At 38.1% G+C, this 72,089-nt stretch overlaps 1 protein-coding gene across 12 annotated transcripts; it reads left to right on the top strand.

The window, feature by feature from the left end:
• The first annotated feature begins 20,284 nt into the window (after nt 1-20,284).
• On the top strand, nt 20,285-41,734 carry LOC107767684 (rab GTPase-activating protein 22). Of its 12 annotated transcripts, none has more exons than XM_075219685.1 (14): nt 20,285-20,476; nt 23,684-23,776; nt 24,146-24,205; nt 24,339-24,544; nt 28,950-29,048; nt 32,878-32,981; nt 35,708-36,519; nt 36,620-36,742; nt 36,853-36,941; nt 37,050-37,250; nt 37,852-38,253; nt 39,263-39,346; nt 39,527-39,752; nt 41,482-41,734. In XM_075219685.1, the coding sequence occupies exons 3-13, from the start codon at nt 24,190-24,192 to the stop codon at nt 39,566-39,568; spliced, it is 2,178 nt and encodes a 725-aa protein (XP_075075786.1). In that variant the 5' UTR covers nt 20,285-20,476; nt 23,684-23,776; nt 24,146-24,189; the 3' UTR covers nt 39,569-39,752; nt 41,482-41,734. The 12 variants fall into 12 exon arrangements, with proteins under 12 accessions (XP_075075786.1, XP_075075789.1, XP_075075790.1 ...); XM_075219688.1 differs by having other exon boundaries at nt 20,294-20,476; nt 39,659-39,752; XM_075219687.1 differs by lacking the exon at nt 23,684-23,776 and adding an exon at nt 21,888-22,026 and having other exon boundaries at nt 20,296-20,476.
• Nucleotides 41,735-72,089: the final 30,355 nt, after the last annotated feature.

Genomic DNA, 72,089 nt, shown 5'->3' on the forward strand with positions numbered 1-72,089 from the left:
TATGAATGCCTAGCGACTTTTCTCCCCTTTTTCCTCCATCTTTTAGCCAATCTCTGAGCCTCACTTTATGAACATATGTAGAACTATGACAAGTTGTCCCTCTAGGCAACTATAGGTGTACTGAAGTTCTTCGTTTGGTACTTTGTTGAACTTATGACTATTGATATATCTTGTTTCATAGCCTCAGATATCTATCCTTATGGCTTTGCTGCATCTAGGCAGGTCAAACTATATCATAACTCTTACTTTTGTTTTATTATTATCGAGGTCTGTTACCCAACTCCAGGTTATTCTCTCATTGCTTATCCTACATATATAAATCTAAGTCCTTTAATGCTTCCTCATTAATGTTCATCTTAAGAATGACAGCCTAATGTCATCACATACTTTGGAACTTTTATCCATCTATTGTTGATTCACCTTAATAATGATCTATAATCCACCACTGACAACTTGAGACCTCTTACGTAATACATTGTCACTAGGGCTCACGTCTCATCGGGGAACATCTGAAGTGATTTTTCTGATCCACCTAGGGATAATACTATACTTCAATAACCGTATTTCATAGAATCCCAACGCGATTCATCTTATGGGGGTATTCTAATCCCATGCAATTCATGAAATCCCTTTCTCGTTAAATCGTTACTCAATCAAAGGCCTAAGTGTCATCCTCTTATCTATCACAATTACACCCTTATTCTACCACCAGAGCAGCATTTTGTCTCTTATAATTTCTCCTAGTCTTAGACTCCTCTGATTTATTCAGGATATACTGAGCTTTCTACAACTTACGAAAACCATCAGCTCTCTTATTTTGATGGGCTTAATCCTAAAGCCTTACCTATTCTTTTCACCATCTCACTCACCTTTTATTATCCTTACTCTTATCTACCTAAAACCTTGTCTCTCTATGATACTTTAGCTTGCGACCTACACATATCTATTTATATTACTCGCAACCTTCCTTTAACTTGCTAATCACCATAGATTTCATTTTGTGCCTTCTCAGTTTTCTTTAAATGTAAGCAATTACTTTTCTTGGTCGTTCTGCCACTTGTTGCATGAATACTTGGCTTATTTTATTGCTCACGAATACTTGAATTCCTATAACTCATATGATCTCAAATATCACTTTTGGTTTTTACTTCCCATTCATTATCCACGATAGGTGCCACTTCTAATGGAGTATATATACAATATTGTACTGAGACTGTTGTTACAAGTTAATTTCTTCTTCAAGTTACTATGCTTAGGTTGAAGCCTTCTCTCTTATTTCCTCATCTAGTCTTTCGTGGTAGTACTTAGGGGAGATCATCTGACTCTTGTAAAGCTGCAAGATTATTACACCTTATACCCGAAGAAATTTTTTGATGTTCTCACTCGCCTATAATTAGCCTTAGTTACTTACTCCGCGCCCTTGTGCTCGTAGGGTCGCTTCTGAAATGAAATTTTTGAATGTCTCCCTAGTGGCACTCTATTTTATTTCTATAACACTTATATGGTACCTTTAACTACCCCAACTCCTATCTGAATATTTCTCAAGGATCATGATGTCCTATCTGCGAGACTGAATTCACTATTTTGGGGTTCACTACGTTTATCTTGCCTGATCTGCTGATTTGTCTGTATCCTCTTGTCTAGCCATAACTAGGCTCTACCTCCATCAATATTAACTACACGTTAGTCTATTCTCATATCTATATTTTACGTAATGTCTCTTGGGTTATGTCCTTTGTCTCAACTTATCTCTTGCATAGGCTCTTTATGTGTCAAGTGTTCATTCGCACTTATTTATCAATAACATCCTGGGCGGGAAACCTTACTGCCTCTCTCCGGCGCCGTGCTTGCATAATATTCTGGAGTTGTATCATATCTGCAGGATCTGAATAAATGCAACCTCATCCCTTTTGCTTTTTTTACCACATTCTTCCTTTACTATTCCATAGTTACCTAAACCACATATCTCCGACTTAATACCATATCACACCATCTTGCCCTTTAGAGGAGTACTAATATTTAATGCTATGAATATTTACCAATAAATGTTTTACCTCTTCATCTTTCGCGTCTTTTCACATCTTCACGGAATCTTACTTGCCTTGGGGTAACCTTACTATACCAGTAATAATTGAATTTCCTACGCACGAAGGTGACACCCAGTGTAACTAGCACACTTAGTCCCTTAAGCTTAACTCTACTCACGGTGCTTGCTTTAGGGAAGCATCTTCCTGAATGAGCTTTAAAGGTTATTCTTTTGTTGTCAATTCTATATTGTCGGAATGTGATCTCTGAAATTATCACGATGTCGACTATTATCAAATCCTCCGGTCCCTAATGCATGTTCGGTTTTATCTTGTTTACTAGACCATACTAATTTCTGTTACTACAGGGGGTCTAACTTTGCCTTCTGGTAATCACGTTGGACTCACCAACTCATCTCTCTAAATGAGGGTATGACCTTTGGCCTATACTCTATCATTGTCTCAAGGCCTGTCACCTCTTGTCTTTTCCTTCACTTGATTATAGACTCTATCATCGTGTCATATTTTAATTTACTGTTATCACCTATTTATCACATCTTACTCATAATACTTTATTTACTTTGTTGATATTACCTGCTAATATTTCTGTTTATCACCTTATTCTGAAAACTTCAACAAAACATTCTTTCGCTTTTAGCTCCCCTTGCTTCATCTACTGACTCTTTGGGTCGCCTAACATTCTCTCTTTACTAGGGACGGGAGCCATACAAAGGTAAATATTTATCCCTTCTAGGATTCTAGTGCCAATCTTCTAAATTTTTCCAGACATTCTAGTATTCACATCTAAATGTACTATTCTAGATTGCACCATCGGGGTGTCTCACAAGGAGAACTATTACCACATTTGCAATATCCTTCGGAAATGTTAGCTAATGATAATAATCCATCTACCATTTTGGGTTACTATAATCCCAACTAGATCTTGTTATCCCCTTCTTCTCTTAAACTACATCTGTCAACTCCCATAGGGCATAACTAAGATGGGTGTGGTCAATTGTACATACTTCTGTAACTTTTGAAGGTAACTCAAAATGCTTATATTTCACTGTCTGAATTGCAAATACTGATAATCTTTATTAGCTGGGTACCTCGTACTCTTTTTCAAGTTGCTTCTTTTACTTATTAAAACTTGTATCCACCTCCTGATTCTCTCATCTCTCTTTGCCATATGGGTGGATAGATATTCATGCCTTGGGGCTCCTTATCAAGAAGCTCACACATCTTAGTACACACATGATCTACTGAAGACTTTACATTTACTCATCATAAGCATGATGCAAAATCGAGTTCCTCTAACTCAGCTCTTCTATAGCCACATTCAATCTCTTACCAAATGTCTTTGTAGATGTAGGTATCGTTGTATTACGACTAAAGCCGAATTTAGGAGTTTGAATTCTTACAACTGAGCTTTACCACACAATCTAGAATAAGAAGAAAGAGTGACAGCCCTAAATGCCTTGCAGCCTCTTGCTTATAAGTGTAGTGCACAACACACCCATAAACAAGACTCTTCTAGACACGGCTTGTAGACTCCCTAAGAAAGAACTGCTCTGATACCACTTTTATCACGACCCAAAGTGGAGGGCCGCGACAGGTACCCGGTACATTACTCAACCGAGTACTAATGTAACGTATCGTTCTTATCACACCATTATGGGTAAATGGTCCAGAAGGGCCATCATGTGATAACCAGAATAAAATATAAAGGACTGCTAGACATAGGGCGACCCCAACATGATATAGAAACTTATACATGTGACCTACGGGACTATAAGGCCGACATGATTATTTATATACTCAAAACATAGGCTGGAAAGGCCATACAAGTATCCATATACATGACATCTGTCTACAAGCCTCTAAGAGTACATAAACATTATAAAGGTCAGGACAAGGCCCCGCCATACCAATCAGTACATGTCCAAATCATACTGACCAAATAGGAAACTCCGGAGCAAGTGGAGTGCGTCAACACCTTCCGTTGAGCTGATAGCCGACTAGGAGGATTGTGAACCTGTTTATCGGGACCTACGGGCATGAAACTCAGTGTCCCAAAAAAAAGGACGTTAGTACGAATAAAGTATCGAGTATGTAAGGTTGGAAAGCATAAATAAGAATAGTAGTGTAAAGAGAGATATAGGATATACAACCTGTATCATCTGAGTGCCTCTGAGGGCTACTAACATGAAATGCATGATATATATATATATATATACATACATACATATACAAATAACTTTTAAAAACATACGCCTCTATGGGCATCATCGTCATATCGTACCCGGCCTTGAAGAGGACTCGGTAAAAATGTACCTGGCCATCATAAGGCTTGGTAGAATCATACCCGGCCATGTGGAGCGTAGTAAAACCCAACTAATCAATGGTTTCACAATAGGTGTCGTACCCAGACAACAATAGTTCGGCTTGGTAGAGTAAAATAGATACATAGATATAATGCATGCTGGACTCATGGAATCACGTTCTAAACCTTTCGGAGTGACATAAGGTCGTTGAACCTTTGACTAGCATTATGGACATCCATACCATCAATATAAACCTCAATAAGATTCAAGGATCATACATACATTTTTATAATGACTTTATAAGGAAAGAACAATATGGGTAGCCTTAGTTGCTAGGAGTAGAACTGTTATGAAATAGCGTATCGTTTATGTTTATTCCACTTTAGATCATGCCAAAAGAAAGAAGGAAGTGCATTAATATACCTTAAACCCATTGAGTCCTAAATACCTTCCAAGCAACTCTTCAAACAAGTCAACTCAATCTATCATAGTATAAGGAGATTCAAAATCAATGTTGAGCAAAGGCTAAGTCTGTAACTTAAGATAGTAGCTCATTTACGTAAATTCGAGCAACATCTCCCCAGTAACAAGGGCCTCCTCCAATACCATATATCAACAACAACAACCAGAGAAATCCATCAACATATTAATATCAATAACAAGACACCATATAACAACAACAAGTTACAACTATTTCACAATGAGCAGCAAGCTCCGATTGAAATTCGTATAACCCATATCACCCCTTATAGACTTCTTACATTAACTTAACAGTATCATTAACATGATAATGAAGTCATTCATCAATGATTCCATCCTTACACCATATATTTATAACAAAGGAAGCAATCCTCAACTCCAACTATCTTCAATTAGTAACTTTATTCACTAGTTCATGTCTACTCCATCCATTTAACTTAATCGACATCAAGATAACCTTAAGAACATGCAAGAACACAATACACATACCTCCTGCAGTAACTTCAAGTCGAAATCCAAGTTATATACAGCTTACAACAACCCTCAATGACAATACAACACCATAGAAGTGACCTAAGCTAATTCAAGTATTATCTTGTAGTTTATCATCCTAACAACTTAACCAACATATAATCAAGATTAATCAAAATTAGTAGGCTGTTATACTCACCTTATCCAGTAGCAATAACTTGGAATTTCAGCCAAACACAACCCACAACAATCCTTAATGACAACAAAACCTCAAAGAGGTGTTGTTCTTCACTAGAACTAAGTTTTGATGTTGAAATATGGTGTAATCACTTTAGAATCACTTCAAACCCTTGTGGTATCTGTTTAGAAGGGTTAGGAGAAGTTTGGAGACGAAGTTAAGCAGAAAATGAGTTAAAATAGGCGTCCAAATCATTTATAAAGTGAAGTAGGCCGACCACCGTCTAAGTGGGTCCCATTGGGAGCTGCTTGCGCGGTCTCTCAAAAATGCAAATATCTCTCTACTCCGATGTCATATCAACAAACGGTTTAATGCATTAGAAACTAGACTCGTAGATCTTCAATTTGGCAGGTAGATAACCCCATAATTCCAAGTATATTTGGAGAAAAGCTCAACTACATTTGACCTAATTTTCTGTAAATTTATGAATGTAACTTGTGATGACCTTTGCCAACTCTTGTTCCCCAACTTGCTTGCCTTCAAAACGTAGCAAATGAATATCATACGACTAAAATAACTCATTGCATAACATCCTTATCATGTTAAGAACCATATTTTCACCCCAAAGTACATGTTATAACATTCCAAACTTGTCGAATTTCGACAAAACTTATTTTCTTCAATTGGTTTAAAGTTTTCCAACCCTCTTGGTAATCGTTATTCACGATATTAAATATTTGTAACATCCAAGGTAACATGATTAACTAACTTTATTTGCTTCCAAATATAATCTCATTTCCGAGCTTACATCAATGGCTTACAATGTACTCTCACGTATGAAAACGTGGGGTGTAGCACATATGCTAAATCAATGCTGCACAATGAAGAAAGAAAGATGGGAAGTTTATCGTAGATGTTTTGTAGCCTCTCGAATGTAGGTATGGACGTCATCATACCGATCTGCCATACTCTACTAAAAATTTGCTCATGACTCATAGAACCTATAAACCTAGTGCTTTGATACCAACTTGTCACAAACCAACATCCAACTAGTCGTGATGGTACCAAATCCAACCGGCTGGGTAAGCCAACTAATAGTCAACACAATTCAAAAAGATTATTAAGAAAATTAATGATAAATTAAAAAAACTTTTATATAATAACCCAAGGATTGATAGTTCAAATCATGAGCTTCTAAGACTTAGAGTTTACAAAGCTAGTACGAAGTAAATACATCATCTGTTCGAAATGTACATAAACAAATTTATAAATCTAATGCTACCAAGGACAAGTGGCAGTTTGAACGCAGGTACATCTTCAATGCCAGCTCCTGCCATACACAACAACATCAGCTCTAAGATCAGCACGCAAGGTGCAGAAGTGTAGTATGAGTACGACCGACCCCATGTACTCAATAAGTAACAAACCTAACCTCAGGTTGAAAGCAGTGATGAGCTCGGAAGAAGGTCAGTTCCCATCACCAATAACCATTAACAATTCATAGCATCATAGTGAAGGTAGTAAAAGTATATAACTCAAGAGATGTAATGATCAGCTCGTTCATAGATACGGAAAAGTAGACATGCATTTCGAATATAACAGCCCAAGTCTAAATTTTACCAATGAAATCAATTAAACATGAGTTTATCAAAAGAACGGTATTTTACAATTTACAACATCATATAAGACTTTTTGTTTATTAATTAGCATGAGGAAAGTACATCTCTATGCCTATATGTTAATATGCATGTCAAGTCATCAATTATCATATACCACCTAGCATGAGGAATATACATCTCTATTCTTACATGTCAAATCATATATGTCACATTACCGTCTAACATGAGGAAAATGCATCTCTCTATGCCTACATGCCAAGTATACATATCATATGAATGATTTCACGGTGATATCCCTTGGTGTCATCACTCTTAACATGCTCAAGTTGTCTGACTCAATTGCCCACTTCATCACACACACATAATCACTAAGCATTGTACGGGTGCCTGGCTCATAAGCCCCTCACCAAATCACGTGTATATATCATCGTGCATGCGCTCACTGTTGGTATGTTATATACTTTACTACCTTCACTAGACTGCTATGAATTGTTAATGGTTATTGGTGATAGAAACTGACCTTCTTCTGAGCTTGTCACTACTTTCAACCCGAGCTTAGGTTTGTTTCTTATTGAGTACATGGGGTTAGTTGTACTCATACTATAATTCTGTACCTTGCATGCATATATTGGAGTTGATATTGTTGTGTATGGCAAGAGCTGGCATTAAAGATGTACCTACGTTCCGGTTGCAGCTGCCACTTGTCCTTGGTAGCTTTAGATTTATAAATCTGTTTGTGTACATTTCGAAACAGATGATATATTTACTTCATACTAGCTTTATGAACTCTAAGTCTTAGAAGCTCATAATTTGTACTACCAATCCCTGGATTATTGTATAAAAGTTTAGTTAATTTATCATTAATTTTCTTACTAATCTCATTTGGATTGTGTTGACTATTTGTTGGCTTACCTAGCGGGTTGGGTTATGTGTCATCACGACTAGTTAGAATTTGGGTCGTGACATGGGACCAACACCAGTATCTGCACAAGAAGTGTAGAAGTGTAGCATGAGTACAACCGACCCAATGTATATTGTAAGTATCGAGCCTAACCCCGACGAGATAGTAAGGAGGCTATGACAAGACATCTATGTAAATTTTGTACAGGTATATACATAAAGCGACAGAATAACATGTAGGACAATTAAAATATTAACTGGGAGGGGACATGTAGAAATGGGAGTATGATAAGAACGGCAAGTACAAAATCACCGAATAACCTTTTCCCGAATAACAATAATAATGAAACCAATTAAATCATCAATCTAGAAATCAAGTAAAGCAATGAAATCAATAATGGCACGGCGTCGCCCTTCATGCTTTTACTCTCTTCCTCACCATGTAATTGTCACGACCCAAAATCCGGTCTTATGCATCATGATGGCACCTAGTCTCTAAGGCTAGGTTAACCGATTACGTATAATAGCTAAACCAATTAAGCATGATATTTTAAAATAGAGTTTAATATAAATACCGAAATAAATGTGACACAAGACTACGCGGCAATAATCACAACAATCCTCCCAAGGCTGGTAGTACAAAGTCACGGATTCAAGATGAATACATAGTAATATTTCACAACAAGGTACAATATTGTTCAGATAACGAAATAACAACACAATGAAAGGAAAGGACTCCAAGGGACTACAACAACCAAGCTGCTCTACCTTGAATCCTCACGATCAAGAAGCTAACTCTGCCTCAGTCTGATATCTCCAATACATAGATCTGCACAAAAATATTCAGAAGTGTAGTATGAGTACATCACGGCTGGTACCCAGCAAGTATCAAGACTAGCCTCGGTGAAGTAGTGATAAGGTACGAGTCAAGACACCTACTATTCATAAAACTTGTGCAGCATATAAATATAAAGCTAATAACAGAAACAAGAATCAATAATTGGCGACAAGGACATAAACATGTGATATAAACAATAAAGTAATCCAAACAGCGTAAAAATACCAGTGAAACCAATTAAGGAAGACAAATGACAACTGAATAATCAAACCGTTCTAACACAAGTTTCACCACATAATTACTCCGAGATACCTCATCTCATAAACACAATTCACGAGTCCCAAACCATAACTCATATGCTCACGGCACCTTGTGCCCACATTATTATTCACAACCGCACAGACACCTCATGTGCCAATATCTCAACCCACCCGGCATGGTCACATGCTCAATATCACAATCCGTCCGACATGGTCACAGGCTCAATAATAGAAGTAGATAATACAAGGATACATGGGTTTGATAAATGAAAACCAAGTTTCATACTCCTGAACTGGTGTAAACGGCATGCTACGGTGTATGCTTGTGGGAGTTTACTATTACAGTCCAAGTCAACAAGTAATATCAAAGACATCGAGTAGCTCATTGGAAGCGACATAACAAGTCATGTAAGGTACATGACATACACAAGGAAAATCACATTATCACACAAATATCATCAACATTATGCCCCAAGGCCATCACGTATCATCCGTGACATAGCCATCATTATCTCTCCGTATTGACAACATCACAATAGCCACCCTTATCGCTCCGCCTAGACATTTAACACAATAGCCTCCCATATCACTCCGCATAATGGCAACTCGTATCATTCCGCCATACAATAACACAATAGCCACTTGTATCACTCCGCCTAGACAATATATCAATAGCCACTTGTATCACTTCACACAGACACAATATATCAATAGCCACCCGTATCACTCTGCACAATCAATAACAGTGAGATGCCACCCGTATGCTCCGCATAACAACTATCAATCCATATAACAACTCTACGTGTGCTAACATAGTAACAACATGACATATCAACTTGTACCATAAGTGCCCATAAACTATAACCTTTGCACAACAACAATACCAATATCACCACAATACATTTCCCATGGCTCAACCACGATATGTACAAAAATCTCAATAGCAACAAAAATGAAATGGGGAAAATAACTAAACAATGAACAATACACTATTAAACAATTACTTCAACTAAAATAGGTTAATGGCTTTCAATAACTTCAACTTCAATTATCTGTTTAAGAATACACTCAATAATGAAGGTAGTTTCATGAAATCGCAACATTAAATACTATTGAATGACATAAGCTAACAATAGAAGAGATGGTCATGAAATAACAACTACGTCTAAATGCATGAGAATATCCCGGCAACAAATGGATATCATGTAACAACGATTTCAATTAAGAATAACTCAACAACGAAGGAGATCACATTACAATAAAAGAGGTAACAACTTCAAATGAAGCACATAAGAGTAAACTTGACAAGTAAAAGATATGACATGTGCTAACCACTTCAAATAAAGCATGTGAGAGTAAACTTGATAAATAAAAGATATAACGTGTGCTAACAACTTCAAATAAATACATGAAAGCCTAAGAGTCTAAATCGATCAATTCCACATATAAGCCCAGGTACGCTCTCGTCACCTCGTGTACACGTCTTTCACATAATTCAAATAATACAATCAACCCAAATCCTAAGGGGTAGTTCCTCCCCCCCCCCTTCTTACACACACAAAGTTAGGTAAGATATTTATCTCAAAAAAGCCAAATCAATACTATAAATAGACCTTCCATGTGAAACAACCTCCGAATGACTTGAGTCTAGCCAAAATAACTTAATATCATAAATAAAAGCCACAGAAATAATACCGGAAAATAAAGCTTCGATCTTTAACGAAAACCAAAAAGTCAACCCCAGGCCCGCGCCTCGGAACCTGACAAAATTCACAAAATATGAATAGCTATTTCGATACGAGTCCAACGATACCGAAATCATAAAATTTTGACCTCAAATCGGCCTTCAAATCATCATTTTATATTTTAGAAAGTTTCTACAAAAATTCCCAATTCTAATCACTAATTAAATGATAAAAACAAAGATGGAATTATGAAATATAACCAAATCCAAGTCGAGAATACTTACCCCAATTGAAATCGTGAAAATCCCCACCAAAATCGCCCAAATCCAAGCTCTATATCTCAAAAAGTGATGAAATAACAAAAGCACTCGAAATAGAGTACTTATAAGTATGCGCAGGTGTTCCTCTTCGCGATCGGGAAGCACAAAATCATAACCTGCCAAATAACCCTACACGAACGCGATATTGAGGACACGAAAGCGACGCCCGACAAGTAACAGCTACACAAATGCAGAGTGCTAACCTCGAACGTGAAGGCTTACGCTGGTCAACCCCAGGCTGCTCTTCTACGCGAACGCGTAATGATGCCCCCGATCGCGAAGAGTTGCATACCCACAATGATGTGAATGCGTCTCCATCTTCGCAAACGCAAAGAGCAACTGATCCTACCTCCCAAAATCCCTACGCGAACGCGACGGTCAACTCTCGATCGCGAATAAGAAGACACCAGATATCAGAACAACAATCAAAAATAGGAGGAAATGGCCTGTAACCCATCCGAAACACACCCGAGGCCACTAGGACCCCGTCCGACATACCGACAAGTTCCATTACATAACTTGGACCTACTCGAGGCCTCAAATCACATCAAACAACATCAAAACTACAAATCGCACCTCAAATCAAGCCTAATAAGCTAATGAACTTTCAACTCTACAACTCGCGTTGAATCATACCAAATCAACTCAGAATGATCTCAAATTTTGTATGCAAGTCCCAAATGAGCAACAGGCTATACAAACTCCAAGAATCAAAATCTGAATCTGATATCAACAATGATAACTCCCGGTCAAACCCTCAACCATCCAAACCTTCAACTTTCCAACTTTTGCCAAAATGCATCAAATCAACCTACGGACCTCCAAATCCAAATTCAGACATAAGCCTAAGTCCAAAATCATCATACAAAGTTATTCAAATCATTAGAACACAATTTTGGAGTCGTATACACAAAATTGAAACTTCGGTCAACTCTTACCACTTAATCTTCTAAAACAAGAATCATTCTTTCAAATCAATCCCGAATCACCCAAAAATCAAATCCGACCATACACTCAAGTCCTAATACAAAATATGAAGCTACTCGAGACCTTAAGCCACCAAGAAGGGTGTTAATTCTCAAAATGACCGATCAGGTCATTACATTCTCTCCCTCTTAAACAAACATTCATCCTCGAACATCCCAAGAACCATTCCGAAGTCATCAAATCACTGAATGTACTCACCATACACATACTCAGGGATGATCCTACATCACCCCAATCCACATAAGTCCAACAACACCATTTCATCTAAAGATTGTTCCTTCCACCCATACCTATAAGCCTTAGAACCAAATTTCTTCAACATCTGATCATCCCCAAAGACCCAATTACCACATAAACACACGGTATCAACCTCAACCAGCTGCAACAGCTCATGCATACACCCACAAGGTATAACCACATGTCGTAACACATCACCCACATACCCATAGCAATAACTCAACCGCAATAACTATCCATTACCAAACCCGGTATTGGTAAATAGCCTCATATCGGCTAGAACCTTGTTCTAAACCTTCACAACACTGACAATAATACAAGAAACATGAAAATCTCATAACCATTCACCCAAATCAACAAGTCACACCCAACGCCACCTAAGCACATGCCTCGCAAACTAAACTCACAAGCACACCTTGAATATGACTGACTATGGAAAGAGAAACACATGAGAGAACTATTGAACAAGTCTAGCAGGTACAACTCCTCATCGGCATCATACTACGTATCCATTCCACAGGGGAGAAACCAAACCATATGGACTAATCACAAGGATCTCATCCTAATATAACCCCACCGCGGCATGTATCCCGATTCAAACATATCGAATCACAAGAACACTGGGTTCCCATCCTCCACTCGGAATCACAAGTAAGGTAAACATCTCAACGATTAAAACACTCTACTAACTCAATCCCGTAGAACCAAGTAATGGACTTCCCATACCTGTAGAGCACCTAAATCACAAGTCATAGCGAAACCATCCAGAAATCACATCAAAACCTACCGTATTAAATAACAGAAAGTTCATCCTAAACTCATAACTCTCAATAGTGAACAAACTGAAATGATAGACACGAGCTACCACTATAGAATCTCTTAATAGGTGCAAACACATAAGCATAGTACACGAATTATGAAACACACCCATACATAAAGCAAGATAAGAGGACTCATACCGATAAATAGGACCAGATCAAAATAAGACTGATTTTCCTCTACGACAAACCAAAATCATACCTGTAATGACCCCATCTGGTGCAGTGCCTCAGCCTTACCATGGAAAGCATATCAGTGGACCGGGCCTCCCTCTCTAGGACACTATCTACCCACCTATCCTCCACCCCTAGCTAGCCCTGCAGGTGGAGCAACAACTGGAATGGAGCCCATAGCCTGAGTGCCCTGATGAAATCCACCTCTCTTGAGTCTGGGACATTCTCTCATAATGTGTCTATTATCGCCACACTCATAACAACCTATGTGCAAGCGTGGCTACTGGTACTAAATCTGTGCTGGATAATTGGAATAACCATTGTAAAACCCCGTGTAGGTGGTGCACTAAAAGATGACTACCCCATATAGGTACCCTGAGGTCCCTGACTAGCTGGAGCACGAGTAGTCTGAAGTGCGGACTGGATTGGCCAACAGCCTGAGCCTCCACCGTGATGGGTCAGAGCTGAAGAGTAGAATCTACTGAATCCTCCAGAACCTCGAGACCTCTTAGCTTCCTTATCTTCCCTCTCCTCACATCGAATACGCTCTAACCTCCTGGAAATCTCCACAACTTGCTAAAATAGAGCATCAGTATCCAACTCCCGATCCATTCTTTAATCTAAGACCATAACTGAGCCCCTCGATAAATCTTTAGACTCGCTCTCTCACTATAGAAACCAAGGTAGGTGCATGTCGGGACAGCTCGCTGAACCTGATGGTGTACTTCGACACTTTCATAGTGTCCTAGCACATCTGATAGAACTCGGTGCGCCACACATCCCTGAGTGTCTGGGGAACAACCAACCCAAATCCTAAGCAGTAGTTCCCCCACACAAAGTTAGGCAAGATACTTATCTCAAAGAAGCTAAATTAATTTTCTAAATAGACCTTCCCATGTGAAACAACCTCCGGACAACTCGAATCTAGCCAAAATAACTTAATATCATAAATAAAGGCCATAAGAAATAATTATGAATAATAAAGCTTCGATCTTTAATGAAAAGCAAAAAAGTCAATCCCCGGGCCGCGACTCGGAACCCGACAAAATCCACAAAATTCAAACACCTATTCCGATACGAGTTCAACCATACCAAGATCATTAAATTCTGACCTCAAATCATCCTTCAAATCATTATTTTATATTTTAGAAAGTTTTTACAAAAATTCTCAATTTTCCAATTCATATCACTAATTGAATGATAAAAATACAGATGGAATCATAAAATATAACCAAATCCGAGTCGAGAATCACCCCAATCCAAATTGTGATAATCCCCTCCAAAATCGTCCAAATATGAGCTCTCTAAATCAAAAAGTGATAAAATAACAAAAGTCCTCGAAATAGAGTACTTATAAGTCTGCCCAAGTGTTTCTCTTTGCAAATGCGGAACATCGCGAAGCACAAAGTCATAAGCTTCCAAATAACCCTACGCGAATGCGATGCCAACAAGGAATAACTACGCGAACGCGGAGTGCCAACCGCGAATATAAAGGCTTACATTGACCGACCCACACTGCCCTTCTACGCGAACGCGTAATGATGCCCGCGATCGCGAAGAGCTGCATACCCACAACGTCGCAAATGCGTCTCCATTTTTATGAACACGAAGTACAACTGATCCCGCCTCCTAAACGCCCTCCGCGAATGCGATGGCCGACTTGCGATCACCAATAAGAAGAGCTATTAGAACAACAATCCAAAATAGGAGAAAATGGCCCGTAGTCCATCGAAAACACACCAGAGGTCTCCGGGACCACACCCGAACCTGCTCGAGACCTCAAATCACATCAAACAATATCAAAATTGTGAATTGCACGTCAATTCAAGCTTATTTAACTAATAAACTTTCAACTTCTACAAATTGCGCGAGTCACATCAAATCAACCCGGAATGATCTCAAAATTTTTATGCAAGTCCCAAATGAGATAATGTAGCTATACCAGCTCGAGGAATCAAAATCTGAACACGATATCAACAAAGTAAATTCCTGGTCAAACCTCTCAACCTTCCAAACTTTCAACTTTCCAAATTTCGCCAAAATGCATCAAATCAACCTACGGACCTCCAAATCCAAATCTGAACATACGTCTAAGTCCAAAATCACCATACGAAGCTATTGAAATGATCAAAATACCATTTTGGAGTCGTCTACACAAAAATTAAACTCCGATAAAATCTAATCACTTAAGCTTCTTAAACAAGAATCATTCTTCCAAATCAATCCCGAATCACCCGAAAATTCGAATCCGACCATACATGCAAGTCCTAATACACAATAGGAAGCTACTCGAGACCCTAAGCCACCAAATATGACGTGAATTCTCCAAATGGCCGGTTGGGTCATTACAGTAGTATCATAAATAACATGGCATGATATCACCCTTCATGCTTTTACTCTCAACCTCTCATGATGTGATAAATAATAATAAGAAATCAAATGCATGACATCACCCTTCGTGCTTTAATCCTCACAATCTCTCAAAAAATGAAATTGTATACAAATAAGGCACGTCAACACACTTCGTGCTTTTCACTCTTCCTCACAAAGCAACAATATTAATCCAAAACAGCAAACACAAGGTGGGAAGCAATTTCACTTCAATAATAGTGTAATGGTTATTCAACTCAACTTTAAAAATCCCAACAACTTCAAAATAAACATTACATATGAATATGAACAATTAAAGAAGTAATACTCTAACTACGACATGGAAAACATAGTCATTGAAACAACATAATACAATAAAATAATTTCCACCAGCATTCTTTAACCCAATGAAAATGCACATATACTCGTCACCTTACATATACTCCGTCCTCACATATAATTCACGTAGCAAATGGATCAACAAGTTCTTATTCCTTTAAGTCAAGTTTAACCATGACACTTACCTCACTCCACAACCAAATCAATATTCAACTGCAGTTTTTTCTTTAGAATTAGCCTCCAAACTAATCAAATCTAGTCAAATATAGTTCAAACAATTCAAAATAGGCTTTAGAAACTACCCACGAGTGAAAAAGATTCAATCTTTAATGTGTTTGAAAAAAGTTAACAAAAGTCAACCCCGGGCTCGCTTGGTCAAAAATCGAGATTCGAACCAAAACTCAATTACCCATTCACCCCAAGCTCAGTTATGTGATTTATTTTAAAATCCGACCTCCATTTGAGGTCTAAATCTCAATTTTACAAAACTCCCAATTTCTACCCAAATCCCTAATTTCTACCATAAAAAATCCAAGATTAAAGGTTAAAATCAATGAGTATTTATGAAAATATAACAAAACAAGTTAAAATTTACTAACCAATGAAGTAGGGATAGAAAACCTCTTCAAAATCGCTTCTAGACTGAGCTCCAACTTCAAAATGGTGAAAAATGGTTTAAATCTCGACTCGCGAAACACCTAACCCATTCGTGAAGAGCAACCCAAATGGCTTTCGCGTTCGCGAGGTACTCTATGAGTTCGTGAAGGCTTAAGTTCCCGCCTTCCTTTGCGTTCACGAGCAGAGGTCCTCGTTCGCGGAGAGTAACCATCTGCCCTCTCCCAGGTCCCCCAACGAATTGCGTTCGCTAGAGGCCTGTCGCGTTTGCGAAGGGTGAGCCCCCCTCCGCTTCGCGTTCATGACCCAGCCCCCGCATTCGCGAAGAACAATCTGCCCCAGCCCCAAACTTCCCCTTTGCTATCGCAAGAAAAGCTTCGCGATCACGAAGTACAATGCATCAGACAATAGAAACAACTGAAAACCAACAATCTCTTAAGTCCAAAATGGTCCGAAGCCTATCCAAAGCTCACCCGAGCCCCTTGGACTCCAAACCAAACATGGAAACAAGTGTAATAAAATCATACGAACTCGCTCACATGATGAAAATACCAAAATAACATCTAGAACTACGAATCAGACGTTAAAACACATAAAATTTCATAGAAAACTCAAGAACCTCTAAAATCACAACTAAGTGTCCGAATCCTTTCAAACCAACTCCGATTTGCATCAAAATTTGCAGAAAAGTTTCAAATAGCAAAATGGACCTATTCCAAGTGTCGAAACTAAAATATGAATCTGATAGCCACAAAGTCAATCTACAGTCAAACCTAGAAAATTTTCAAACTTTCAAATTGCTAACTTTCGGCAAAATAACCCAAATCAACCTATGGACCTTCGAATTCAATTCCGGGCATACTCCAAAGTCTAAAATCACAATACAGATCCCGGGTCGTTTGCATAAAATTTTAACCTTAGTCAACTCAAGTTGCTTTTAAAGCCAAAAATCTTATTTCTTCCAAATTTTACATAAAAATTTTTCGGAAAATGACACGGACTGTGTACTCAAATCATGAAACATCAAATAAAGTTAATAAAGGTCTCAAACTATGAAAATAAGGGGTAGTATTCAAAATCAAAATGACAAATCAGATCTTCACAATACTATTTTGGTATATAATATTTAATTCAATGGTGTATAATTTATTTTGTTGAACTGGCGAAGAAGACTTTGTACTGTATACCAAAATGATATACTATATGCCATTTTGGTATGCAGTTCGTTCTAACGGTATACTATTATAATTTACTATATAATATAACAGTATACTATCACAATTTGCTCCTTTTAGAATTTTTTGAAATTTTCATTGAGTTCTTTTTTGACTTCTCAACAAAGTTCTCATATTTTTTTTAATTTTTTTCTTAAACTAACATATTTAGTCTGAAATATTTGATTGGAGGTTGTGGCTAAAGTTTGAGTCAATTTGGTAAAAATTCTGGAGTAGATTTTTAAAATTTAGGTTGAAATTGAGTTGAACTAGCGAAGAAGACTAGTTTGTACTATATACCAGAATAATATACCAGAAGAAGTATATTATTATAATATATGGTATAATGTAACAATATAGTTAAATTTTGTATTTTTTAAAATTTTCAAAAAAAATTCAATGGGTCCTTTTCAATGTTACAACAGATTTCTCGATATCATATATTAGTCAGTATATAATAAATAGCATGTGGGTATCATAATATACTGCATTTCAACTGCTAAAAATATATTATTTTGATATACTATATTTTAAAGTAAGTTATTTTTAATAATTAATATAAAATAATATAAATAAATAAAAAGAACAAAAATAACGTAGCCAATAAAGTGTCCAGTATTAGATTATGAAAAAAGGAAATAAAAAATATTTTGAAATAATGATAAATAAGAATAAAAATAAAAAAATAAAATGGACGTGAAAAAGAGAAGAGAAAATAGTTATAACATATAAGTTGTTCTAATAATTAAATTTAAAAAAAGAAAAAATAAGAAAAAAAAATACAAAATGTATATTATAACAATTATATTAAACAAAAGGTGAACAAATATTTACTTTATTAGTTATCTTTTCTTGTTGTATAAAAAAAGAATAATAAAAAATAACAACAAAAGTCAATAAAATTAGATTATAAAGAGAAAAAGAAAATAAAAAAAGGAGTTAAATGAAATTAGAAAAGGAACAACAAATAACACATAAGCAAAAGGAAAAAAAATGAAGAATGAGCTAAAATTGAGTGTGAAAGAAAATTATGGTATTAATATGATTAGGGCAAATATAAATGAACAGAAAAGAAGAATAAGAAGAAAACGAGAAAAAAGAAAAGAAGAAAAGAAAAAAAAGAAGGGAAAAAAGAAAAGAAGGAGAGAAATAAAAAAGAAAAGGAGAAAAAAGAGAGGAAATTACCCACAAAAGCTACAAAGGGTAAGAAATATAACTAGTTTGATGAATAGAAAAATAAATGAATAGGCAATGATAAATAATTTTGTTTTTATAGTAATTGTGTCATTCACCCATTTATAGGCCTCATTTGTTTGCACTTAATGGAGGTCTGAATCTTAATCATTCAGTTCTCAGACATTAAGTGCATTTATTTTTAAAGTCTGAATCTTAATTATTCAGATCTTAATCATTAAGTGTGTGTTTTTTTTTACTTCACAACCACTTAATGGGTCTGAATAGGTCTGTATGATTAAGATCTATAACAGAGACTTAATTTCATTAAGATGCTATCACATACTCATTATTAACTACCGCCACTGCCTACCATTATCAACTACCGCCATGCCACCACCACCGCCATACTCAACCACAACCACCACTACTACCACCACTACCATACTCAACCACCACCACCACCACTACCATCATCCTCAATCATAGTCGCCACCATTATCGACCATCACCATCTACCATCCCCACCACTTCGACTACCATCATTCTCACCCACAGTCAATACTTATCCACCTCAACCACCACAACCAACCACTCCATCATTATTAACAACCATAGCGGACACCGCCCATCATTATAACCTACCACCACCTTCCTCAATCACAAATCACCGCCCACCATGATTAACTAACACCACTCACCACCACCATCCTCAATCATAATCGCCACCACTACCAAACACTACTAGCTACTAGCATGAACCACCATCATCAACCAAAACTACCACCAACCACCACCTCTAGTCGGTATTCACCTCTTAGCCATCACAACTAATAAGTATCATATTTTAAAAAACTATATATTTTATTGATAGAATATTAGATTAGTTAGTATTTTATTTGAATTTTATGTTTATTATTTTTTAAATAAAGATAAATTTTATGCATTCAGATGTTAAAAATCAAACAGTCTTAATTTTTAGTATTCAGATCTTAATACACATCTTAATATATTCAGATGTGTATTTAGATTCGAATGTCTTAATCTTAATGCATATCTTGATATTCAAATGTGTATTCAGATTCGGACGTCTTAATCTTAAAGAAAACAAATGATGCCTTAATAACTTTACAAAAACTGACTTTTTTTCATTATTCGTCCAAAAATAGGTTAGCCCACGCTATTTTCACTTCAAAAATCTAATTAGGCCCGACTGGCAGAAAGCCCAGTAACACGACATACCGTGAACTGACCCAAATACATGACACAAACGTCGGATACAAGGGAACAGAGATTAGTAGAAGAAGAAGAATAAGAAGAAGAAAAAGAAGAACAAATCCAGCCAAAGAATCTTTTGATGAAATATAAGTTGTCGTCTCTGAACGTGTTAATTCTCTGGGGGTTTCCGGCAGGTTCCAGTTCATCATAGATAATCCAGCAAAAAATTCAAGTAAGCTTAGTTCAATATATTGTCTTTTTGTTTGCCTAGGTATGTTCCCATTTTCTGCTAGATTTGTTGAATACTCTAGTTCTATGCAATTGGATTTTTAGCAATTGTTCCTTCTAAATTCTCTTAATCTGGGAATTGATGTTGAATAACATGTCGTGAATAACATGCTAGATATATGCTGAATGTTTCTGGTTGAATTTGTTGGTTATAAGTGGTATTTAGGAGCTTATTTTTCCAGAGGCGGATCTAAGATTTCGGGAGGATGGGTGCACCATTGATTTTAAGATAAATATTTTGTTTGATGATATAAAATTTTACATTCACATCAACTTAGCGAGCAAAAGTAAATTCATTATCGCAAGAATCATCATCAATTACAATTGTACTCGACGAGTTTTCATACTTTTGAAAACGATCTATAATAGCATTATTACTTACAGTTGCAAATACCATACACTATATATTGCAAACTAAACAACCATTCATTAATGCTATTACGTAGATCAGTTTTTATGAGCTTCAATGCGACTAGAGCATTGCAACTTCCTATTTTTAATTCAAAAAAAGAGAGAGAAAAATATATCATGATAAACAAAGCTAAATGACCAAAATTACATGGCCAAAATTTGAAACCAAAAGAAAATCCCCTTTATTCAATATTACAGAGAAAAAAATCTCACAGTCGGAATAAAAAAAAAACATATTGATTAGTTTAGAAAAAGATTGGACCTTACCTTGAAGGAAAATAGCTATTGCACAAGGCCACAAACAGTCAATAGAGACAAATGTGTACTTTGATTCTTTGAATGCCGTAGATTTTAGAGCAAGAGACAAGAACAATATTCAATATAGGGATTAGGGTTTTGCATTTTCTGGCCTTTGGGATAAATTGGGATTAGGAAATATTATTATAATAGTGATTGAAGAATAGTCAATAGATGATATTTGGGAATGGGGAAAACTGAAAGGTTCCAAGTGTGGGAAAGTTGGGAGCTAATGTTGCTGCTGCGTCTTAGTAGAAAATGAAAGAAAAGGAAGATTTAAAAGAGAAAATTAAAACAAAAAACATAAGTGGGATTCGATCCCACGAGCTTTGGTTCCTAGGAATAAGCAGCCAAAACCAGTGCACCACCTCTCCTTTTTTGACCATGGGTGCCATCAGTTAATTTTAAGTATTTTTTACAGATTATATACATCATATATTGACTTTAGTCAACGGACCACGGGTTCACGTGAACCACATTTTTCACTCTGGATTCGCCCTTGTTTTTTTCCATGTAAAGTAAGCAAATATGTACATATTGAGTTCCAACTTGGGTTTTTTTTTGGGGGGGGGGGGGGTTGTAGATCGGAAGAGTTATTAGAAAACTCAATTAGAGTTTACTAATCAGGCATTGACTTTATAATACAGAGAGGCAAAATTGAATATTGTCAATGTGGAATATGAAGGCTACTTGAGAACTAAGTGGATTTGGAAGGGAAAGTTGTCTCTCTCTATTGAGTGGTTAGCCACGCATGACAAATCATTGTGTATATCAAACTTGTTTCAGGTGAGTGATAGTGGCATGATATGAAAATGAAGGTTTTGGCATGTTACTGATAGTAAATTATATTTGGGAAAATGATTTGCCAAAATATGCAATTGCTTGGGGAGGAGATATTTCTTAATTTTATGATAGTGGATGACATCCAGGAACATCCTGGTATTCATTCTTGAGAGTTCAATTCTTTAATTTTAAATTTCACTGGGAAAGTTTTTCAGTTTACCTCCCTCCCCTCCTCTAAGCCTTTTACAGAACAAGTGGCGGCGGATGAGATCTTTCTTATGTTTAGATATACGGAATGGGGTCTTGAGAATTTAATTAAATTCATAGGGCGAGTTGTTTTTGTTTGTATCTATGGCCAAAAGGTGAAGTTGGGTCTCCATCCACTCCCTAGCTTTCTTATTTTTGGTAGATGGCATAGGGGTACATCCTGGTATTGGTGTTAACGACTATACCTCATCTTAAGCTAGTTGGGGTTAACAACTCTAGGCCTTCTACAGACCAAGTGGCTGCGGATGAGATCTTTCTTATGTTTAGCTGAACTCCCCTGTTTTCCGCCGAGTTTTGCAGTGGGGTACATCCTGGTATTGGTGTTAACAACTATACCTCATCTTAAGCTAGTTGGGGTTAACAACTCTAGGCCTTCTACAGACCAAGTGGCTGCGGATGAGATCTTTCTTATGTTTAGATATACGGAATGGGGTCTTGAGAATTTAATTAAATTCATAGGGCAAGTTGTTTTTGTTTGTATCTATGGCCAAAAGGTGAAGTTGGGTCTCCATCCACTCCCTAGCTTTCTTATTTTTGGTAGATGGCATAGGGGTACATCCTGGTATTGGTGTTAACAACTATACCTCATCTTAAGCTAGTGTGGGTTATGAATTGTATTATCCATTTCACTCCACTTGTACTTGTATCATTCCAATATTCAATAACTTGGGATTCTCTAATACTAGAAGTTCTCTATTTTTCTACTGACATATAAATATGTAAAAGATTAAAATGACTCCCTTTAAGCATGAGAGCATATATAGTTATACCAACATGACTGATTTCCTTATTCCTAAGTAGTTGATATTATCTTTGAATTCCTAGGGCAAGTTTTTCATTTTTTCATCTATGGTCCAAAGGTGAAGTAGGGACCATGTCTCCGTCTCCGTCCATCCCAGACCAAGGTGGGGTTCTGTGAAGGCGAGAGGAACGGAGATATTCGAGGCCTTCGTGGAGAATTGAATGATAATTGAAATCAGTGCTTTAAACTGTGAACTTGGTTGCCGTTCCCTCTTGTGTCCCTAGAATAGGATGCGTGGAAAAATGCTTATGTTTTGGGAAATGATGCCTTTGCTTTTAGGAAGACTCTAAGACAATTGGGATCACTGGAAATCGGAGAATGAAAAGGTATGGAGGATAAGAAGGGCTTTTCGTTTTGGGTTGGGTTATGAGATAGAGGAGAAGCAAAAGAGGGGTGGATTTTGGTGGTATCTTCTCTGTCTAACATGCCTAAACAAAGTGATTTGTGTTGAGTTCTGAAGTTCACTTTCCGTGGTGACAGTCCAGGGAAAGAGTGTGCGGATATCACGCTCAGCTATGTTGCAGCTGAAGTGAAAGAAATATATATTACTTGTTGGAATATTTGAGCTAAAACTTTCTTTCTAAAATGCAGGTCTTACGCTGCCACAGTACTCCAGACACCAAATATTCATTTTTGGTTGCGGATTGTTGCTGCATAGTTTACTAGGTCCTGTTGCCCTGCATGGTACAGTCTACAATATTGCCATCTTCTTCCAAACACCAAAGCCCCCCCCCCCCCCAACACCCACCACCACCAACCAACACACACACGCACAAACACAAAACAAAGAAGGAGAATATATCGTACATTCACAGTGACTTTTGACTGGATAGAGAGGTCTAATTTGGCCCATTTAGTTTCAGTTTCATGAACGTTTGGGTTATGCTGTCATTGGTTGAAAGGCATCTGCTTTCAGAAGTTTTACATAATTTTCGCTGCTTAAAGATTTCCAGAATAACTGCAGGCCTTTAGTCATATAAGTTACTCTAGAATGTTTCATTTGTAACAATAATTCTAGCAACTGCTAATTGGCTGTTTCTAATGTTATTTCAGGATCCTATTAACTCTTTGGATGATAAGTCTGAAAGCAGACTTGAATGGTTACACATTTTGGTACTTTTCTCCAAATAATAGGAACTTGTTGTTGAACAGGGATGAGGGAGCTAATACTCATCGCTAACTTAAATGATCTTGCTTGACATTTCTACCACGTGTGTTTCTTAATTAGTTTGTTTTTGCTTATCAGAGAAGTTAGAAGTTGTAAAGCTGCTGCCTGCTTGGTTAGAAGGAGGGAGAGAGAGAGGGGGAGAGAGGGAGAACGCACATGTGATGTCTTTTGACGGAGCTGAAAGGCCATGGAAATGTGGAAAAGGGGGTACTGTGAATTTACAGAAAGTGAGTTCCATTGTCCGGGATATTGGGGAACCTTGCCTTCATCAATCATCAATAAAGGTAATGCCTTAATTACTCTTACCATCTATTAATTATCAGTTGTCACTTAGTTTTACAAGGATATTATATGATTCTTTTTCTGTATTGCCTATAGAGTTTTCGTATTAACTCGTTTCTTCTGCTCTTCTTCCTCTACTCTATTTGCTTCTTTACTTTGTAAATTTATGATAAATTTTTGGAATATAAAAAAGTTTGATGTGTATTGTTGGCTTGTTGCATCTCTTGAATGCTTCTTTCTCGAAAAAAATTATTTAATCTTAAGCCAAAAAATAACGGAATAAAGAATATGTTTAGTGTAGGAAATAAACCTATGCTTGATGTATATGCAGTCCTGCTTATTACCTTTCTAACACGAGAGGAGGTAACCTTTGCTATTGCTGAGAATTTTGGTTTGTGCTTCTTGACCAACTATGGACTTTAAAAAATGCAACGATTGACTACGTGAAGTCCCAGTTGGATCACTAGTTTGTACCTCTGCTACTGTACTTCTATTTCTGTTGTTAATCAGTCAAAGTACTCTTGCTGCTTAATGTGCATCATTTTCAGCAGAAGAAAGGATTAGTCAGCAGGTATTGGGACCCTTTTACCCATTCCCTGATCTGTGTTTCCTTCTGTTCCGTACTTAGTTGTCTTTGGGCGTGCTGTATCCATATCAGCGAGTATAAAATTTTAATAAATCACATAAATAATATTAAAAAATATATGAAGTTACAAAAAAAATTTAGAAGAAAAATATTCAAGTTCCTGAAAATGATGAATGTTGATGTTATTTAACTAATTAGCAAAGGAGGACATCATACCTCACAAAAGTCCTCAAATGCTTTATCAAAAGTATGTCTCCTAAGACAGTAATAAAAGGCAAAAAGCAAAATCGGTTTAAAAGTCGTATTAAGAGTTCACCATTTTGATCTGACTACCAGAAATATCTATACCATTGATGAGTCCAAAAAGAAAGTAAAAGCAAGCAATTAAATAGAGTTCCCTATGGAAAAAAATTATACTCTGATTAATCTGCAAAATATAAATAAGATTACTGAAGGGGAGCCTTGGTGTAACTGATAAAGTTACAGTCATGTGACCAGGAGGTCACTGGTTCGAAACGTGGAAACAACATTTTGCAGAAATGCAGGGTAAGGCTGCGTATAATCGACCTTTATAGTCCGGCCCTTCCCTGGATCCCACGTATAGTGAAAGCTTAGTACACTGGGCTGCCCTTTTTTATTACTATCCGTTCTTTCATTTGTTTGACATGCCATTAGTAGTTGAACTTCTGACTGAATTGACAACCCAAGTTTAGTTTCAAACTCACAGTTGCAAAAAAAGTGCCTATTCTTCCCTCTAAAAAAAGTCACCTATTCTTTAACTTCAACATCATGTCACAGCAAGTTGTCATAAAGTCTAATTTTCCATGGTCATCCATCTGCCCTTCATGACAGTTACCATAGCATGAAAAATAGGCTTTCGTATATCCTCTAATAATCACATATAACATTTCTTAAACATAAAACAGGAAAAAACGGGACTCATGTTGTCATGCCCGACGACAGACAAGGCACCCGGTTTCTTAGCTGGTTTCCGGTTAACCATTCACACGCCGGCTTTGGGGGACGGACACAACACCGGGTTAACCCAACTTGCCTTTACTAAATGAACATAACTAATGCATGACTTCGGAAAGCATCGAATATTAAAACTTATCATAACTTGTAAAGTTATAAATAACCAAAAATAGTTATTTATACATGCCATATGAGACCTCAATCGGAGTGACAAAAGCATAACGTAACCTACTGCCTATGGAGCTTCTATAAAATTATGAATAAAAGAAATACGGGCGACAAGATGTTACGACCCAAGCCCATGGCACGTATTATCCGCTTTGGGCCTGCACGAATTTGTCTTTGTTGGGCTACGCCACCTTGAGCCCTAAACGCGCGCGTACCATGTGAACTTAACTCATGCCTTACATAGCTCTTTACTTTCCTCTCCCATTTCGATGTGGGATTTGCCTAAGGTAACGTGTTCGCCCTTTCTTCAAAACTTGCCAGCCTAGAAGCCTGCAAGTCCTACTTGACTCGCCCTCATCGGTCCGCCCTCCGTCATGGGTATCACGTTCACCCCCCTCTTGGGACTCAGCGTCCTCGCTGAGGTTTGCCCCACCACCTTCTCAAAGATGTGAGATTCGCCTAAACTTAGTTGGCCACTGAGGTTTGCCCCACTATGAGGGAGATTCGGCTCTGATAGCATATTTGTCACGACCCAGGCCCATGGCACGTATTGTTCGCTTTGGGCCCTGACACGCACGAATTTGTATTTTTTTGGGCTACACTCTTGTGCAGTATGTCCAAGGGATGACACTTACCTTTCTTAAGCCTCTTGACTGATTTTTGAATTTTTGTTGTTGAACATGCTTTTCCTTACTCATAAGTTATGTAGAATCAGGCGAGTTTGAAGTTCATCGGTCTAAACCCAAATTCTGGCAACACCTTATTTTCTTTTCATGCTGAACTGATAAGCAGAAAGAAAGTTTCCACAATATACTTGCCACCATATCAAATATCCAGACCAGAATTATACCGGATAGAGGGTGTGTTTGGTATAACGGAAAATATTTTTCGTGGAAAATGTTTTTTAAGAAAATATTTTCTTGGAAAACAAGTAGTAATCTTATTCATTTTTCGGTGTTTGGTACGCAAATTAAGGAAAATGACTTCTCAAGAGTATTCATAAATAATTTAGATATAATAAACATGAAGCCATAAACTTTCAAACCAACAACCTTTCGAACTCACAAATTTCATAAACTTTCGAACCGCTAAACTTTCAAAATCGCGAAATTTTGAACCCATAAACTTTATAATTTCTAAACCCAAACTTCCAAACACATAAACCTCTGAACTCATAATTTTGGAACTTGTAAAATTTTGAACCTTTAAACCGATAAATAAAAAAATTAAAACTGAAAAATATATTTCAAAAATATTTTTTTCGGGGGGGGGGGGGGGGGGGGGCGCAGTAAAACAAAAAAGAAAAACAGAAATTTAAATTACAAAAAAAAAAGAAAAAGTAATTTTTTGGGGTGGGTGGTGCAGAAAAACGAAAAAACAGAAATTTAAAATTGTAAAAAAAAAATTAAGGTAAAAAAAATAATTTTTTTTTTGCGGTGGGGTTGGGTGGAGGGGTAGTAGGGTGGGTGGTAATGGAAAAACTGATTTTTTTTTAAAAAAAAGCCTTTTTTGGAGAGAGAGTGGGGTGGGTTGGTGAGGTGGGGAAGGTTGAGAAGGAGTTTTGGAAAATGTTTTCCCTTCTCTTGATAAGGAAAGCATTTTCCTCCAATTGGAGAAAAATGAATTCATACGGAAAATGTTTTCCAAAACATTTAAGCCAACCAAACATGGGAAAATTGGAAAACATTTTCCTTTATACCAAACACACCCAGAGTTACTAAGTAAATCCATTAATGCGGCTTAGTGAAGAACACAATCGAACAACATGATATCAGTAGAATGTTTGATATAGATACTTTAGTAAAAGGATAGGATGCGTTTTCTAGGATGAAATTTCCACTTTCTCATATTTGAAGTTAAGCAAATAAGGTCTATCATCATATGCACAATGTTTTTATCTCATAAGCTATATTCTCATCATAATATTGAATCTAATGTTTTAGCTTTATTTATTGAGGGTGCTTGACACGAAAGAGACATACCTCTTACCCAGAAGATTCACAACATCAGCTGGGAGTCCATATTCTGCTCTGGTTGGTTATTGACTGTGCAAGATTTATCATCCAGACACTATTCAAAGGATTTAATTGGAGAAACCATCAATCTTCTAGTGCTAAGATACCTTCAATGAAGCTGTAAATCCACATAAAGTTTTGGTCAGCAGGAGAATTTCCTGAATTGGCCGTTTTGCCACTTGCAACACTATTTGTTTGCTTGATTTCTAAGAAGAAGTAAAGGGCCTTTTGAACATATATGAATAAAGCTTATCTCTAGTGGCTCACCCATTTAATGTAATGAAGCTGCATTAGGAAGAATTCGAGAGACACTTTTGCTTTTGTGTCTGTTTACTTAAGTTGGAGAATTCATGTTTATTTCTTGCTTGCTAATGATGGTGATAAGGATATTATGAATGCTAATGTTAGCTGTCCAGAAACTATTGTGATTTCTTAAGAGAAAGTATCTAGGAATACAATATTTTTGTCGTAGGTGAGCTGTTTTTTTTTTTTTTTTTTTTTTTTTTTTTTTTTTTTTTTTTTTTTTTTTTTGTGAATAACTAAATAGGAATTTTTGCTTTGTAAACTCAACTTTTATGCTGTAGACTTTTCCTTGTGCTTTTGATAATGATAAACTCAACATTCATGCTGGAAACACTTTCCTTGTGTTTTTTGATGATGTAGATGAGCAAAATGCTTACGCCTACCAGGTGGCAGGCTACCTTTGATAAGGATGGGAAGGTACATGGTTTTCGAAAAGTGCTGAAATTGATCATATTGGGGGTAAGACTTCTATTTTGTAGTAACGTTTCTGTTTTTGTTCAAGCCTTTTGTACATTGATTTTGTTAGCACACAAATCGGATCTGCGTTAATAAGTGCTGAGGTAATTTTCAGAGAAATTATAAGAATTCACAAGGAAATATTTCTAGCATTTCAGTTTTTATTTCACCGATGCATACTGTTTTTCGTTGTGATGTACCCCCAAGAAAGTGAGAAGGGAGAAAGGCAAGGGGAAGAGAAAAAGAAAGGAAAAGCCCCCTCCAAGGGAACGGTCTAGCAGTCAAAGAGATGTCGTAACAACCTAGGGAACTAAAGATTCAGATTCCAGCAGAGACAACACCATGAAAAGCTTTATCATCTGGCTAAACCTTAGTTGCCAGAATAATCGATGCATGTGCTAGTGGGAGTGGTGCATTAGTTGAGGTTTTTGTATTAGGCACATATAACACCATTATCCAAAAAAAAAGAGAGAGAGAAGATAATGAAGAACGGGAGAAAGAAAGACGAGGAGAGAGAAGAGAGAAAGAGGGAGAAAGGAAATAGAGAGAAAGAAAGAAAGAAAGAGGGTTAGACCGAAAGAAATACCGAGAATGGAGAGTGATTTTAATGTCAAATCAATTCATCAGTTTTCATTATTATTGAAGACTTTTCCAAAAACCGTACATAATCTATTTATATGATAGTGAGTTTTGAACAAGTTAGAACTCTTAAAAGTTCTAGAAGTCCATCTAAAAATATAGCACTAGTTTAAATCCTAGCTCTAATTTAAAAAAATAAAGTTAGCTCTAAACTTGAGGGGGAGCCTTGGCGTAACTGGTAAAGTTGCTGTCATGTGACCAGGAGGTCACGGGTTCGAGCCGTGGAAAGTCTCTAGCAAAAATGCAGGGTAAGACTACGTACAATAGATCCTTGTGGTTCGGCCCTTCCCCGGACACCGCGCATAGCGGGAGCTTAGTGTATCGGTTTGCCCTTTTTTTAAGGTTATCTCTAAACTAATATAAATACTTTATTTATAATTAAGGAGAAAGATAAATAAATATCACAGTTAATTTTAATCTAGTCATGTCGTTTTTGTAAAAAACTTGACGAGTGAGACTGATAGTGCAACATCCAAAGATTTGGAGTAAATAAAATGAACATATCTTGGGTCCATGTAACCTCATATAGTGGTTGATTTTGATCATTTGGAGAAGACACCTTGATCATGCCCAACTATGACTGTAACAAGGACTAAACAATCGTTGCAAATATAATTCGCTTTAGAGTCCGGAGTCGAATCCCACAGGAAACTGACCTTTTGATCACTTATTGTATTTATTAATAAAATCAAATATATCTTAGATGAACTGCATTTCATAGTATTAGATTGTCTTTAAAAATAGAAAGGAAAAAATTGAAGAAGAAGAGAAGTGTTAAAAGCTAATCATTCTGTACATTCTATATAATAAGAGGTAATTGGTTCTGTTGAATTGAACAAATTACCATCTTTTGTTCTGTATAAATAGAGGTAATCATTCTACATTCTATACATTCTATACTTTTTTCCATCTTTGGTAGGGAAAGAGGTTACCGCGTAACTGAAATGAAAGAAACTATACTCGCCTCTTTCCCTTCACTTTTGTTCTTTTTATTTTCTTATCCGATACTATATAGTTTTAATATTTTATAATAATTTATATTATCACTATATTATATAATGAACACATAATCAAACTACCACGCAAAATTTTGAATTCAACCCGTAATCAAATGAGTTTATCCCGCCCTCCATTTGTTTGAAAATTCACTCATCTTCATTGGCTTTAATTCCCGAGCTCATAATTAGACGCATAATTAAGGTATTAGTTTTTTTCTCAACCAAGCTGCTTTAACAACCCAAAAGTTCAAACTAACAAATTAGTTTAAATAATGAAATAATGTTCTGATCAACTGATATTTTTCTAATAATAATACCAAAAGTTGGTATGGTAGGAAGACCCAGAAGTTATATAAATGGAGGAAGCATTGTAATCTGGAATCATCTTGCAAATTTGTACAACGAATAATTTATACAACATAAATTTGAAAAGGAATATGTATTTTCTGCTTGAATAGACAAATAAAAGAGAGCAATTATTCACAATGGAAAATACAACAGAACTCAAGACTAAATATTGTCACAGTATGTGTTCGGTAACCAATATCATTTCAGTGATACACTCAAATTTTCAAATATGTTTTCTTTCTGATTTCTCTATCTGTATCTTACATTATTATATTGTTTTGAGTGTCTTTTTCATGTTAAAAGTATCAAAAGTTTCGGGAAAAAGTATTTCAGTTCAAAGATAACTTGGGGTCAAGAAAGTGAATAAATCAATGCACTGTATACCGTGTTGTGTGTCTTATACCATAATCTACATTGTTTAATATACTGATAAATTAAGAGTAAAGGCCTACAGGTTGCTTTGGCTTCCAGCACAAAGATGAAAGGAACACATGAATTAACATGATTACCAGAAGTGATTTTACCAATATTTTACCAAAAACTGAGTTCTTCAATCTCGTTGTTATTCTCAAAAGAAGTCTGCAAGTTTACAAAGAATAATTTGTCATTTAAGTAAGGCAAAATGATACACTGGAAATGAAAAACCAAAGGAAGAGAATAAACATAATTCATAAACAGAACATAGAGAAAAAGACGACAAATAGACCTGACGAGTGACACATACAGTAAACACTCCAAATTGCTTAAAACAGAATAAAATATCATTTTAAAAAACAAATTAATGGAACGAATAACTTGATAATACCAGTAATATTCTTCACCGTGCTTTCATGGTGCTCGACCTTTTGCCTAAGATTTAGTGCCTGGAAAATAAGTTTAACTTTGTAAAGAAGTTAAAAGTAAATTACAAAGAGAAACAGAAAAATAATGGACAGAATATGCAGCCAAATAGAAGATATGAAGCTTCTTTATAGAGATGGAAAATATCAGAATGAACCGAATAGTTAATCGTCCACTTTCACCGGCGTTTAAGGATAATTGGACATTAATTGACTTAAATTCTCTAAGAAATGGTTCGTTTAATCATCCGTTGCAACTCTTGATTGCCCCCACAACTGTTTGTTGTCTTTATTTATTTAAATTATTGAAAAATAATAAAAAGCAAAAAAATGACAAAAAAGATAAATAGTATTCCTTGTTAAAGAGATACGCCACGTCATGGGGAAATGTCCCTACATTATCTATATATATATATATAGATAAATAGTATTCCTTGTTAAAGAGATACGCCATGTCATGGGGAAATGTCCCTACATTATATATATATAATGTTTATGTGCTGAACATGCTGCATGGTGGGTTAGTCGAGGTTCGCTCAAATTGATCCGGACACAACTGAGATGTATTTGTAATGTTCCGTCTCAACATTTTGAGACATGAAAGCTCCATCAGAACATCTCCCTTTCTTGGGAATAACGAGCATTAAGGGACAAACCTATTAAGAAAAGAAGAAAAGGAGAGTTAACCTCTGTGTTGATACTAATCAGGAGGAGCATAACCCATATGACCATCCTCCTGAAAAACATAGCTGAAATATCCTATTAGGCAGCTTCTGGAATACTCAGAGAAGTAGAGTGAGATGGTGACAGATTATGTATAACGTACATTGACATTGAGTTTCACCTGCAAACACACTTTTGTTAAGTTCTGCTCCAGGGCTCTTTAAGGTGGTTGTTTTAAAGAGATTAATTTGTCAAAAGAAAAGTATTAATTTTTGACAATTTGTATATACATGAAATAATGAGTGTATCTATGCTGTAATGGAAAAAATCTTTCTTGCATGGTAGGGTGTGGATCCATCCATAAGGCCAGAAGTTTGGGAATTTCTCTTGGGGTGTTATGCTTTGGGCAGCTCTGCTAAGTATCGAAAGAAGCTGAGGACTGCTAGAAGGTATTTGCCTTCCAGTTACTGCTATATTCCATTGAAAATGTGTTGCACAAAAAAAGGTATACGCATGCAAACTAAGCAACCATTAAAACAATTATTAAAGTTCGGTAACCTAATTTAACCATATATTATAAGTAGTAACTTGTTGTTTGTGTTAAATTTGGGGCGAGTCCATCATGATTTTTCTTTTAAGATGGGTATAACATGCGTTTTTATGCAGGAGAAAAAGTATTTGTGTTGCAAATGATTTGGGTTGAACCATCTACATTGAAATATTGAAATTTTTAGTGACCTATATAAGGTGGATAAAGAAAATGTCTTTTTTTCTTTCTTTTAGATAATTTGGTCTCCAAAGGAAAATAACATGTATTATTTAAAATTTTTATTTAAATTATTTGTAATGGATATTAAATTCTTTAGTTCAACTAAATACTAAGTAGGACAAGCATTTTAATTTCACGTTGACATACTCCTAATATTCACATGATTAAAAAATTGAAAAATTCGAAAAAATTACCTAAAGATCCAATTTTATGCTGGTCTGATTTAGTTTATAGATTTAGCAAACTGACATAGTTGCTTTGGTAGATTTTTAGGAAAAAAATGATCAAGTCAAATCAAACCATATACTCCCCCTACCAGCAGCGATGAAAGAACACCATTATGAGGTCATTCAGATACGGTGCCGTATCTGCCTTTATACCAGCACTATTGCTGATTGCCTCTTAATCTTCCTATAAGAATTTTATCTTGGTTACGAGGATAGAGCTTAGACCTAACTCAACCCCAAACGCTAGCTTATGAGGTGAGAATTGCTGAAAATCATATAAGAAGACAGCAACACATTCCCTCAACTAATATGGGACACTTAACACCCATGCACGTCCAAGACGGGTCATCTGGTGTGCAGACAATATAACATGGGGGACAAATATTGGGTAAACAAGAATATGGATGAGTTTGATTCTAATATCGTATTTTGAAGATGACTCTTGAACTAGTTCAATCCCAAAAGTTAGCTCATGTGATAGAATTAAAATCGTATAAGGAGATAACAACCATTCCCTCAACCAATATGGGTTACTTTAATCTTCCTCTTCAATCACAGCCTCATCTCTCCCCACTCCCACCCAATGTTACTAGCTCCTCTATCTAGCTTTGGTCTTTGTGTCATATAACTTTTTTATTACAATTTTGTATAAGATCCCTAAATTATCTCTCTCACTTCTTATACTTTACCTCCATATGTGGCATTCAGAAATTTTTCCTCTTTCTAGTGTTAGCTAATCAATGGAAGAATTTTTGTTGCAATCACCTACCTTGACACCATTGATCTTTTCGAACAACTAATCTCCTTTGAAATTAGCATAAGCTAAATCCCCTATTAGCTCCCCCCTTCTCATTTTATCTTCCTCGGTTAGACCCCCTTTCCCCTCTTTGCTCTCTAATTCCCCAAGTTCATTCAGTAGTTCCAGCAATTTTATTTTTTTGATTGTTCAGTTCTCTCTTTTTATTTCCATCATTTTGAACACTTCTCTTACAGAAAGAAAGTAACTATGTTTGAATCCCCAACTAGTTGGGGTCAACTATATGAATCCTCATTATCTTCATCACTCCATCTTAGACCCATGTCATCCTAGTGTTCCATAACTTGCATTCTTTCTAAGTTCGAGGTTCGTTACAATTTCTAGTGACATACACATCTCTAAACCAATTAAAAAGGACTACCCTAGCAAGCACTGAGCTAATGTAATCATATTGAAGCCTCAATTCCAACAAATTGGCATTGCTTATGTGGATGTTTTCCTTCCGTTTTTTATGTTCTCCACTAGTCTGCATGTAATCTGAGAATTTTAGGTTTTCTGTGACAACTTTCTTCCATATGATTTTTGGTCCGTTTCATCCCCTGTTAACACTCTCTATTCCACCGTCTTAAATCATTTTGTGATACCTTCAGCTTATTTGCTATGAATTCCACTATAGCTCTTGAAAGTTTGGGGCTTGAACCACATGTTTTCGAGTTTGAACAATACAATCAAACAAGTTGGTGTATCTGATGCTAGCTGAAGAAGAGGAACTTGAATAACATTTGGGAGCATCAGAAACATCTTCTCTTGTACCCTGTTGAGTTAAGAAGCCAAGTGTGTCATGATCTAGATTGACATGTCGATTGACAGAAGGAGGTCAACAAATTGGTGGCAATTGATAAGTAAAAAATTCCTTCATCGTCTTGGAGAATGACTGACATCTTCCAGGGGGAATCTGTTGTATTGAAAGTTCTCCCTATAACCCATAAATCTGCTTCATTCCCAACATTTTAATGCCTCATCTGTTTGCTTGTAGAAACCCCTCAAATCCCCCCTCAATTTTTCTGTCCTCACTTTTAGCATTTGGATATCCATTGCAGTTATTTATTCACGTGAGATGTGAATTAAGCCTTTCACTGCCTTGTAGAAAGATTCAGACTCTTGCTTGTTATATCAGACGCGCCAAATTGTCTTAGCTTTATTCTCCATTGCCATTGTGCATGGTACTTTCTAGGTCTGGAAATGATTTTGATTCCTTTTTTTTTTTGGGTGTTAAAGGAGGGGTAGTTTTCTTTGTGATAGAAAGTGTGCCACCTGCATAAGCAAAAAGCCCTATAAGAGATGTCCTAACTTTTGCAATTAACAAACTTTGAGATATGATTTTTGTATATCCATACTAAATCAATAATAGTGTCTCCTCAGGGAACGTTACAGAGACCTCATAAAGCAGTGCCAAGCAATGCATTCCAGTGTAGGAACTGGTTCCCTTGCCTATGTTGTTGGGTCCAAGGTCATGGATATGAGAACAAGTACTAAAGATGACCGTAGAAGAGAAGCGGATATCAAGTGCAGTCAAGCTTCTAATGTTAATACTGACAATTTAGACAGTTACAGTGATTTTGATAATAATTGTATAGACACTTCACATGCACATCAAAGGGAAAGCTCTAGTGATTCTTGTGACCTTATAAGTGCAAGGGGAAGCACAGATAAGGCAGCATTGGACTCTTTTTGTTCTGTGCCTACTTTGGGTCCATATGACCGCAGATCCACCGAACTTGGGGGTGAAGCATGTCAATCAGAATTTGTAAATGACAACTATTTTGATTTTCCTCCTTTACCTGTTACAGATTTATTTGAAATGAGTAGCAAAAATAAGAAAGGTCCTAGGTCATATGATAAGAGAATTTTGGCAAGGCGTGAATTGAAATTTGGAGAGGACAAGATGCACAGCTTCAGAATAAATAATAATGCAGATATTGTCATAGAAGCAAATGTTTCCTCATCATATGGCGTATCTCGTTCCCTGAACTCTGAAATTGTGAGGGTTCATCCTAGTGGGCCGGATTCAGCGTCGTGGTCTGGAGAATTCCAGGAACACAAGACAGAGATTTTTAACAGACTCATAATATCTGACGCACCAGACACTCCAAATATGAATGCTAGAACATCTCCAAGAGGTGGTTTCAGTGACGAAAGAGTGTCGGAATGGCTCTGGACATTACATCAGATAGGTGAGTTCAGAATTATTGATCACCTCTTTCCTACAATTTTTTTAATTTCTTTTACCTGCAAATTAGTGATATTGGAACAGAGTTTCCTTTTTGCTTTTAGTTGTTGATGTAGTCAGAACTGATAGCCATCTTGAATTCTATGAGGATACAAAAAATTTGGCTAGAATGTCAGATATCCTGGCTGTTTATGCATGGGTTGATCCTGCAACGGGATATTGCCAAGGTTGTTCCTTTTCCTATGGCCAAAGTTCTTTTTTTGCTATATCAATTCAAAGCTCTGAAGAAATTCCTTTATTTTCTTCTGTCCTCTTACATGATATTTTTTCCTTCTAGGAATGAGTGATCTCTTGTCTCCTTTTGTTGTTCTGTTTGAGGATAATGCTGATGCTTTCTGGTGCTTTGAGATGCTTCTACGGAGAATGGTCTGTACATGAACATTGATTTCGTGTGTTATTTCACACTTTAGTTTATCATTGTAATTCCTTTCTTTTTTGTGCTTGTGACTTTATTTAGTGTTTCTTTCTTTTCAGCGTGAGAACTTTCAGATGGAAGGGCCAACTGGTGTCATGAAGCAGTTGCAAGCTCTATGGCATATTGTCGAATTTACAGATCGACAAATGTTTTCTCATTTGTCAAGCATAGGTGCTGAAAGCCTTCATTTCGCCTTCCGGATGCTGTTGGTGCTCTTCCGCCGAGAATTATCTTTTAACGAGGTTCTTTGTATGTGGGAGGTTTGTGTTTCTCGTTTTATCGAGAACTGGAATGTTTGTTGCAACAAAAAAGATGTCATGCCCTAATAAGAAAGCACCTTCATTAGTAGGAAAAGTACTGTGGCATCACTTAATCAGCTAAGTTTTAGCCTCCAACATTGCAGGGGTATGAGTGTATCACCCTTCAAGCTCTCTACCATTTATTGCCACTTGTTTATCCTGGATGTAGCATCCTCCATTTTACACCCATCAAGAACATATAATTGTGCGCACTTGTAGAGAGGAAAAGGAAAGAAAGAAATATCAAAGAGAGACAGTAAATTTCAGAGATATTAATTGACTAAGAGTCCATTCAACATGATTGTCATGCAATATTGTTGATATTTAATATGGATAGTTTTGGTCTATGTTGCCCGGGCTCTTCAAAAAAGATGTTGTACCCCGTGTCGGATGCTCCAAAAAATTGCACCACATTTGGAGGATCCGACACGCATCCACCAGCATTTGGAGAATCCGAGCAACATGGATTTTTGTTCCATATAGTCACAAGTATGCTTTCTCTTCAATTTCATTAGGTGTTTTAAGTTGTTATTTATCTGCTTACCTAATTTGCATCTTGCAGATGATGTGGGCTGCGGATTTTGATGAATCAATTGCTTTTCATCTAGGGGAGAACTGCCCTGAAATATTGGTCATTCAGATTCCAAAGGAATCTGAGGCAGAATCAGGAGAAGAAATTGTTGAGAATAACAATAACGACTCAAAGGATGATTCGCCCCCTAAACATGGAAGTGGAGAGCGTACCATCTCTGAAAACAATGGGATGAAGCTCTCCTTAGCTCGTCCATTTTGTGGATTGACTAGGAATATCTGGTCCAAAAATAATGGCATGCCCAGTTTTAATATGGTCTCGTCAGCAAGGAGTAGTATTGATGAATTACCAGTTTTTTGTGTAGCAGCTATTCTATTCATGAATCACCAGAAGATCCTCAAAGAAACCCGCTCAATTGATGATCTGATAAAGGCAGGTGTATCAAACTTAACATCTACTGTTCTGCATACTGATCGTTTTTGATGCTTACAATTGTGTGATTCTGCCTTTTTTTCATTTTTATTTGCTTTGTGTATGTTTCTAATTCAAATGTAATGTGAAGTGATCAGATTGTCAACTCTACATAATGTTGCTTATTTTTCTACTAATATACTACTACAGATCACAACATTTGCTTATTTCTCTTTATCTGTTTCCTTGTTTTTCATTTTACTTGATTGTTATAGTTTAGCTATTAATACCCTTAATTGCTTCCTTCATCGTGTTTCCAACACATGCTAGCTAGTTATTATGCTAAAGCATCAGGTTTTGGCATTACTGCTAGTAACCTCCTAAATTTTGCATTTTGTTGTACACAGAGCATGATGTGATATACCTATACTGTATAAATTTGTGATCAGCGATTACTTCACTACAACCGTTGCTTAGTGTTATTTAGGTCCTAGTGTTGTCGAAAGGAACTTTAAAAATAATACTCTGAAGTTAGTATCTAGGTCCATTTTTGCTGCTGAAGGGCTAATAGAATTTTAAGGATGCCAGATTATTTTTGTGTCTACCATGCTCTTTATATTTTAAAGAATGTTTGTCCTAGCAACCAATTTATGAATTTACTATATTAACATGCTGAAGGACCTTTGACTTTATCTCACTTCATGAAGATAAGTGTTCAACTTATTATCTTTTTCAGAATATGGTGGTTGATTATATTTCATTTTGACTGGTTTTTCAGATGCTTCCTCATTTTTACCTTGGTGCTACTGCTATCTGATGTGGAAGTTGTTCTTGAATTATTTTGTGGCACCTTCCTCCCTCCCCCTCCCTCTCTGTGTGTGTGTGTGTATTTACCTGGCTTACAAGTGCTTATAAGCTATAACACGTGCGTATCGCACGAAAATTATGAATTTGTTGGAGTTACATGGTTACTAATTGTTTCATGTGCCATAGTAATTGTACTGATAATTATATGTTGAACGTGTGTCAGATATTCAATGACAATATGTTAAAGATTCGGGTCAAGAGGTGTGTACGGACTGCCATCAAGCTGCGGAGGAAGTACTTTTACAAGGTTGTTTCTGCTAACCTTCTGGCTTTGGATTTTTATACTTTTTCCTGCTCAGTGGGATCATTGCATTTTCCATACAAGATGCACCATTTGTTAGTTCCTATTTCTAAACTTTTACCTCGACAAGTAGGTCTTGCTTTTAAAAACTTGCTGGTTTAAATGTCTCTCTCCTGTTTGAAGCAGCTGATTAAAGGTAGAAACCCGGCAGCCCAAAATGGTGATTAAGTGTTTGGTCTCTTTCATTTGCTTAGATGGCAAGGGAGATCTCTCACGTGGAGTTGTTAATTGCAATATTATTTTAACGTTGGAGTGCAGAACATTTATCAGAAGTAGTTTATTTGGAGATTATACAGCAAAGTGTAGTGGCATCTGAGTGTACATCCGTGCACTTGTTGCACCTTCATCGAAGGTATTCTGCAATTATTTATCTCATCTGAACCCAATACAGTATTCTTGTTTAATTCCCAAAATTCTTGTTTTTGACAATTTATGAAACCCGACTTCTTATGGACCATGCAAATTTCATCTTCTTTTTTTTCCATGCCACGGGTTTATTATTAGTGATCGTTGGAGGACTTTTCCACCAACATGTGAAAAAGGATTTTAGGGTTAAATTAGTTGAGAGAAATATTTATTTCTTGAAGTGATGGGAACTACTCGCAGGTTGAAAATCATCACAAAGGGGTAAGGGTTTGTTGGCTGTTATGGGGCTCATAGTGTAACACAGAACCAATGCCTTCAGATTTTAGAGGTCTTCTGGGCCTCCTTATTAGGAATTTCATGACCTTGATCAGGGAAAGGCAGTTGGTCCCAAGGATGTGAATCAAAGAAGATTGATGAGCAAGTGTAGCAGAAAAGTGAGCTAAGAAGATGAAGAAACCTAGAGAGAGAAACCCTAAAATGGCTTGGAGAAACAAGCATTTTTGATTCGTAACATGATCTCATGAAACAAACATGTTGTAGTGGGTAATAGTCTCCTTACATAGTTTTGGGTAACCCTCCCCAAAACTTAAAACAGTGACAAAACATTAACAGTGGTCTCAAAAGAGGACATACCGTTAAATTGTCTTTTATGGCCTTAGCAATCGTTCCCTCATGAGCTAGCTTCTGGGATTGGGTTAAGTCCAAGGTTCATCTTCACATGTATGCAAAAGTAGAGTAACTTAAAAAAGAACATGATTCTCTACAAAGAGAATCTAGTCAAAAGTTCTCCAAAAAAGTCTACAAAGCCAAAAATACTGTGCTTATGTTTACAATGCAAAATTCTACTCTTTGAAGCACTCTCATGTTCTTCTCTTTCCATATGGTGTACATGGGCACAAGAGGATTTACTTCCCATGCTCTTTCTGAGTTTCAACCCAAGCACCACTCTCTTACACGCTCTAGTATCACCCAGTAGACTCTGAACATTGTTACTCACCATGCACTACAACATGTATGCAATAGTGCTGTGAAGTATTAGACCAATTCTCATGCTTGCTTGTGCACAAAGCTCAAACCAATGTTGATTGTCCTCCTTAGGTTCTTTGTTTGTTAGGATGGCTCTACCTAATGTAGATTTCCCTCCAGAGGTTCTTTTCTGTTAGGATGGCTCCCCATGCATTTGTCTAGGTTCAACAATCTATTTTAGTATGACTTCAGTTGGATTAATTCCCAGGAGTTTTGTTGCCTTAGAAGAATTACTTTGCATTTGGTGATAGAATTGATAATGTTGTTTATTCCATTCTCTGTAGATCAAATGCCCATTATGTTTTTAAGTCTTTTCTTTGGATATTGAAAGTACTCTGTCAAGGAACTAAAATTTAGTCTTCAGGTAACACGAGTATTGTTAATTAGTAAGTTTTTCACGATTCTGTAGTAGGATGCTACGTAAAGTTTATCTTAGTGTGATTCTTACTATGCCTGATAATTTGTCTCCAGATCTGATGTTCCCTACAGTAAAATTACTGTAATCTGGAATTCAGACCCGGAATGCATAGTTAGCACCTGTAATTGTTTAACATGCTGATACTTTCCGTATATTTCATATGACAGCAAGTATCTCAGCAGGCAATTTCTACCTTTTAAATTTTAATTTATCTGTCATGTCAATTGTAGTGGAGAAATAAAATGCACCTTTTTGTATTTTTCTTTTGCAGGATCGTTAAGTTGCATGTTTCCTTCACCTTGGTTGGTGAATACAGTCAGCTAGTCAGGGAACACGAAATTTTGCTGTCATATAGTTGGTGGGTGAGATTATGTATCAACAATTTTGATAAACTTGCTAGCATTGAGATTTCTCAGGGAAAAGCTTGGGATGAGGATTAGCAGGCTCATTCAGATAATATTTTTCAAATTGAACATCAAGAGAAAAATAAAATAAAATAGATTTTTCATATCTTTATTAACCAACTTATGTCTTCAGTCATAACGATATTGTCCACCATGTTTGAAACAAAAATGGATCTCTTCTTATCAGTAATAGAAGCAGTAGAAAGTATATATATAGCCGGCTAACTTCTAAACAATAACACCTAAATGTATCATGCCCTACTTTATATGGGGATTATGAACTTGCAATCTCGGCGTATTTCCCCTAGTTGATGGACACCCCCCCCCCTCCCGGGCATGTCCGATGCAAGGCGAATGAATGTTCTTCGAAGCTGCTTGAAGTTAGTTGTATAAAGATTAACTCGCCAGTGTCAGCTCTCTCCACATGCTAACTGTTGGTCGACTCCAAGAACTATTCATGAGCTGTTGCTGAGCTGGTGGTGTTGTCCTTTTTCTGGTGTGAAATGGATAGCTTGGCCTTTTCTTGTTTTCAGTGAGCAATGTGATCTGAGACTTTCTAAGAGAGATTTGTTCATGCTGGGGTAAGGTTTTCAGGTTGTGTTGAAATTGAACAGAAGAATCTCAATGTGCTTTACCCACTGCCTGTGCTCCTGAACAAGATGATCAATTTACGGTATTGGGGAAAGAAAAATGAAAAAGGTGAATCTTTGGTGGTCAAGGTGCAAAAGTGCCGTGGTTCATTTTGGTCCCCTTTGGATATCAGTAGTTTTTATTTTAGCGGTTTTCTGAAAGAACTTTGGTATTTGAAAACAATGTGGAGACATTTTTTAGAAGTCCATTTTCGAAATAAAATAAATCATCTACGCGAATTGTCTGTTTTAGAAACTAATTTTCAACTGCTATGCATTCGATTTTCATCATTCAGGACCTTATTTATTTCATATTTCATTTTATGGCCACTTACTCGATCGTCCTATTATGTTTCAAAACTTCAAAAAACTGAAGGCTCTGATTGAGTTGTTCATCAGGCAGCAAACATTGAAAGGAGAGAAAGCGTCGCTGTGGGCTTGGTGGTGAAGGTGCTCGGATTTCAAAATAACGCCATTGTAATGACATATCAACCAGGGCGAATCCAATATATTAGTCATGGGTTCAATTGAACCCATGACTTTTTATCCTAAACCTAAATTTTCAGTATAAAATTTATTAAAATTACTGAAAAAATTGAGGTATGAACTCATAACTCAAATAAGGTGATGGATTCAGGGGTTGGAGTCGAAATCTAAAACCCATAAAAGTAATATTCTGGATTTGCCAAGCAGCGGCGGAGTCAGAATTTTCATTAAGGGGAGTCAAAATATAAAGAAATAAACTCACCAAGAAGTCAAGGTGTGTCATTATATAGTATATATACATATTTTAAAAAAAATTACCGAGCTATACAGTGTAATTTTCTGACGAATAGGTGTCGGTTGACACCCGTTTGGTGTCCACTGCCGCCAAGGCTTCTAGTGCTTGTGAAGAAGCTAGAACCTGATAGTGACTTCCGAATGTTGTATTTGCAGGGGACAAGAAGAGTGTATTAAGAGAGTAGGTTCGTCACAGAATCATCCAAATTAGAGTGTTGATCTTTTTTCCGGGGGGGGGGGTGGGTTTCCAATTTGATGAGATTCAGAAATGAGGGTTCATTTAAATAACTAAATTACAGAATTAAGTTCTAGCTTTTCTTTTGCCGGAGGTGTTTTGATAGAGATACGGCTCGTCAAAACCTCTAAAATCATAATATAAAAATGCATTATGAAATACTCGGAAGCTTCTTTTTTCTAGTCCAGCAAGGTGGTAAACATAAAGTGAAAAAGAAGAAAGGGAAATGAAACTTTTATTATGATCGAATCTGGGGGTTGACCAGACCAGGCCATGAGAAGGAGTGAATTTTCTTTTCCCTTTTTACTCAAGGGGTTGCAGCTTGCTGTGCGTCACCAATACACACCGCTTACCATCGAAACAGATGCACACGACATCCTGAGTATGTTAAATACGTCTAACATGCATCACACTAACATTTTAAATGACTGCAGGTTATTGCTTCAACAACTGGGTAGGCCTTCTCTACAACATGTCTACAGAGAGCAAAATAGTGTCGCAGATAGTCTAGCTCAATATGGGGCCAAGCAATCAATTAGCAATAGTTGCATCTCTTTTGTCACACCACCACCTTTTGCCACAACTTTCTATCAACAAGATCTAGCGGGAACAATACACATGAGGCTTGTTAACAAGAACAACCAACTTACCCCTGCTTTGTTTCCCGTTTGTAACACTAATGTTATGTCTAGTAATGCACCCCATGCAGGGGCACTTGTAGTAGCTTATAATAGTACTAGTTTAGATACTAACATGCCTGCAAGGTATCCTGCTCCCTGTACTAATGTAACGTTTTAATCTTTCAATATAAGTATTTCTTTCCGACCAAAAAAAAAAATTATTTACCTTGTTCGGCGGCAATTTCGACAGAGCAGGTGACGGGATTGATGTTGGGGGAGAATAAGGGAGAATATTTTTTCCCCTTATTTTCTATAAAAAAAAATCATTATCACGATCCAAAATCCCAACTAAGAGGTCGTGATAGTGTCTAACTTCATTTGCTAGGCAAGCCAATACTTAACGATAAAAGAAAAAAAAACTAAATATTTAACAACATAATATCATAAATAAAGAGTAAAATCTCCGAATTACTTAACAAGTCTAAAACCAATACAATTATCTAATCAACTTTCCAAGACCAGTATCACTAAGTACATGAGCTCTAAAGAGTTCTAAATACAAATCTAAAATAAATACAATACTGTCTAAAATAAGTGAACAATAATAGAGATATAGCAAGATGACTTCAAGGCCTGCGAACAGATATGCAGTACTACCTTGAGTCTCCAAAGTATCCAAACTAAGCACTTTTCGGGACTCCGCTGGGACCAATGCTTGAATCTCCACAAGAAGAGTAGAAGTGTAGTAGGAGTACAATCGATCCAATGTACTCAGTAAATATCGAGCCTAACCTCGACGAGATAGTGACGAGGATATGACAAGGCACTTACCATATAAACCTGCACAGTTAAAAAGCAAGAGAAATAAGAAAAATAAATATGAAAAATAGTAAAATAATCAACTAAAGAAAATAACGACGGCTAAAAGTAGCCAAACCTTTCCCAACAGCTCAACCCAAGAGGATGAAACAATATCATAAAATGACAAAGGAAAACAATAATCCACAAAGGAAGACAATATCATATATTAAACACATGAATTCATATCATATTCGTTGCGGCGAACAACCCGATCCAATGGTCATACATGCCGAATAATCGAGGTTAATGAGGATGATTTTCAAGTCAACATCTTAACTCTAGAGTGCTTTAAAGGGATCAAGATCAAGTGTGGTTATATTGGTATTTAAGGATATTTAGGCTACTTTTGTAATTTGGCTCTACTTAGCTTCCTTACTAGCTTAAAGATATTTTGGTCATTTAACCCAAATACTATCCTAGTATAAATAGTCTCTTCCTCTCATTTTGAAAAGAGGCTTATGATAGGTTGACAAACACCTTGAGAGGTTTATGGGGTATCTTACCTTGTCTTTATTTACCATATTTTCTTATCTATGCTAAGTTAATCTTCGATTATTTTTTATATTTGAATGTTAATTTGTTGTTCTAATTAATATAATTATTAGTGGCTTTAAATTACATACTTTACTTAGTTCAATCCGTACTTTTTATTCGTCTTATTCGTTGATTAGTGTTCTTCATAGGAATTTCAAGTGGTTTAACTAGTTTGTCTTTCCTTATTTTAAACCTAATCTTTTATCTTTTTGATTCAGGATATTTTTGTATTATACGTGTTTTCGATCTGATGCTGTATCATCTTGGCATCAAAGCGAATGTTAACGATTTGTTCTATCAATCCTTGGGTATTTATTTTGATTATCATCTAAATCGGAATTTTTTTTAAAAAAAATATCAGAAAAAATCCAAAAATTGAAAGTTAGTGTTCATCCGTGTTTTAAAGAGGAAATTGTATATGTTCTATCATTGTTCTTCACTGTTTGTTCCCCAAAAAAAATTTGAATTCCTTGTTCTCAGTATTAATTTTGATTCTGAAAATTCTAATTTCTTCATTATTGGAGTTTGAACTTCTGATTTGGGGCCGAAATTTGAAGTAGTAAGTTCGAATCTGCTTGAATCCTCTATTGACGAGTTCAAAGAGGAAGCTGGGTTGTTTTTGATCTGAAATTTGGGTGTTCAAATTCGAGTAGGTGTAACAGATTCTTGATGGAAACGTGAGTATGAGGTCGAAACCTAATATTTAGGCTCAATTGAAGATGATTTTTAGGGTTTGATAAAAAATTATCGAATTCAATTTTGGAGAGGACGACGAGCGGGGTTTTTCTGATTTCATGGTTGTTTCTTCAAATTAATTACTGGGCTTTGTTTGTACTGCTATCGCAAAGCTGTAATTCAAATTTGAGTTCATTTCGCAAAGATTTGATTGGGTTTTGATCAAGCAAATTGAAGCGACTGTGCGAAGATCTAGAAGAACCAAGTTCAATTTTTTGGATTTAGAATGTGGTTAAATGTTGAGTTCCAGTTGTGAAGTATAAGCTGAATTCAGATCGAAGAACACTTCTACAACTGGTTTGAGAAAGTTTGAAGAATTTCAATGATATTTGGAAGCTAAAATTCAGGTATCTAGCATAATTTAAACTACATGTGGATTCAATTGAGTTGAATTCATAAGTTCGACTTGTGTTCCTTATTCGAATTATGACTGAGCATGTGAATTCCTGAGTTTATGGATTGAACTTCACTTGTGTTCAACTGATTGAATTCGAAAAAAAAAGAAAAAAAAACTTGAGTTCTATTGCTGCTAGAGTTTAAATTTAGTTACCATTGAAATCTAGTTTCACATCTATTGATGGCTTTGGACGGATTGGGTGAATTCCTTTGAGACTTTGAGTTGATTATATGAATTGTCAACTGAAAATTCTTCTTGTTTCTACAGTTGAGATTTGTTTGAACTAATAATAATCTTCTCTCTACTAATGAATTAGTTAGTTCAAGTTGAAATTCTTACTGATTTATTGCTTAAGAAAAAAAAAACCTTATTTTTGTTGATTAAGTAAAAAACTAGAGTTCTATATTGCTAGAATTTTATTAGAATTCTGTGTTGCTACTACTAAATTAACTCTGATTGACCTTAAATTTTTCACACAATTCATAAATGACACAACGAACTTATTCCATCTCCCGTAACAAAAATCTAAGCCCGCTAATCACAAAGTCAATTTTTGGTCAAATATCTCAACTCTCCAAAACTTCAACTTTTTTAATTTTTGCCAATTCAAGCCAAAATTACCTACGGATCTCCAAATCAATATCCGGACACACTCCTAAGTCCAAAATCACAATGTAGAGCTACCGAAAATATCAAAACTCTATTCTGGAGTTATTCACACAAAAGTCAATATCCGATCAACTCTTCCCATTTAGGCTTCCAACCTTGGGGCTAAGTGTCCCAACTCATTCCGAAACATCCCTGGAACTAAACCAACCACCTCGACAAGTCAGATAACAACAATGAACACAGAGTAAGCAATAAATAGGGAACGAGACTACAATGCTCAAAATGACCAGCTGCGTCGTTACATTCTCCCCTTCTTAAACAGACGTTCGTCCTCGAACGGGTCTAGAATCATACCTGGAGTCTCAAATAGGTGTGGATATCTGCTCCGTATCTTCCACTCTGTCTCCCACATAGCCTTCTCGACTGGCTGATCTTTTCACTGCACCTTTACTGAAGCTATATTCTTTGACCTCAACTTCCGAACCTACACACCCAAAATGTCCCTCGGCTCTATATCATATGCCAAATCCCCATCTAACTGAACCGTGCTGAAGTCCAAAACATGAGACGGATCGCCGAAATACTTTCGAAGCATGGAAACATGAAACACTGGATGAGCACTTGATAGCCTAGGTGGCAATGAAAGCTTGTAAGTCACCTCTCCAATCCAATGTAGTACCTCAAAGGGGCCAATATACTGTGGGCTCAATTTTCCATTCTTTCCAAACCTCGTGACTCCCTTCATAGGTGAAACTATGAGTAGTACTTTCTCCCTCACCGTGTAGGCAACATCAAGAACCTTTCAATCGGCGTAAATCTTTTATCTAGACTGTGCTGTGTGAAGCCAATCCTAAATTAACTTAACATTGTCCAAATCATCCTGAACCAAGTCAGTACCAAATAGCCTAGCCTCACCGGACTCGAACCAACCTACTGGAGACCGATACCGCTCCCATACAAGGCTTTATATGGAGCCATCTAAATACTCGATTGGTAGCTGTTGTTATAGGCAAACTCTACAAGCGGTAGAAACTGATCCCAAGAACACCCAAAATCTATGACACAAACATGTAACATATCCTTCAATATCTGAATGGTGCACTCGGACTGTCCGTCCATTTGAAGGTGGAATGTTGTACTCAACTCAACCCGTATGCCTAACTCTCGTTGCACTACTCTCCAAAATTACGATGTGAACTGCGTGTCCCAGTCTGAGATGATGGACACGGGCACACCGTGTAGGTGAACAATCTCGCAGATATAGATCTTAGACAACCGCTCTGAAGAATAGGTAGTCCCAACTGGGATGAAGCGTGAAGACTTATTCAATCGGTCCACAATCACCCAAATAACACAAAACTTCTTCAAGGTCCGTGGAAGCCCAACTACGTAGTCCATGGTGGTACACTCCCATTTTCACTTCGGAATCTCAAGCTTCTAAAGCAAACCGCTCAGCCTCTGATGTTCGTACTTCACTTGCTGATAGTTCAAGCACCAAGCTACAAACTCCACTATATCTTTTCTTCATTCTCCTCCACCAATAGTTCTTCCTTAAGTCTTGATACATCTTTGCGACATCCAGATGAATGAAATACTACAAACTTTGGGCTTCCTCAAGAATCAACTCACATAAACCATCCACATTAGGCACACATATCTGAACCTACATCCACAACACCCCATCATCCCTAATAGAAACCTCCTTGGCCGCAACGTGCTGAACCGTGTCCTTAAGGACAAACAAATGGGGGTCGTCATACTGACGCTCTTTGATGCAATCATATAAGGAAGACCGAGAAACAATGCAAGCTAGAACTCAACTGGGCTCCGAAACATCTAACCTCACAAATGGATTGGCCAAGGCCTGAACATCTGATGCAAGCAGTCTCTCACCGCGTTGCTACTCAAGGCATCGACCACCATATTGGCCTTCTCGGAATGATATGAAATGGTAATATCATAGCCCTTTAGAAGCTCCAACCATCTTCGCTGCCTCAAATTTAGATCCTTTTGCTTAAACAAGTGCTGAAGACTCCGATGATCTATATATACCTCACAAGAAATGCCATAGATATAATGCCTCCAAATCTTTAATGCATGAACGATGGCTACCAACTCCAAATCATGAACGAGGTAGTTCTTCTCATGAGGCTTCAACCGGCATGAAGCATAAGCAATCACTCTACCCCCTACATCAAGACAAACCCAATACCGATCTAAGAAGCATCACAATGCACTGTATAAAAACCCGATGCTGAAGGCAAAGCTAAAACTGGAGCTGTAGTCAAGGCAGTCTTGAGCTTCTGAAAGCACTCCTCACGCTCATCCGATCACCTGAATGGAGAAGCCTTCTAAGTCAACCTGGTCAAAGGCACTGCAATGGACGAGAAACCTTCCACGAAGCAATGATAATATTCGGCCAAGCTGAGAAAACTCCGAATCTTAGTAGCTGAAAATGGTCTGGGCCAACACTAAACTACCTCAATCTTCTTCGAATCTACCTTGATCCCTTCACTGGACACCACGTGCCCCAAGAACGCCACCGAACTGAGCCAAAACTCACACTTGGAGAACTTAGCATAAAGATTCTTGTCCCTCAACGTATCTAGTACAATCCTTAGATATTGTGCATGCTCCTCCTAGCTATGTGAGTACACCAAGATATCATCTACAAAAACTATGAAAAACAAATCAACATATGGCTGAAACACACTGTTCATCAGATGCATGATTGCTACTAAGGGATTTGTCAGCCTAAAAGACATCACAAGGAACTCATAGTGACCATAATGGGTCCTGAATGCCGTCTTCAGAATATCCGAGTCCCGAATCTTCAACTGGTGATATCTAGACCTCAAATCAATCTTAGAGAACACTTTAGATCCCTAAAGCTGGTCAAATAAGTCATCAATGCGCGGAAAAAGGATATTTGTTCTTAATTGTAACTTTGTTCAACTGCCTATAGTTGATGCACATCCACATAACACCATCCTTCTTCTTCACAAACAGAACTGGTGCACCCCAAGGCGATATACTAGGCTTGATGAACCATTTATCAAGAAGCTCCTGAAGCTGTTCTTTCAATTCCTTCAACTCTGCTGGTTCTATACGATATGGAGGAATATAAATGAGTGCCCAGCCCTAAGTTAATACAAAAATCGATGTCCCTGTCAGGAAGCATGTTCGGCAGGTCTACAGGACAAAAAGTCTCGCACCACAAGAATATAATTAATGGTAGGAGTATCAGAACCAACGTCCCTCACCAAAGCCAAATATGAGAAACTCTCATTCTAACCATCCTTTGGGCCTTCAGATATGAAATCACCCTACTGGGAACATAGTCTAGAGAACCCTTCCACTCGATCCTAGGTAACTATGGCATCGCCAATGTCACAATCTTAGCGTGACAATCCAGAATAGCATGAAATGGGGACAACCAATCCATGCCCCGAATCACGTCAAAGCCAACCATACTAAGCAATAAGAGATCAACTCTCGTCTGTAATCCCCCAATAGTCACCACATACGACCGATACACACGTTCTACAACAATAGAAATGCCTACCGATGTAGACACATAAACAAGTAAAACTAAGGACTCACGGGGCATATCCAGATAACGATAAAAATACGATGACACATGAATAAGTGAAACCAGGGTCAAATAATGTGGAAGTATCCCTGTGGCATGCTAAGACAATACTTGTGATTACTGCGTCTGAAGTAACAACCTCTGGTCTGGCAGGGAAAGCATAGCATCGAGCTTGTCTGCCACTTGACTGGCTTCCCCTCTAGGCAATCTCTAGTTGCCTGAGCCCCACCCTAAGCTGGATGAGGGGTGGTGTAGCTGCTGGTGCTGGTATTATTGGACAAGAACTTTGCTGTAGAACCCCACTCAAAAGTCTAGGGTAATCCCTTTTGAGATGACTTAAGTCCCCAAACTCGAAGCAACCTTTCCTCTGACGGAGCTGATGCCCTTGATAAACCGAGGAATTGCCTGTAGAAACCTGAGAGGACAAAGCATGGTAAGAACTCTGTGCTAGTAATGCACTGAAGGATGACTGACCTGAACGAGCACTGTAGAAACCATGGCCAATTGATATACCATGATGAACCGGATGAGCCATATGAGTATGCCTATAAGGACGTCCCTACTTTGATGGGACTGTCTTCCAGAAGAAACACCGCTGAAATCGCCTAAACCACGAGGCCTCTTGGCTTTCCTCTCCTCACGCTCCTGACTGCTCAAGCCGCCTAGAAATATCCGCCACCTCGTCGAACCTACCACCTGATGCAATCTCCCAAGTCATGATGAAACATAGTCCATAGTTTAGGCCATCAATAAACCTCCTAATCCTCTCCCTCTCTGTGGGAACCAACCGGATTACGTGATGAGCTAACTCTGAAAACCTCATCTTATACTGGGTCATGGATATACCCTCTTAGTGTAGCTGCTCAAACTGTCTATGTAGCTCTTCCATATGGGTCTGTGGAATAAACTTCTCCAAGAAGATAATGAAGAACTCATGCCACATAAGTGGTGCAGCACCGACTGGCCTGCTCAACTCATAGGCCTCCCACCATCTGAAGGCTGCCCAGACAACTGAAAAGTAGTAAATGATACTCCACTAATCTCCAGAATACCCGCCATGCGAAGAATCTGCTGGCACCGATCTAAGAAGTCCTGAGCATTTTGTGACTCGGCCCCACTAAATGATGGAGGCCTGAGCCTCCCAAACCACTCCAGCCTCTTTTGCTCCTCGTCACTCTTAGTTGGGCCCCACCGAGGCCTGAGCCGTTGCAACCGGTTGGGTGGGTAGTACCCCCAATTTCTGAAGTCCCTGAACCATATGCTCTGGAGTACGGGCCGAGGGAGTGTGAGTACCTCCCCCATCCTGAGAATTAGCTGGTGCGGTCAGAACTAAAACTGCCTAAGCAAGGCTAGTGCATACTGTCAATATCTAGGCTAGAGCCTCCTGAAGGCCTGAAATCACAATGGGCACAACAGGTACCTAAGCTGGTCCCACCGGCTCAACCACATTTGGATTTTTCTCCTAAGCTGGAGCAACTAGTGGCTCCATAGGCGCTACTCTAGCTGCTGTATGAGCTGCACCTTAGCCTCTAACGCGGCCCCAGCCTCTCGCGCCCCTAGATTGTGGTACTGGTGGCCGTCCGCTCAATTCGGTAGCACGTGTCCTCACCATCTGTGAGAGAATACAATAATAAAATTTTAGTTTCTAGAATCAACAAATTTGCATGACAAGAATACAAGAAAGCGAAGCTTCCTAATTGTTCGGTAGCCTCTCAAAGATAAGTACAAACATCTCCGTACCGATCTTCAAAACTCTACTAAGCTTGCTCATGATTCATGAGACCTACGCAACCTAGAGCTCTAATACCAACTTATCACGATCCAAAATCTCAATCATGGGACCGTGATGGTGCCTAACATCTGCTTGCTAGCAAGCCAATATTAGCACAATAATTAAGAAGATAACAAAATTCATAGAAATAGCATAAAGTCTGTGGTTCATTACAATAAAAGTACCAATACAAGGTAAATTCCCCCAGAAGCTGGTAAGTACAGAGCCATGAGCTTCTACAACGGAATACAAGTCTGAAACTGAACAATAAATACATTGTCTGAACTATAACAATAGCATGAAAGGAAAGACAAGTCAATCTGCGACCAATAATGCATCTCTACCTTGCCTCTAGCAGATAGTTCAACAAGTAACCTATACTGATAACTAGTCCCCACACCTGAATCTGCACAATTAAATGTAGACTGTAGTATGAGTACAATCGGCCCTATGTACTCAATAAGTATCATAAATAAATACAACACGGTAAGAGAAGCACAAATTATTAATGATACTAGCTATCACCTATATAGTTTTATCTTATAAACAAGTACAGAACAATATTGGAATCAAATCATAATGTTTAGTAAAAGAAACATCCGTGTGTGTATGTGTACAGTTTCTCAAATACTCTACTCAGACAATATCTTGGCATATAGAGGTGATATGTAGTTAAATCAGATAAATGATCAAAGAAATTTCAAGTAAAGATGAAATGCAATCCAACAAACACTATCAAGATTACTTTACTTTTCCATATCCATTCCAAACCACTGATCAATATTCTCAATATCCACATGTAAACTATCAAGAGAGAAACATGAGAGGGTGACTCTAGGGGAATGGATCCCTATCCACACGCTGCACGGACAACTAACGTTCTGCACTGACAACTCACGTGTTGCATAGACAACTTGCGTGCCAATAACATCGATATTGGATCCGCATGGAAACTCATGTGTTAATAACACAATTTGCCCGGTATGATCACATGCATAACAACACAATCTGCTCGGCGTAGTCACAGGTACCCAGTCCAATCATATCACGCAAGAGAAAATAAACAAGCATACATGTATAAAACGAGTGAATATCAAATCTCATGCTCCTGCATTGGTATAAAGGACATGCTAAAGTGTAGGCATGTGCAAGTGCACTATCATAACTCAAACTGACAAATTTCATCAAATAACATTTATTAGTTAATTCAGGGATTAAACCCTTATGTAGCCTCAAACACGATCCAAATAGTTCACAAAAATGTCACAATGTGCGAAGCATCATAGCTTAAGGTTTAACAGTCAAATTCAAGGATTATAAGAGCCCGAGCACAACCCGAACATGAATAAATAATCTCGGTGCCCGCACATGGGCTCATCCCCACGCATGTGCACACCCAATAACATGTAGATATAACAACAATTCAGGCAACTAGTGCCTCAATCAAGTTTAGATAAGTTACTTACCTCAAACAATTCAAATCACTTTGCTAGCAAGCCCTTCCCACGCGTATCGACCTCCGGAAGGCTCGAATCTAGACAAAAATAACTTAATACTATCAATAAAAAGTATAGGAATTGATTCCAAATGATAAAGCTAAGATCTTTAACCAAAATAAAAAAGCCAACCCAAAAGTCAACCCCGAGCCCACATCACGGAATCCAATAAAATTTATAAAATTCGAACACCCATTCAATGTTGAGTCCAACCATACTAAAATTATTCAAATCTGACCTCAAATCGCCTTTAAAATCCCCAATATTTGGTCTATGAAGTTTCACAATTTCCCCCTAAATTTTCCAACTCTAACCACTAATTAAATGACAAAAATAATGATGGATTCATGTGTAATAGCCAAATCCGAGTTAGATTCACTTACTCTGATGATTTCCTTGGAAATACCTCGAAAAATCGCCAAAAACGAGCAATCTAGGTCAAAAGATGAAGAATGAATGAAAACCCTCGAACTTTCTATTTCTGCGCAGCAATTTTCACTTTTGCGGACCAATAACCGCTTTTGCGGCTCCGCACCTGCGAAAAATCCATTGCAAGTGCAGATTCAACTCAAGCCAACAGTTTCCGCTTCTGCGGTTCCGATAGCGCACCTGCGCTTCTGCTTCTGGGGGCAACAAGCACTTCTGCACGCACGCACCTGCGGACCAAGTCTGCTTCTGCGCCCCTAGACCATCTGGCCAATTCTGCTTCTGCGACCTCTCCTTCGCTTATGCGACCTCGTAGGTGTGGAATGTTTCTCGCACCTGCGCTCATAGGCCTCCTCCACAAATATCGCACCTGCGATGACTCACCGCACCTGCAGCCACTCCCTCAGCAGGTGCGATGACACCAGACTTCAGCAACAACAACATCCCTCTAAGTCCAAATTTCAATCCATTTTCAATCCAAATCTCACCTGAGGCCCTCGGGACCCCATCCAGACATACCAACAAGTCCTGAAATGCGATACAAACTTAGTTAAAACCTCAAATCATGTCAAACAACGTTAAAAACATGAATTGCACCCTAATTCAAGCCTATTGAAACTAATGAATTGGTAACTTCTACAATCGATGCCAAAACCTATCAAACCAAACCCGATTGACCTCAAATTTTTCACACAAGTCATAAATGACACAATGGACCTATCAAACTTTCAGAAAACAAATCCGAGCCCGATAAACTTAAAGTCAACTTTCAGTCAAACTTCTCAACTCTCCAAACTTCAACTTTTCCATGTTTCATCAATTCAAACCAAAATCATCTAAGGGCCTCCAAATTAACATCCGGACACACTTTTAGGTCCAAAATCACCATACAGAGCTATCAGAATTGTCAAAACTCAATTTTTGAGTCATTCACACAAAAGTCATAATCCGATCAACTCTTCCAACTTAGGCTTGCAACTGTGGGACTATGTGATGACCCTTTTGGGTCATCACTTGATTTGCGAGTAAATTCTGTGTTCCAAAGCCTTAGAAGCCTCCTTTTATCTCACCTCAATTTGCGTGCGCGGTCCAGGCGTATATCCAGAATGCTTCTATGTGGAAATTTGATGAAAATGCTAATTTGGCCTTTAAAATTTAATTTAAGTTGACTTCGGTCAATATTTTGGGTAAACTGACTGGACCCATGATGTGATAGTCCCGGTGGGTCTGTAGGAAAATATGGGACTTGGGCGTATGCCCGGAATTGAATTACAAGGTCCCAAGCCCGAGAAATTAATTTTTGAAGAAAATTATTTAACTAAAATCTTAAGGGTTTTTGGAAATTTGAATGTATTTGAAATTGATGGTATCGGGCCCGTATCTTGGTTCCAAAGAACGGTACAGGTCTTATATGGTATTTAGGTTGAGCCTGTAAAATTTGGTAAGAAACGGACTTGAAATGACGTGAATCGGACCCTCGGTTGTTCAAATTTGAATTTAAGAGTTCTTGGGATTCTTCTTTGATTTTAATGCTAAATTTGTTGTTAAAGGTGTTAATTTGGCGATTTGATTGCACGAGTAAGTCCATATGATGTTGTTGGGTTAGTATGCATGTTTGGTTTGGAGCCCCGAGCGCTTGAGTGAGTTTCGGATAGGTTTCGGGATGTTTTTACACTTAGAAAAGTTGCAGGTTTTGCTGTCTCAGGTGCACAGAGATTTTGTTCTTCGCATTCACGTGGCTTCACTCGCGAACGCGTAAGGTAAGTTTCCTTAGGTGCCAGTTTGTTCTTTGCGAACGCGGAGCTCAGGATGCAAACACGAAGCTGTGGGGGGAGTTACCCTTCGCGAATGCATTTAGGCTCTTGCGAACGCGTAGGGTTAGTGGGCCTGGGGGAGGGAGTTAAAATTTTTCTACGCAAACGCGGCCACCTAACCACGAACGCAAAGGTTTAAGGCTCCAAAGCTCCGTGAACGCGAGCCGTTAAATGCAAACGCGAGGGTATCTGGGCCTGACTCTTCGCGAACGTGACAGGCCTCTCGCGAACGCGAAGAAGGCCTGTCCAGTGAATTAAAAATAGTAGCAAAACGGGAATTTAGCCCATAATTTCATATTTTCAAAATTAGAGAGCATTGAGGTGATTTTCAACAGGAAAGTTCTTCCCCAAAGTTTTGGTATATGATTTTAAACCTTTTTCTTTCAATTTCCATTTGCATTTAATCAATCTTCATCCAAAAATCTAGGGTTTTTATGGTAGAAATTAAGGATATGGGTAGAATTAGGGCTTTTTGAATAATTGGGATTTAAACCTTGTTTTGGGGTCGGATTTCAAAGCTAATTGCATATTTGGGCTCGTGGGTGAATGGGCTTTCTTGTTCAGACTTTATTTGTTGTTTTCTTAGATAGTCCGTGAGATTGTGATACCAGTTCTGGGTGGTTTATGTTATAGACTTGTATCAGTATTAGGTTAAAATGTTTCATTTCATTCTTCCAATTTAATATTTCTGCTGTTTATAAAATGTTAATTTACAATCGTCAAGGGATTAAAAATGAAAAGGGTAAAGTAATTGAAATCATTGGCTTGCCTAGCTTTCACTAGTAGGCGCCATCACGACTCTCGAGGGTGGGAAATCAAGGTCATGACAAGTTGGTATCAGAGCTCTAGGTTGCTTAGGTCTCACAATTAACAGACAAGCTTAGTAGAGTTTGAGGGATCGGTACAGAGACGTCTGTATTTATCCCCAGAGGCTGCAGAGTTAGGAACAGTTTCACTTTTATTCATCTCTGTTGTGCGGTTTGGTTTCTCAATGCTAATTGAATTTCTACTCTTTTCTTTTGTAGATGGAAAGAACACGCTCTTCCTCACCCACTGATCAGTAGCCCGAGCCCCCAACAACAGCTCCCATGAGGGGCAGAGGGCGAGGCCGAGGCCGAGGCAGGGGCAGAGCTCAACCCAAAGCTGCAGCACCAACGGCGGAGCCTCAGGTTGAGTTTGATGATGAAGTTCTGGCCTAGATAGTTTCGGTGGGCCCAGCTCAGGTCCCAAAAGGGTTCATTGCTACCCAGTACTCCAAGATGCTCTGGTCCGTCTAGTGGGCCTTATGGAGAGTGTCACCCGGGCAAGCTTACTTCCTGTAGCACCAGCCATCTCTCAGGCTAGGGGAGGAGCACAGACTCCCGCTACCCGCACTCCGGAGTAGATGGCTCCCCATTTTCAGACTCCAGTAGCTCAACCAGTTGGAGCATTTCAGCCGGGTGTGGTAGCTCAGACCAGTGATGGAGCAGCTATGTCTGCCGATTGTTTGTGGAGGTTGGACAGGTTCACCAAGCTGTTCACTACTACTTTTAGTGGTACATCTTCAGAGGATCCCAGGATTACTTAGACAGCTGTCATGAGGTTCTTCGGAATATGGGGATAGTGGAGACCAATGGGGTCGACTTTGCTGATTTTCATCTATCAGGTGCCGCCAAGACTAGTTAGAGGGATTATTGTTTGGCTAGGTCAGCTAGGTCGCCTGTCTTGACTTGGGATTAGTTCTCTCAGCTATTTCTGGATAAGTTTCTTCCTATCACTCAGAGGGAGGACTATCAGAGGCAGTTTGAGCGTCTCCAGCAGGGTTCTATAACCGTCACTCAATATGAGACTAGATTTATTACTTTGGCTCGTCATGCTCTTATCATACTTCCTACCGAGAGAGAGAGAGAGGGTGAAGAGGTTCATTGAGGGACTCGTGCAGCCGATTCGATTACAGATGGCTAAGGAGACTGGGAGCGAGATTTCTTTTCAGGATGTGGCCAATGTGGCCAGGAGAGTTGAGATGGTTCTATCACAGAGTAGTGGTCAGGGGTATAACAAGAGGCCCCATCATTCAGGCATGTTTAGTGGTGCCTCTTCTGGAGGCAGAGATTCTTTTGGTAGGGGCCATTCTCCCAGGCCGTTTCATTCAGCACTTCAGACTTCTCATGGTGTTTCAGGTGGCCGTGGTTCTCATATGCAGTATTCTGATAAGTAGTCCTATCGTGCACCATCAGCTCCTATCAGACCACCACCTATTCAGAGCTATTCTCATGGTCAGCCGGCCCACCAGTGTCAGTCTCAATTCCCTCAGTCGCAGCACTCAAGTGGATGCTTTGAGTGCAGTGAATATGGTCATATCCGGAGGGCTTGTCCGAGATTAGTGGGTGTTCAATCGCAGCAACAAGGTTCCCATGCTATGATTCAGGCACCAGGTGTTCCACTGCCCGCTCCGCCAACTAGGGGTGGGGGTAGAGGTGCTAGAGGTGGAGGTAGAGGTACTAGAGGTGGAGGTCAGGCCACTAGAGGTGGAGGCCAGCCAGCAGGAGGCCATCCCAGGGACGTAGCTTAGAGTGGTGGGGCCCAGCCCCGATGTTATGTTCTTCCAGCCAGGCCTGAGGCTGAAGCTTCCGATGCAGTTATCACAGGTACTGTTCTGGTTTGTAGAAAGGATGCTTCAGTACTATTTGATCCAGGGTCTACATACTCCTATATGTAATCTTATTTTGCACCATCTTTGATCATGCATAATGATTCTTTGAGTGATCCCGTATATGTGTCTACACCGGTGGGTGATTCTATTGTGGTAGATCATGTTCATAGTTCTTGTATAGTTGTGATTGGGGGTCTTGAGACCCGGGTAGATTTATTACTTTTGGATATGGTCGACTTTGATGTCATATTGGGGATGGACTGTTTATCACCTTACCACGCTATCTTGGACTGTCATGCCAATATTATGAACTTAGCCTTGCCAGGTTTACCTCGGTTAGAGTGGAGAGGGACTACTGTCATTCTACCCATAGGGTTATCTCATATATGAAGGCTCGACATATGATCGAGAAGGGGTGTTTGGCTTATTTGGCATATGTTCGTGATTCTAGTGCCGAGGTTCCTTCTATGGATTTTGTGCCTTTTGTTTGTGAGTTTCTTGAGGTATTTCCTTTAGACCTTCCGGGTATGCCACCCGACAGGGATATTGACTTTTGCATTGATTTGGCTCCGGGCACTCAGCCCATTTCTATCCCGCCGTATCGTATGGCCCCGCCAGAGTTGAAAGAATTGAAAGAACAGTTGCAAGACTTGCTTGATAAGGTCTTCATTAGGACTAGTGTCTCGCCTTGGGGTGCATTGATGTTATTTGTTAAGAAGAAGGACAAATCTAAGAGGATGTGTATAGATTACCGGAAGTTGAACAAGGTTACAATCAAGAATAAGTATCCATTGCCGAGGATTGATTATTTATTTGATCAGCTTTAGGGTACCAAGGTATTTTTGAAGATTGACTTGAGATCTAGCTAACATCAGTTGAGGATTAGGGCATTCGATGTCTCTAAGACAGCTTTCCGTACTCGGTACGAGCATTATGAGTTCTTGGTGATGCCATTCGGGTTGAGAAATGCCCCAACAACTTTCATGGATTTGATGAACCGAGTGTTCAAGCCTTACTTGGATTCATTCGTGATAGTCTTCATTGATGATATTTTGATTTATTCCCACAGCCGGGAGGAGCATGAGCAGCATCTGAGAGTTGTTCTTTAGACTTTGAGAGATAGTCAATTGTATGCTAAGTTTTTGAAGTGCAAGTTTTGGTTGGGATCAATTGCTTTCTTGGGTCACGTTGTATCAACAGAGGGTATTCAGGTAGATCCGAAGATGATAGAGGTAGTCAAGGACTGGCCTAGATCTGCATCAGCTATAGAGATCCAGAGTTTCTTGGGTTTGGCGGGTTATTACCATTGGTTTGTGGAGGGGTTTTCATCTATTGCAGCCCCGATGACTAGGTTGACCCAAAAGGGTGCCCAGTTTAGGTGGTCAAATGAGTGTGAGGAAAGCTTTCGGAAGCTCAAGATAGCTTTGACTATGGCTCCAGTGTTGGTTTTGCCCACAGGTTCAGGGCCATATATAGTATATTGTGATGCATCGTGTATTGGACTTGGTGCGGTGTTGATGCAGAATGGCAAGGTTATTGCATATGCTTCGCGACAGTTGAAGATCCACGAGAAGAATTATCCAGTTCATGATTTGGAGTTAGCAGCCATTGTTCATGCACTGAAGATTTGGAGACATTATTTGTATGGCGTGTCATGTGAGGTGTTCACGGATCACAAGAGTTTGCAATACTTGTTCAAGCAGAAGGAGCTAAATTTGAGGCAGAAGAGGTGGTTGGAGCTATTGAAAGACTATGATATCACCATCTTGTATCATCAGGAAAGGCCAATGTAGTGGCCGATGCATTGAGTAGGAAGTCAGCCAGTATGGGCAACCTTGCGTATATTCCAGTTGGTGAGAGGCCGCTTGCTTTGGATGTTTAGGCTTTAGCCAATCAGTTCGTAAGGTTGGATGTTTTTGAGCCCAGCCGTGTTCTAGCTTGCACAGTCGCTCGTTCTTCATTATTTCAGCGTATCCGAGATTGGCAGTATGATGGTCCTTATTTGCTTGTCCTTAGGGACACAGTGCGGCACGAAAGTGACAAACAGGTTACAGTTGGAGATGATGGAGTTTTGAGGATGCAGAGTCGTATTTGTCTACCTAATGTGGATGGAATTCGTGAGTTGATTCTAGAGGAGGCCCATAGTTCCCGGTATTCTATTCATCTGGGTGCCGCTAAGATGTGTCAAGGCATTATTGGTGGAGGAGGATGAAAAAGGACATTGTTGCGTATGTGGCTTGGTGTTTGAACTGTCAGCAGGTAAAGTAAGAGCATTAGAGGCCTGGTGGTTTGTTTCAGAGAATTGAGCTTCCTGAGTAGAAGGGGGATCGTTTCACTATAAACTTTGTTGTTAGACTCCCATAGACTCAGAGGAAGTTCGATGTAGTGTGGGTTATTGTTGATAGGCCGACCAAGTCAGCGCATTTCATTCATGTGGCACTCTCCTATTCTTCCGAGAGGTTAGTTGACATCTATATCCGGGAGATTGTTTGTCTTCATAGTGTGCCCGTGTCTATCATTTCCGATCGAGGCATGCAATTTACCTTGCATTTCTGGAGGGTAGTTCTGCGTGAGTTGTGCACACAAGTTGAGTTGAGCACATCATTTCACCCCCAGATGGACGGAAAGTCTGAGCGTACTATTTAGATTTTGGAGGATATGCTCCGAGCTTGTGTTATGGACTTTGGAGGTTCATGGGATCAGTTCTTGCCTTTAGCAGAGTTTTCCTACAATAACAGCTACTAGTCAAACATTCATATGGCTCCCTATGAGGCACTATATAATAGGTGGTGTCGGTCGCCAGTTGGATGGTTTGAGCCGGGAGAGGCTCGGTTATTGGGTACAGATTTAGTCCAGGATGCCTTGGATAAGGTGAAGATTATTCAGGACAGGCTTCGCACAGCTCAGTCCAGGCAAAAGAGTTATGCGACCGTAAGGTTCGTAATGTGGCATTCATGGTCGGTGAGCGGGTGTAGCTTCGGGTGTCGCCTATGAAGGGCGTGATTGTCACACCTCCTTTTTCCGTCCCCGAGAGGGGTGAAGGAGTTTTTTCCAATTAAAGGACAATCGAAACGGGATTTGTTTATTTATTTCCGAGTCGCCACTTGGGAGATTTAGGGTGTCCCAAGTCACCAATTTAATCCCGAATCGAGGAAAAGAATGACTCTGTATTACAGTCTGCGAACTAGAAATCCGGATAAGGAATTCTGTTAACCCGGGAGAAGGTGTTAGGCATTCCCAAGTTCCGTGGTTCTAGCACGGTTGCTCAACTGTCATATTTGGCTTAAATATCTGATTTTTATACAATTATGAGCTCATGTGCAAATTTTTAACTCTTACCGCTTTTATTATTATATTTTTAAAAGAATGTGAACATCGTTTAAAAACATGTCTTTGGATTGCGTCACATGAAATGCACCCGCGATCCGGAACGTATTTTTATTCAATGTTTTGGGATTTGGATTTGGGTCGCATAAATGCGCACCCGAGTTTAGGGATGTATTATTATTAAAATCGTGCCTAAAGCGATTAGCGTATTATTATTTCTGGGTAAGACCGTGGAATTTTGCCAAACGGTCCATCCCGAAGTCTAAGCAATTTTAAAAACAAATATTTACCGAGGGCCCCATAATTTTTGTATTTTTATTCGGCGAGGCTCATCTCAGTCTTATTTTTTAAGAAATTTGCAACGTCATGGACATGCATCTCGGACCACGTCACAATCAATGTACCCGTGATTGGAGACATATTTCGACTCCGTTGAGATTTGGATTTGGGTCACATAAATGTGCACCCGAGTTTTAAGAAGGTAAGATTAATTAAATCGCGCCTAAAGAGTCTAACGTGTTATTATCTTTGGGGAAGGCAGTGGAATTCACTAAACAGTCCATCCCGAATTCTAAATATTCAATTAAATATTTATTGAGGGCCCCGCAATTGGTGCGTTTTATTGGGCAAGGCTCATCTCATTTATTTTTAAAGGACAGTCCTAAAATGCCAACATTTTTCTCTATTAAATTTGTCTCTACAAAATAAAAGAGAAAATATCTTAATTTATTTACATGCTTGAGTTGTTATAGATGAGTTTCGAATATGATTCATAAAATCTGAAAATGATGCAAACAGTACAGTCCGTTGCCAATGCGGGCCCAGGCCCAACGTGTATGGCATAAAACTAGACCTGGGCCGTCTTATTCACATGTTACTACCTAGTTATATTATACTAGGCATGTTCTCAGTTTGTCAAATTAAAAAAAAAAACTTAGCAATCTAATTTTAATCCTAGACCATTTACATGCTGAAATTAACCAATATTATTTAACTAAACAATATTCCTACAAGTTCCGAAATGGTCTATTCGTTTGATTTTTAACTAGACGGAGTTACTACACCATTTATTTATTTTTAGGCAATATATAGATAGTTCATCCGTTAAGCTATCGTCAGATGTTCCACTATATATATTAAATAGCTACATGATTCTGATTTTTGTAAGCAAAATAATTTATATATACAAATAAAATTCAGAATATAATTAAAATAAATTTAGAACTTCAACTCTTCATTTTCGTATTCATGCTTCATATTTCAGTTTACAGTAACTAGCGTGTTAGTTGTGTACCTGATATTGGAAGCAAAAGAAAAGGGAGATCATCAGAAATTCAGTAGCATACAACAACAACAACCCCAGCAACCAGTAACAACCAGCAACGAGAAACCAGTGACCGATTTTAAAATCAAGATAAAAATCCAGAAACACCGACAACAATCAACGGACAGAAGCCAAAGGAATCTTTTCAGATTTGAAAGACTAATTAATGTTCAACCCTTAATTTCTGAATCCGTATATCAGAATATTTAGATTGTATATCAGGTGTATACTACTCTCTCTTTTGATTTCCAGAATGTTTTTCTTTTTATTTTTTGAAGTCTTAATATTTTCAGGATTTTTCTCTCTCTTAACTATTCAGCTCCTTTTTTTCTCTCTCTATCTTCTTGTTGTATTCTTCCTTCTCTCCCTTCAAAATCTGATCAAGTCTTTCCATATATCTCACATCCCAAACCCTTTAATCAATTAATAAAACAATCACTTTCTCCTACCAAACCCACTACTACATAAAAAATACAATTATTATTTATTTAAACAACTTTTCTTGAGCCCCGCAATCCCACTATGTCTTGTTCCCCATGCTTATATTAAACAAATACATTATTCCCCCAATTATATCTTGTCCCCCATGCTTATATTAAACAATTGTATTATTCCCCACCATTATATCTTGTCCCCCCATTATAGATTATTTTAATATTATTTTAATCCTAATTGACAGAGCACTCAAAATAAATAATTGTTTAGAATTTTATTTCCAAAAATACTTCTCTAACCTTACTGAAATTACCATTTTACCCCTGAACGTACTGCAAATTACCAAACTACCCCCATCAGCTATAACCAATTCACCTAATCAATTTCAACCAAAATACAGCAAATATGACCAATTTCTAAACAAATTTCAACAACAAATTCAAATTAAATGATGAGCAACAAAGAAACAACTAAAATTATTTTGATTGAACAATATTTTTTAACAACAAACAAACCTACTTTTAGATTCAACAACAACAACAACAAACAAGTATATTCAGATTTCTAAATTCAATAATCATTTGAACTTAAAATTAAATCTAACAACATTACAACCAATAATTTCTATATTAAAACTAAACAAGATCATGAAACAAACTGAAGAAATAATCTAAAATGATAATCAACAAACAAGAAGATCAAACTTATACTAATTTCGGATTCAAGAACAATCAAACAAAGTATGGACATAAATGAAAAGATTCAACAACAATAACAAGCAAGTTTTATTCAAATTCGAATTAAACTCGAATTAAGCTTAAACAAAACAAATAAACATATTCAAATCACTAAACTTCAAATAATCAATTGATCTTTTTAAATTAAATCCAACAAAATTATAACAAAGATACATTGAATCAAAAAATTAAAAACCAAAACATAACTTCACATTAAATCACTGAATTAAAAACGAACTTCAAACAAAATGAACACGAATTAAATCTATATTAAACAACAAACAATGGATTCAAGCGATTTAAACTAACACTCTTCTATATAAAAATTAAATCCTTTTAAATTAATAAGACAAACTGAAAAATAATTAATTGAATCTTCAACTTAAATCTAGCAACATTATAATTAAGCTAATCAATTTCTTCCTAAAAATAAACAAGAAGAATGAATGAAACAAACTGAAGAAAATAATAAAACGATAAGCATGAAATTAATATCGAACATATCTAATTTTAGATCCGAAAAATATCAAACAAAAATACGGAAGAAATAAAACTTAGAACAACTGACCGTAAATGACCAACGACGAACTCGAACGAACTTAAACGAAACCAACGAAACTTTGACATAAACGGATTTGAAGACGACGAAGCAACAAGCTGCGACGACAGCCATGGCGAAAGAAATGAAGATGAAGGAGCAGCAGCAGTACGAAGCAGTTAGCAGCAGCACAAAGCAGTAGCAGCAGGCGACGAAGGCGAAGAAGACGCAGCCATGGCAGTGGTGGCGGAGCTGGAAGGAGCAGAAGCTCGTCGAGGGTCGTTTGGCCGCGACGAAGAAAAAGCAACGGGCAGCAGCAGGTGAGGGCTTATATGGACGATGCAGGCAGCAACATAAGCAGCAGAAAGGACTGTTTCAGGTGGTCGTCCGATATGGTGAGGAGGGGCTACTGTTGAGGCCAACGAAGAAGATGAAGGAGTGGCCATGGCTGCCATGGGAGCTCGAGCTTGAGCTTGACGACGAGTAAGATGAAGGCAGAAGTAGCTGGGTCATTGATGGGGTTCTGCCCTCGATGATGAAGAAGAAGAACGACGCAGAAGGAGGTGGTTGTTTGGAGCTCGTTCGACGGAGAGGGGGGGGGTGGTTTGTTGGTTGAAGATGAAAGGAGAGGGCAGCCATGAACGAGCTTCGAGCTCGACATGGGGAAGACGAGCTTCGTGGTGGTGTGTGTGTGTGAGTGTGGTGAAGGGGAAGGGCTGGCTGGAAAAGGGCAGCCATGGGAGGGGAGCTTGGGGTAGGAGGAGAAAGAGAGGAAGAAGAAGAGAAGGGGGTGGCGGATGGTTTTTTGTTTTTTTAGGGTTTTTTTGGTTTTTTGTTTTGTTTTGTGTAAGATAGGGGGGTGTTGGGTATTTGGGTTATGGACCGGGTCGACTCGGTTTGAAATGGACCGGGTCATGGGGAAGGTTGGGTATTTTTTGGGCTTGTGGCTTGAATTTGAAGAAGAGCCCAATTCCGATTTTCTTTATATTTTGCTCACTTTTATTCTTTTATTTTTCTAAAACTAAATTCTAAAAATCCTTAAATTATTATTAAATTATAAAAGAGCAAATTAACTCCCAATAACAATTAACGCACAATTAAACATTAATACAAATAAAAATCACACAATTTGGACATTAAAATGCTAGAAATGCAAAAGATTATTTTTTATGATTTTCTCATTTTTGTAAAACAAACTTAAATAAATACTAAATGAAAAATGCAAAATATTTTATATTTTTATTAATTTAAACAAATAAACAGCACAGACAAAAATACAAATAATTATACAAAATACCAAAAAAAATACAAAAATTGCACACAAAGGAAAATTGTTTTATTTTGAATTTTTTGGGAGTAATTCTTTCATAGGGCAAAAATCACGTGCTTACAACTGCCCCTCTTTGCCCGAAGACACGAAGAGTTTTCGTGCAAAGATAAAGTGAGCGATTTTTGCCCATCCGAGTACTCCGTGTGAAGCATTTTTTTGAAAAAAAATTTAACCGAACCTTTGCTTCAAAGGTTTCCTACATATCCCTAGCTAAAAGGGAATCAGGTTAATGTAGTTCGGAAAGTTTTGGTAGCTGGGACTACCATGAGACTGCAATGTTACTGCTGTTGCATGCTACTTTGACTTGTTTGCTGACCTCCTTATTACACCATGCTTAAAAGAAAAATTAAGAAGTTAGACTAGACTACGGATTACAAGATCCCATCTATCTTCCATTTGTTCTTGATGCCTTGCTTTCTTGTCGGCTTGCGTCGATTCCAGTGCTTCTTTCTTCCGAGAATTGACGGGGGTGACACCGACCTTTTGCTACTCTGAATACCAATTTTCACTGTCTGGTTCGGTCCGCTGGAGATATGGCTTTCTTCATTAAGCTTTGTTATGCTGGGCATAATTCAATGTTCACAGGCCGCTTCTTTCAAGATGCGTCTTTTCTCCCTTTTGACTCATGCGCTTGATTTTGCGCTGGGATCTCTTGTTGCAACCTTCCTCTTTCCGGTGCTGGAGATTTTTATTGTTTCCCGCTGGGGATTCCTGTTGGATTCTTCTGCTTTACTGACTTGCAATGCATTCCTCTATTATATGGGTGGGCTCCAACTTCAACCAACAACTTTGAAAATAAATTCGCCATTCCTCTCTTCAGGCGGGCTCCTGACTTCATCAACAACTTTGAAAAATAAAACGCCTTTCCTTTCTTCAGGTGGGCTCCTGACCTCAATAACAACTTTGAAAATAAAGCGCCATTCCTTTCTTCAGGCGGGCTCCTGACTTCAACAACAACTTTGAAAATAAAATGCCATTCCTTTCTTTAGGCTGGCGTGATTTCAACAACTTTTAAAAATAAAACGCCTTTCCTCTCTTCAGGCGGGCTCCTGACCTCAACAACAACTTTGAAAATAAAATGTCATTCCTTTCTTTAGGCTGGCGAGATTTCAACAACTTTTAAAAATAAAACGCCTTTCCTTTCTTCAGGCGGGCTCCTGACTTCAACAACAACTTTGAAAATAAAATGCCATTCCTTCCTTTAGGCTGGCGAGATTTCAACAACTTTTAAAAAAAAAATGCCTTTCCTTTCTTCAGGCGGGCTCCTGACCTCAACAACAACTTTGAAAATAAAATGCCATTCCTTTCTTCAGGCTGGCGAGATTTCAACAACAACTTTGAAAATAAAATGCCACTCCTCTCTTCAGGCGGGCGAGATTTCAACAAATAAAACACCTTTTCTCTCTTCAGGCGGGCTCCTGACCTCAACAATCAACTTTGAAAATAAAATGCCATTCCTTTCTTTAGGCTGGCGGGATTTCAACAACTTTTAAAAATAAAACGCCTTTCCTTTCTTCAGGCGGGCTCCTGACTTCAACAACAACTTCGAAAATAAAATGTCATTCCTTTCTTTAGGCTGGCGAGATTTCAACAACTTTTAAAAATAAAATGCCTTTCCTTTCTTCAGGCGGGCTCCTGACTTCAACAACAACTTTGAAAATAAAATGCCATTCCTTTCTTTAGGCTGGCGAGATTTCAACAACTTTTAAAAATAAAACGCCTTTCCTCTCTTCAGGCGGTCTCCTGTTTTCAACAACTTTGAAAATAAAATGCCATTCCTTTCTTTAGGCTGGCGAGATTTCAACAACTTTTAAAAATAAAACGCCTTTCCTCTCTTCAGGCGGGCTCCTGACTTCAACAACAACTTTGAAAATAAAATGCCATTCCTTTCTTTAGGCTGGCGAGATTTCAAAAAATAAAACGCCTTTCCTCTCTTCAGGCGGGCTCCTGACTTCAACAACAACTTTGAAAATAAAATTCCATTGGCAATGATTTATTAAATGTCATATTTTGGCAATGTTCATACAAGCCGGACCACTCGGGTCGAATAGATTCAACATCCTATTTGAGGGCGGACGAACCCAATTTCTTCAACTTAAATGTAAAGATTGAAATGTATTCCTCTGTTATATGGGCGGGCTCCCAACTTCAAAACTTGAAATTTAAATCGCCATTCTGTTTCTCAAGGGGGGCTCCTGACCTCAACAATTTCTTAAATTTTAACACCTCCATTCTCCAGGGAGGCTCCTGACCTTTCCGACTCTAATACTTTAAAAATAAATCAAGCTCCTTTCGAGCTTTGGAGAAAGATTCATCGGACTAAGATTTGATATCTCAGGAGAAAATTTCATCGGACTAGGACTTTTATCCTAGGAGGAAAACGTAAAGATCAAAGGTTTGAGAAACTTACCTTGGTAATTTCTTCTTTTCTTTTCTTTTTCCCTTGCACTGCTTTGTTCCTGTTTCAACTCTCAAGCAAAGAAAATTTTATCAGTTTTTTTTTCTAAAAAAAAATGGTGGCCGATTTGTGGCCTTGCTGGGGATGATTTTCTCCTTTAACAGCTCGCGTTGTCTTTCCCCGAGACTGTTGGGGATAACACTGCTGGGAAATTATTTACTTACCTGTTGGGGAATGATATTATTGGGGAGTCTCCTTTCTTCCCCTTTTCTCCAAAATTACTTCCTTCAAAACTTTTCTCTCTCAACATTGCTGGGGATAAAATGTTATCAGTCGGGGATAACGCTGTTGAGGATAACACTGCTGGGAGATTTTGATTCTTTCAAAACTAGTGCTTCACTCTTCTGAAGGCTGCTGGGAATGATACTGGCCTTTTGCTTTTTCCGAGCACAAGTTTCATCCTTTTGTTCTGTCCGCTGGGGAACAACTTCCTTTATTAAAACTTGTTATGCTGGGGGTAAAACTGGTTCAAAGACCACTTCCCTTGAGACTGGTGCTATCTTTATTCTTCCCCGAATGGGTATCTGACTTCCAGAAAATTTTCTAAATAAAATGAAAATTTTCTGCCCCAGTTTGATAATCTCCCTTGTGGCATGCATTTCCGCCATCAATCCCATTTCCTTTTAAGATTCGACTGTGGTGGTTGGTTGTGATACTCCTACTGGGGATGGCTTTTCCCTTTCTCCTTCCCTGCTCTGCGTTCCAAAAAACTTGTTGGGGATGATATTATTTGCTGGGAATGATCCCTTTCTGCTGGGGATATCCCTCTTCTTTTGTGGCATAGTTCGGAAACTGTCATTTTCCCGACCTTTTAGTCTCGTATGAATTTCCCAAATCATGCCCATTGCTTTTCTTGATTTGTCCCCGGGCCTTGGCCTTGAGGTTTATAACCTTTGATTTCGGTAAGGATGACATTCGTCAATCCTTTTGTCAATTCCCTTTTGCTGGGGACATCTTTCTTGACACTGGCCTCGCGCTTGTTCCTTGCTGACTATACCACTTGGATGTATTAGTCAGATCTCATCTTGCATAATTGGAAAGCTGATGGCAGATTTTGAAGTCATTTTTCACTGGTTCTGACCAAACAGACTCTACTAGGGAATTTTTCTATGAAAGGAGAAAGATAAACAAAAAGGGAACCGAATAAAAGACAAAGGAAAAAAATGACTCTTTAACAAGAGAAACTATGAATAAAAACCTATCAAACGCAGATACCGACTCTAATGGTCATGACATGCGCATGTGGCCTATCCTCTGCCGTCAATCGTCTTTCAAGATCTTCGCTTGGCGATTCCCCATCTGATTCTCAATCTTATTCGACTTGTAGTGCCCGAAGGGTTTTCACTATCAAGCCTCTCTCATTTTGGTTTTTCTCTCAGCTTTCATCGCCTTATGGTGTCCGTGAAGATTTTCACCGATAAGACTCTCTCATTTGTATCACTTTCTAGATGGGGATTTGGAGTGTTGCTGATATGACTCTCTCTGCTGGGGATTAGAGTCCTTTCTGCTGTGGATCAGAGTGTTATGTTCATCGGTAAGACTCTCATTTGTCTGACTTGGCATCTTTTGAAGACTGATCAGAAGGTCTTTCTTTGGACCGTAATGTGGGTTTTTGGACAGGCTAGAAAGAAAGGGTATTAAAGGCTCAAAAACAAATCAATTTGAGGTTCAAAATTACAACCTTCGGAACCATATTTGTTTACAACAAGCGCAACCTTGTCCCAATTTCTTGCTTGGGGATTATTTATTTATTTTTTTAATTTTTATTACACCATGACCGAGCCGTGAGGCGCCTACGTATCCTCTTTGAGGAATCAGGTCGAACGTAGTTCCCAATTCCTCTGTTTTCTTCTAACTTTCTTTTGTTTTTTGTTATCTCTTTTATTTTCATTTTTTTTCGTTTTTGTTGCTTTTTTTTCTTTTCTTTTTGTGTGTTTTTTTTTCTTTTTCTTTTTCTTTTCTTATCTTTTTATGTTTGTGTTTCTACTCTTTGCTACTGATTCCGAAAGAGGGGTATGAAAGAAAACAAATAAGGTTCAAAGGGTTAACGAAGGAGAAAGTGTTTAGATAGCAGAATAAAATGCCTTCGTCATTCCAATCTTCAAAACACGCCAAGCACAAACAACACCATTAAATATTCGCCACATCTTCTGATTGTGCCGGACTTGATAACCATATACATACATTTGCCTTTTTCTTTTGTCATTTTTAAAGCACCGTTGGACAATACTCTCACTTGATTTTATGGTTTTTCTTTATGTTTTATTTGCCCTAGTTCCACATGACTCGAGCTCCGAATAATCTCAAACCGTCTTTATTCCTTTTAAATGTTCTGATCACCTCCCAATGGTTTTATGATTATCTTTTAAGATTAGGCCCAAACTGTGTGCGCATGTCATGTCACCAGAATCGGCGCTGAACAAAAATGACAAAAGAACTAAACAAAAGACGACTGGAAATAATAAAAGACCAGATTTTGCATTAGACTAACGGTAAAATGGCTTGAATAACAAGACAAACAAAACAAACCAGAATACAATCTCGAAACAAATCTGGACAAAACTAAACAAACCGCTAAGACAAAAAATGAAAAGATAGGAAGGTTTGACACAAGGCAATATCCGAATTACAACCTTAAGAATAATCCGGAGAACAGAAATGACAACAAAATAAACCACCAAAAGCTTCTCTCCTGCTAACCAAGGAACAGAGCGTCCTACCAATTATCGAACCTGGCATCTTAGCTACTGAGCTTCACATCAATATTGCCAAGACCATTACCAACTTCAATATCATCAACCTCAGTCAACAAGTTCCCCATAGGATTCGAGTGCCCCATGTCACTGTCATCGATCACAATCCTTCCTTTTTGGGTCATTCTTTCCACTTCCCTTTTCAAATTACGACAGCTCTCAATGCTGTGCCCTCTGACATTGGAGTGGTATGCGCATCGTGCAGCAGGATCAAATCTTCTTGCACGTGGATCTGGAGTATATGCGGGGAGCGGCTCAATCAGGCCAGCATGCCTTAGCCTTTCAAACAGACTTGCATAAGATACTCCGATAGGGGTGAGAGCCTTTCCTCGTTTTAGCAACCTCTCGTTCCTAAATGCTTGATTGGGCCGGAAACCTGATCCAGGGGGCTTCCGGTAGGCTTGTGAGGGTGGATAGGCCTTCTGTGGAGCTGGGTATTTGG

This window comes from Nicotiana tabacum, chromosome 8 (genome assembly GCF_000715075.1).
Source record: "Nicotiana tabacum cultivar K326 chromosome 8, ASM71507v2, whole genome shotgun sequence".
NCBI lineage: Eukaryota > Viridiplantae > Streptophyta > Magnoliopsida > Solanales > Solanaceae > Nicotiana > Nicotiana tabacum.

Bases quoted from the DNA above. Each gene is read 5' to 3' on its own strand.
- LOC107767684 (XM_075219682.1), top strand. The intron at 36,743-36,852 runs GTTGTTCCTTTT...TTTTCCTTCTAG, and splicing joins TGCAACGGGATATTGCCAAG to GAATGAGTGATCTCTTGTCT. The intron at 37,251-37,851 runs GTTTGTGTTTCT...TGCATCTTGCAG, and splicing joins AGGTTCTTTGTATGTGGGAG to ATGATGTGGGCTGCGGATTT.